Genomic DNA, 70,121 nt, shown 5'->3' with positions numbered 1-70,121 from the left:
CCCAGGAGCCAGGCCTGCTGGGGCACCACTGCGCAGGCAGGGTCTCAGAGGACTGAGGCTCCCATGGCCCCCGCCAGCGACGGACGGTGTCCGCACCCTGAGCGCCGTGGGGAGAGGGCTTTGCTTTGATGAAACGTTTGTTGGCTTTTTTTTCTTTTTAATGTTCAAGCTGTCAAAAAAGTATGTTTGCTGAGCTTGGAGGCTTGTTTTGCATTGTTGTTCTCTGGAGCAACACTGAAGGGAGGAAGCGCCTGCCCCGCACGGCTGGGATGGCGGGCGGTGAGCCGCGGGGATGGCGCGCGGTGAGCCGTGGGGCGGCCGGCGCTGTCAGGGTTGGCTGCCTTGGCTGTGCTGATGGAGCACAGCCACCGGGCTTGAGGGACCGGGTGTCCGTGCGTGGCCCCCAACCTGGGCCTGGTGACAGGGTGTGACGCGCAGGCCTGAGCAGAGCCCGCAGTGCTCGGCCTCAGAGTGGCCCCGGCCTCCTGCAGGCAAAGCCCCGCTGTGTGGGCATCGCCTCATCACTGCTCTCTTTCTGGCTCCACTTGCATCCATCTCCCTACTCCGTGTGGCACCTGGGCTTAAAGTGACACTTTGTGTCATCAGCTGTAAAACACACCACTGACAACACCAGATTTGGGAGAACCAGGCACACATCGATCCTAAGATACACTCTGATATCAACATTTAAGGGGGTGGGAAGGCGTTTATAACCAGAGAAATGTGATAATAATCTCTTTGCTCAAGGCCCCACAGCCAGGTGGCCGCAGAGCTGAGAGGATACACTGCTTCCTGCCTGTCCCAGCAGCCCCACAAACTCCTTCCGCACATGGCTGTGGGGCACGCTGGCCGCTGGGGCGTCTTGGCCTCAGGAGTGCCTGCCTTGCCCTCCCCAGGAGCCCAGGAAGTAAACAGGGAGGCTGGCCTGGCCCCCTGCTGCTGTTAGAAGGCAGGAGAGCTAAGACTGGGAAGACTGCTGACCCCCGAACTGGGGAAGGGGACAGACATGCAGGGCCACAGCACCCAAGCCCTGCCCCTATGCTGGAGGTGACTGCACTGCTGGGACGATGGCAGGCCTCCTGGGATGGTGACTCCACTCTGGGTCCTTTGTCCCCGGCAAGTGGACATCTGCTGGTGTGGGCAGCCCCAGGGTCCATGCCACCCTCACACAAGGGCCTCACTTTCTCTTCCTTCTCCATTTGAATGGGAGGGGATTTTAAAGTCTGGGGCCCCTGCAGCAAGACAGGCAGCCTGTGTGAGAATGGCCAGGTAAGCAGAGGGAAGCCGGGAGGTATTAGGAAACTTGATGACATTGGTGGAGTTTCTGCCCGAAACTGCCTGAAGCCAGAACTTCCCCAGAAGTTAGTTACAAGAGCTAATATGTTTCTTTCTTTCTTTCCTTTTCTTTTTAAAATTTGCTTAAATGTCAGTTTTATTTGGGTTTTCTAACTTGCAACAGAAAATATACCCACCAATACACTGGATTGGATTCCTATGCTCTGCCTGAATCTTACTGCAACCTGTCTCAGTTTCCTCATCTGTGAAAGGGGGTTGATAGCAGCGCCTACAACATAAGTAGTTTGTTGGGACAATTAAATGAGTTAATACTTAGAAGGACTTAGAAGAATGCCTTGGGGCATAGTAATTGCTACAGGAGATTATCTGTGATTGCTGTGATTATATTATCACTGGTGTTACCATTTAGGTGCCTCCAGGCTGCTCATGCCCTCCTGTGGTTCATTCAGCCCCAGACAAGCCTAAGTTGGTCTTAGGCCTCACCTCTGGAGCCAAAAAAAATAGAGAAACCCCTGGGCTGGGGCTTGTTTGAATTTCCAGTAATTTATCAAGAATTGAGAGCCAGATTTCCTCTGGGAAATATTAGTTCTTAGGTTTACAAAGTGCCTTGGTTGTAAATATCCATAAAAACGACAATTTGTTGGGCCATATTTATTCTTAAGCCGGTCAAAAGTTCTTAGCACGTCTGACTGTGTAAATCTGCCAGCTCCGGAGCCCCCTCGTGCTCTCGGCGTGCCCTCCCATATGCGCACGGGCAGGCAGGACACCCCGCCCTCAGCAGGAATGGGGCACCTGCCTGGTGGCTGAGTCCTGCAGGCAGAACCAGGGCAGGCTCTGGCCCAGTCAGGGAAAACCTCCACACGGAGGGGTCTCCGGGGCTGGGAGAGCAGGGGACAGGCCAGCTGGATCCGACTGCTTGATGCAACGGCGTGGAAGAAGCCAGGCTTCCGCCTGTGGCTGAGAGAGGGCTCACGTTGACTCTTACCAGAGTACCTCCTGAGCAGCAGCCCTGTGGCTGCCCAACACCCATGTGCTTCACCTCCAGACATCCTCCTTCCATCCCCCAGACACTGCCTTTGCCTGGCTCTGCCCATTGCCCAGAATGCCCTCCTCTCTCTGCCTGTGCTCACTCGGCTCGCTCCCTTCTCTCTGAGCTGCTCGAGCACTAACGAAACCACTGAATATTTCCTCCTTCTTTCCATGCACGAGAACCAGCATAACCTCCTTGCGGCAGGGCCTGGGGTTTAGATCTCTCGGCCCTCAGAGCACCTAGGACAGACCTGGGCATGCAGCCTGTCACCTGGTCATACTTTTTGTTTGTCTCTCCGATGATGATGAAAACCAACAGACAATTACCAACAAACAGGTATTGTCACTATTTACTGCCTGCCCAACATGGTAAGTTCATTTAATCCTGATTCCATTTAACCATCAGAGGCTATGGGAGGGTTATACTCATTTTGGAGATGCGGAAACTGAGGCTCAGAGAGACTGTGACCAGCTAGTGACTAGCCAAGCTGGGATTGAAATGTGGGGCTCCATCCTGCCCAGCTTGAAGGTCTTCCTCTGTGGCTGTGCGCAAAAGGATAAAACAAACAGAGGAAATAGTTCCTGAAATGACTTGGGTAATTCAGGAAGGGAGGGCTGCTGTTTAGGAAATATTTAGGGTTTGGACTGTAGTTTCAGCCCTCTATTTGAGTGTAGACATGGCTCCTGAGATACTGGGCCAATTTCTAGATATTGATTTCTGCCTTGGGAAATACTGAGTTGTATGAAATGCAGAAATCATATAGGCATCTGTAAGCAACCACTGACACAGGTGCATGCACGCAGTTGGCATTCAATAAAGGCTTGTACATAGTACTGATCAGTGAGTGACCCTAAGGCCCATAGCTCCATGTGGACTCCCTGAAAACAATGCCCAACCACGTCACAGGGCATCCATCTCTTCTTTTGATGGGGTGGAGGTGCAGGCAGGGTTTTTAAGTGCAAGAAAGAGATCAGAACAAAAAGAGCATTGGGGGCACAATTTCGGTGGCCTGGAAGGAAAGCAGGATAAGTTGGATACCAGCTTTCATAGCTAAAGACATCGGGGATGGGGGAAAGGGCCTGGGCCGCCCCCCCCCCGTGTGTGAAATCCTCACCTTTCCAGGTAAGCACTGCCTGCTTTCCATCTGCCAGATTGCTGATAAATCATGACTTCTTCCTCACACATAGACACTCTCTGCATTTTTATTCCAAACATTTAACTTGCTGAGTTGACAGAAAGGCTATAGATTTCCCCCCAAATATCCATTTGCCTTGTCATTTATCTACTTCGATCTGAAATACAGAACATGATGGGTGCCCTAGGTAAATCACGCATTTCCTGTCTTCCGAAATGGGTTTGCAAACGCTTATTTCATGCCATTACCATTTTTCTGTTTCTAACAGTAAATCAAAAAAGTATGACCCATTCATCCACTTTAAAAGTAATGCCTTTCTTATGCGTAATTACACATAGCCAGTGGAGATCTGTGTGTGTGCACTGTAAATCTACTCCTTTAAAAGGTTTCCCCTTAAGTACATTGGTGACATAAATTGGTGTAGAGCAAATTTATTTATTTAATAGGTTTATTCTTTTAACTGGTCTGATAACCATTACTGTTCACTGTTTGGTTTGGGGCGAGGAGGGAGTTCATATTAATTTATCTGATTTATTTCTACAGCAGATATTTATGTAAAAGGTTCCTCTGGAAATAAGGGTGAGTGTAATTTATTGGTTTAGCAGGTTTATTCTTAACTGGCCTTCAGGCAATTGGCACGGTATTCACAGAAGCCAAGAGTCTCTTAAAATAATTGAAGTAAGTAAAGGAAGTGCAGCTGACCAGATGGGGAGAATTTTGGAAGCCTGCATTTAGAAAAAACTTTTCCTAAATACTAAAACAAAAAGAGCACAAGTCACAAAACTGAAGTGATTAAGGAAAAAAAGGAAGGAAAGAAGAGAGAAAGGAAGGAAGGGAGGGAGGGAGGGAGGGACGGAGGAAGGAAGGAAGGAAGGAAGGAAGGAAGGAGGGAGGGAAGAAAGGAAGGAAGGAAGGAGGGAGGGAAGAAAGGAAGGAAGAGAAAGAGAAAAAGAAAGAGTGAGCATGTCTCAGTAATACGATCCCCAAAATGTTTTGGCAAATTGAAGATAAAATAGAATCTGCTAATCAGGCCCATGTAAACTTGTTCACTTTTGTAAATCTTGTTTGTAGCTCCTGATGGTGTTGGAGTGAAAGCAGACAGGCCCAGCTGGTGGAGGCGAGGGAGAGAAATGCTGAATTTTTAGTAGTTCAGGTTATTTTTAGGCATTTAAGAGTATCTTTAGCTTCCCAGTAAATGAGTCCATCAGAAGGCTGTACATGAAATAATCAGGATGTAAAAATACAGAACAGAAATCAGAGGGTCCCCGACCAAAGTGTGCAAGGCAGGCCCCTCCGCCCACACAGGCCAGAGGAGCTCACTGCCCCTTCCTGACCCAGGCTGCCCAAACCCGCCAGGAGGAGGCCACAGGGGCAGACACACCCCAGGCACAGGCTCACTGCCTTCACTGCTCTTTCTCTGTCCTGGCTGGAGGGGCAGTGAGCTGGGACTAGAGGCCGGAGATCAGTGACCTTCTAGGAAATGGGAACTCTGTCCATGGGGACGGGGCTGAGAGCTACGTGGATGACTGTGGCCTGGAGCTTACCTGGGAGGGAGTGGGCAAGGCTGGGCCGTCACCATCCAGAACGAGCCTTTCTAGATAGGAAAAGGCAGTTGAGTCTTGGAGTATCTTTGGACTCCAGAAAGACCTGTGAGGTCCTGAGGTCCTATTCTCCCGAGGCCCTGCTCAGCAGAGGCCCGAGGCCCTCCCGAGGCCCTGCACCAGCAGAGGCTGGTGACCAGAGATGACCTATTGGCTGGGCCCACATTTTGACCCAGCCCATCTGTTTATGAAGAACTGAGTGGCACATCAGAGCCTCAGTTTCTTCCTGAACTCCTGAGTCTCCCCTAGGAACGCAGGCCCTGCGCCTGCTCCTGACTCAGTCACATTCCAGAAACACTGACACATCCTTTATAAAAGAAAGAAATATTTAAGCATGTGATAGGCCCTGTGCTGGCTTAGAGGTGACACACCTTTTTCAAACTGTGCTCAGTCCCTGCCCCTAAAGTGGGGTCCATGCCCTGGGGGAGATGAACAGACCAACAGTGACAAGGTGGGAACATTGTGTCATAAGCCAGCCGCTATCAACCTCTTTGAAGCATTCATCCACCCATGTCTCCCATGACCTAGAGGCTGGTCGTGTGGTAGGTGTTCTTTGTTGAATGTTGAGTGATGGACAGAGCCAGTGAGGCAGGCAGGGCGCAGAGTGGCATGCCCGCTTCACAGATGTGCAAGCAAAGGCATGCTAAGAGCTGTGCAGGACCACCTGCAAAGCGCCCCGGCCCAGCTGCCCAGCCCTGCCCTGAGGGCCACAGATGCTGCTGCTTGGGGCCAGTCTCCACATCTCTTCCAGGTGGCCTGGGACAAGGCTCGGCAGCCTGCTGCGTCCCTGTACGTCTTCTACCTTTATTGCCGCCATCTCGGCCGATGTTCCAGAGCCTTGGGGTCCTGTGCCTGGTGACTCCTTAGGGCAACAGAACAGCTGGCTTCCTGAGCAGGCGAGCACGCTGGGAGGGCCCTGAGAACACAGCCCAAGGCTTCACTGCAGTAGGAGTCAGGCTTGTCAGTGGGCATGACCTTCAGTGTTAAGACGGTGAGCAGAGGCCTGGAGGTTTTTGTCGGTAGCCTGGACAAGGCTCTGTGACCCCCAGGCCCTTCTCTGTCTGCCTGCCTATGTTTTAAAATCCACCCTCCAGCCTGTACCATCATGGTACCACCTGGTGGAGGCCTGGTCGTTTTCAGAAGACAGCTTCCAATTTCTCTCTCTCTCTCTCCCTTCCTCTCTCATCTCTCCAGTATTCCTCTCTCTCAGGAATCATGGTTGTTCTGTTCAGCAGCTTTTGTTCTAAGTGTGGGCATCAAAACACCAGGCGGGTTACAGCCACCACCAACAAAAAGGAGACATTGTTATGGTCCCGCTCGCCCCCCCACCTGACCCTTGGCCTGACCAGAGGCCACTTTCAAGCTTGTTAGCGAGCCTGGGCTGGTCAGATTCTTTCCTAAAGTCAGAGAATTGACAAGACCCCCAGGGTCCTGCCCTGTCCTGCTGAGGATTTAAAGGGGATGTTCTGGGTAAGAAATGACGTGCTTTGCCAACTTGACAGCTCTGCGGTGGTTTACTGTCTGTCTGCCTTACATGTCTACTTTCTTGTTTGAGGAACAACAACAGAAGGGATTGTGTGTTCTCAGGACAGTACTGGGGGAGCCGGCCTAGTCTCTGTCTCTGGCTCCCCGCGTGTGGGTCCAGGTGCCCCCGTGTGCTCAGGGAGCCACTGTCAGGGACGGTCAGCCGAGGGCCAGAGAGCCCCTCGAGAGAGACCCAGCAGGGGCCTCCCCAGAAGGCCGCACCTTCCGGCCCAGTGCCTCTGTCCTCGGTACCATCGCTCTGACTGTTCCCTCTGCCTGGACTCTCTATCCAGATCCTTGCATGGCTCCTTGCTGTCATTTGGTGCTTAGTACAGGTATCACCTCCTCAGGGAGGCCCTCCTGGACATCCTGCCCCAAAGTGCCTTGCTCTCTCACCTTATTTTCTTTTCTTCCCTGCCTGTATCATCATCTGAATTATTCTTCTCTATTCCCGCCATCTCCTCTCTTGAGCAGAACCTGGGCTCTGTGACAGCAGGGATGTTTCCCTGTCGTTTCTGTTCAGAACATTAGTGAGCACAGGGCCCAGCACCCACAGCAGGAACCTGGTAGCCGTCTGTGGAATGAGCAGGATAAAGGAAACACTCGCTCCAGAGGCCAGCCATGCTGAGCCCACAGCTGAGCCAGGAAACCGGGGCTCCAGGCCGTGGGACCTGGACAGCTACACAGATGACTTCCCTCCCCTGGTCCTCCCCCCAAGAGATGCTTTTCCAAATTACGCTGATAATTCCTCCCTGAAAAATATCTAGTTAACTGAAGGATAAGGTTTGAGTGGAGGGTAGTTTTTAAGACTTGTTTTCATCGTGGTTGCCTTACTTCTCTAGTCCTCTGGTCTCTGAGCGCTCAGGTCTCTCTTGCTCCATGTCTTTCTCCACGTGGCCGCCTGCGCCCGTCCTCTGACAGGTCGGCCAGCCCTGGTCTCCCAGCTGGTTGAACCGGCCGAAGCAGCCAGCCTTCTCTTCCTTCTCTTTCTTCTCCTCCCCTAACTGAACACAGTTCCTGCCCAGCCTCTGTTCCTCTCCTTCTGGTGAGAGCTCCCCAGCTTTCCTGGGGAAGGAAGCCCTCTTTCCACTCCCAAACCATGCCCTGGGGATCAGTTGTCATATTCCACACCCCCTCCCAGGCCACAGTGAAGGTTTTGAGGTGCCACAAACTGGGCCCATGAGAGGGAGGACCCCAGGATTTGAGCTGGAGCCACAGGAAGGGGCTCTGGCCTTGGCCGTCCTGGGTGTTGGCAGCAGAGTGGGGCTGTGGCACAGGGAGGAGGGTGCCCAGCAGAAGGCACGAGGCCCTCAGGCGGTCCAGCCTTGGGTTTCAGCTGCAACGGGCAACGAGCTTCCTTCCACACTCGAGCCGGCTCGAGTTGCACGTTCTGCCACGTGCTGCCAAAAGCCCCAGGTGGACATGTACCTCCCCTTGTCCCATGCCCTGTGCAGACGTGTCCTGTAGACACAGAGCTCCGTGGTCCTTCAGCCATTCCCCAGAGGGGAGAGACCGCCCCCCACCTCCACAGATGTGCGGAGTGATTGTACCCAAGAACTTCGGTGACCTCGGCCGCCCATTTTAGGCAGCAGCCATGATCTCACACACACAGAGCCTTGCCAGACCCTGGACATGGCTGTGAGGATGTCCTGAACCCTATAGGTGCCCAAGGGAAAACAGTCCAGAGACCTCAGGACAGTGAAAAGGATGCGTGTGGGCATGAGGAGGAGTTGGGGGGCTAGAAATCACCCCACACCCGGGCCCACCAAGCCCTCTGGCCTATGAACCTTCCCCTACCTGCATCCTACTGTCTTTGTCAGCCAGGTTATCAACGTGGCCCCGGGGGAGGCAGTGTGACTGAGACACCACCAATCAGGCCCGCAGGGTCCCATATCAATCTGCGCTGATGGCAGCGCGCACAACTTTGTCTGGGAAGAGGCTCATCTTCACACTCTGGAGTGTGGAGGTTAAGCATTTTAAGCTGCAAGTATTGTTATTCATAATAGTTGGCAAATATTTTCAGATTAAGCTAAGTGCCAAACTCTGGAATTATGTCAGTGAATCCTTCAGCTTTCCATGATCATTATTCTTGCTTTGTTCTTATGCTGGGAGGCCCCCAGAGCGGGGAGGCCTGTGCAGTCTGACCTGCCCCCATTGCAGGAATCTCCTCACTCATTTCCCAGCCCTGGACGGTGTCCATGCATCCTCTGCTTGGACACCTCCAGGGATGGGCTGCTCACTACAGAAGGGCAGAAAGCATTGCACCGTGGGGCTGTTCTGACTGGCAAGTGATGTTTCGGGTGACTTAGCCCAGGCTGCCAATCTCGTGTGCTGATGGCATGCACTCACATAGTCATTCAGCAAACTTTCCTCACTCGTTTACCAGGTGCCTGACCCTTTGCTCAGAAGCAAAACCCTCTGTTCAGAGCATGGACCCTTGTTTGTGAGAAGCTCATGGCCTGGGGACACAGACAAGAACACGCTCAACTCTTGTGCCAGACAGAAGAGGGGCACGGAGGGGCTGGGGAGTGCAGAGTAAAGAACTGGGGACACTGAGGAAAGCCTCAAGGAGGCAGCATGGATCTGTGGAGTCGGGAGTGATGGTTCGAAACTAGGGAACCCTCCTTACAGATGGGGACAGCCAAGAGGGTCCCTTGGCCCAGAGCCTAGGCTGCTTGAGCAGCAACGTGGGTCGGGGGGAAGGTAGGTGGGGTGAATGCACTGAACAAACAGGCTGAGAGGTAAGGCCTTACCATGGTGATTGACTGCTGCCTTCTCCTGGAGATCCTCTGCGTGCCAGCCTCAGTGACACCCCACCCTCCCAACGGCCCCCCACCTCTCAGGTCCCTCCTTGCTCTAGAGCCAAACCCTACACGACAGATCCCACAGCCCCTGCTGTCCTCCCCAGAACACGGCATGTCCACCTCCCCTACGGCTCCAGCCCAGACCCAGGAGTCACTCCTGATGCCCCTTTCCTCCCAGCCCCTCGTCCAAACCATCACCAGGTGGGTGCACCCTATAGCATGTGTCTTGTGCCGTGTCGGCTCTCCTCCCCACCCTGCGGCCACTGTGCCCTAAGCCTCCCTCATCTCTCACTCAACCAGACCCCTAGCCAGTCTCCTGTCTCTGTCAGCTCAGGCTACCACAACAACATACCACAGGCCAGGCAGCTTAAACAATAGAAGTGTATTTCTCACAGTTTCTGGAGGCTGGAAGTCTGAGATCAGGGTGCCAGCATGATTCATCAGTGTGTGCCTCAGCAGGATTCTGGTGAGGACTCTCTTCCTGACTTGCAGATGCCGCCTACTTGCTGTGTCTTCACATTGCAAAGAAAGAAAGAAAGAAAGAAAGAAGAAAGAAGGAAGGAAGGAAGAAAGAAAGAAAGAAAGAAAGAAAGAAGAAAGAAAGGAAGGAAGAAAGAAAGAAGAAAGAAAGGAAGAAAGAAAGAAGAAAGAAAGAAAGGAAGAAAGAAAGAAGAAAGAAAGAAAGAAGAAAGAAAGAAAGGAAGAAAGGAAGAAAGGAAGAAAGAAAGAAAGGAAGGAAGGAAGGAAGGAAGGAAGGAAGGGAGGGAGGGAGGGAGGGAGGGAGGAAGGAAGGAAGGAAGGAAGGAAGGAAGGAAGGAGGGAAGGAAGGAAGGAAGGAAGGAAGGAAGGAAGGAAGGAAGGAAGGAAGGGAGGGAGGGAGGGAGGGAGGGAGGGAGGGAGGAAGGAAGGAAGGAAGGAAGGAAGGAGGGAAGGAAGGAAGGAAGGAAGGAAGGAAGGGAGGAAGGGGAGATCAGGGCGCCGGCAGGAAAAGGGGGCCGGCACCTCATTCCCACCGAGGTGTTTGCTGAATTCAGGACCTGCAGGCCCAGCAGAGGAAGCGAGCTGAAGATGTGTTCCTGGGAGCCAGGAGCTTCTGTGGAGCCAGAGATGGAGTACAATCTTTGTCTAAAGGTGGAAGACGCTGGAGCGTCCTGAGAAGTGGAGCAAGTCTGCGAAGAAAGATGCGAGCACACACCCACCTTAGTTCCCTGAAGCCCTCTGAGAATGGGGACCTCAGCAGGTCCCCAGGAACCAGGGAGAGGGACATGGAGGACGAGGAGGGTCAGGGGGGCGTGCGATGCATGCGTAGGTAGAAGACAGCCCTTGTGGGGCAGAAGGGATCCCAGATTGCCCCTCAGAGGGAGGCTTTAGGTATAGAAGGGGCCAAGATGATGTTGATATATTGTCCCCTATAGAGATGCCCCAAGGGATTGAAAGGAGAAACTCAACATCAAATGGCTGAAGGCAGTACTTGGTAAAATAAAGTAATTTTACTTCGTACATTCATGAGATGAGATGCCATAGAGAAGTAATCACAGACACAAAGCTGCCAGCCCAGAGCTGGCAACACACAGTAAGTGGTGGCTCTCATGATCATCTCCAATTTCAAATACTGACATAACTTTTAAAAAATTCTTCCATTTTTATAGACAATTCTTTTAGAGCAGTTTTAGGCTCACAACAAAATTGATTGAAGGTAGAGCTGTCTCCTTTACCCCCTGCCCTGCATGTGCGTAGCCTCCTCCTCAGCAGCACTACCCCCAGTGTGGCCCATTCGTTACAACTGATGAACCCACACTGACATCCTTATCACCCAAAGTCCATAGTTTACGTTAGGGTTCACTCTTGCTGTTGTACATTCTATGGGTTTTGATAAATGTATAGTGACATGTATCTACCATTAGAGTATCATACAGAGTATTTTCACTGTCCTCAAAATCCTCTATGCTCTGCCTAGTCATCCCTCCCCTGCCCCCCTTTTAAAAACCACTTTTTAAAAAGCCCCAACCTTCACTTAACACTCCTTGTTTTGAGTGTTAAGAATTGAGGAACTCCCAGGAACCAAGTAGGAGGATTTTGACTACATAATTTGAACCGTTAGATGAGAGAAGCCACTTGCCTTTTATGAAAGTCTCCGCTTCTCTCTCCTATCACGCTCCAGCAGAAAACAGAGGCCATCAGACCTAAGGGTCCCTGATTCCAGTTAGAATTACAAGGAAACTGGGTGAATGCTAAACTTCCTACCAACTCCTCAGGAGAAAAGTCTCCTCCACTGTTCCACATCCCTGAGGCTCAATCTGCTTAGAGAGAGGAGCTCTCCTGACCAGAGGTCTGCAGCTACACAAGGGAACAGCACACGCACACACACACACACACACACACCACTCAAACTTCTTTTTTTTCTTAACACCAGAGCCTCTCCCTGCCACATGCCAGCATCTTGGTCTAAATGTACACCAATAAAATGAACATGGGATGCAAATAATTTATGAGGGAAGGTTGAAAATCTTGACAATGATGAAGGATTTCATGAAGTTGATGAAAATGATGGTGGAGAGTTTCTGGAATCATACAAAAGCCTTTGAGCATATGACTAAGTTAGACCAGATAAGTACCAAAAGAAAGAAAATCGACAAGGATGTTGATGTGATAGGAATTCAAAAGAGAATTATTTGAATGTCAAATAGTCGAAGCCTCACATATTTTTAGAAAAATGATCTTTTTGCGATTGTCTTGTGGAAGTCAAAAGTAAAGGATGCGATATCATGTCATCATATACTTTTGCCAGAAAAGCATTCTACCCCTAAAAGTAAAACAGTTATAAATATAAAAGTTGTAAATAAAATGTAATAAAATAAATATATAATAAGATAAAATATAAAAGTTATAAATAAAAATAGTTGATTCATTCTTTGCCCTAAAATTTAGAGAGCATAGTGGAGGTATAATCTAGATCTTAGTTTAAGTAAAATATTGAAAATAAACTTATTTTCAATAGTTGATAGGTTCAATTTTGAAGATAATAACCAAATCATGTTTTGTATTTATTTTAAGTGGATTCTTTTTGGGCTTTTTGTCCACTTCGAGTTCCCAGCGAACAAAGATGTTCCATATCCGCTATATGGAAGAGATATCTATCTATATCCAAGAGATATCCATATCCAAGTTATGGATATGGATGTCCAAGAGAGAACATATTCTTCTCAAGGATATGTTGTTTGTTTTTTGCTTTTTACTATAATGAAACTAATTTATAAATGATTTGCTAATTAAAATTATTAATGCATTCATTTCTAACTTTCATTTTGAAATTATCTCAAACTTACACAAAAGTTGAAAAAATAAAACAAAGAACTCCTATATATCCTTCACTCAGATTCTCCAAATATTTTCATACTACCGTATTTGTTGTATCTTTCTCTCTTGATATAGATAATTTCCTTCCTGAAACACTTGAGAATAAGTTGCAGATATAATTCCCTTTCTTCTTAAAAATTTCTGTGTGTATTTCCTAAAAACAAGGACATTATTTTATACAACCACAGTTCAATTATCAAAATCAGGAAATAACCACTGATTTGGTACTGTAATCCAATCTATGGATCTTATTCAAATTTCACCATAAGTCGCTGTATTTACCCTACTTTACATGGGCAACTTGACTGGTGTTTTGGGAGAAGTTCCAAGGAGATGGAAAAAAATCCATTCCTATATTCATCTATCCTCCAACCAACATTTACTGACCCCTTGCCATGTGCCAGGGACTCTGTGTATGTGTGTGTGTGTGGGGTGGGGGGTGGTGGCCAGAAAGGATTCCTACATAGACACTGTCCTTAAAATGACTTTTTAAACTAAGAATCAAAATATCATGAGTAAAATAATACCTCAGGGTTCTCCATCACAATGTAGCCTGAACAGCACAGGGGTACCCCATTATGACATTCTGCCAAGACGACCTGGCAAGCAGAGCAGCAAACACTGATGTCCTAGTGAGAAGTGACTTACATGCCAACGGTAGGAGGTAAACTTAGAAGTATTCAGGGCGCTGCCACACTGGCAAGGTTTTCAGAGGTCCCACTGGTCTGGGACAGGCCAGACATACCTTCTAAGGTAAAGCACACGTAGCAGAAATGTCGAGTCATCTACTACCAAGAAAGAAACACAGTGCTAGGTGCACCCACCTCCTGGGACTTTAGGAGCTGCCCACTTGGTAATGTTTCTCCAACCCACTTATCAGAGTTCTGAGGGAGCCCAGAGCCAGAGAAGACTCAATAACAATCTGCTTTTCCACTCAGGCTTACGATCTGGCAGAACTGATGGCGACAGACTCCATACCCACTACGATGGATAAGGATGCCTCATCGCGGCTCTGGCAGGCCCCATGAGGAGAGTCACAGTGTAGACCTTTAGCATTCTGGAGTAAGGCCATTCCTTCTACTGCAGAGAACTACTCACAGCTTGAAAACCAGCTTGTGGTGTGCGTGTGACTGGGCCCTGGTAGAGACTTAGTGCCTACCCCTAGGAGAGTAGTGACTGATATTGGAACTGACCATAGTGAGCTGGGCACTGTCAGGCCCATCGAGTCACAGACCGAGAAGGCACAACTGCAATCCATCATGCAAGATGATGCATTTGGGATCAGGCCCAAGGAAGTCCAAGGGGAACATACATACAAGTTACGTGAACAGGGGGCCTAGACCCCCCATGATCATTTATCTCTGATGCAGTGACACTTCCCCCTCAGCTCACGCTGTGGTCTGCTATGATCTGAATGTTTGTGTTCCCCCCAAATTCATACATTGAAATCCTACCCCCTAAAGGTGATGGTAATTTGCAGGTGGGGCCTTAGGCAGGTGATTAAATCAAGGGTGGAGCCCTCTACCACGGGATTAGTGCTCTTTTTATAAAAGAGACACCCCTCCCAGCCCTTTCCACCATGTGACAACACAGGGAGAAGTTGGCAGTCTGCAACCCTGAAGAGGGCTGTCACCAGACGCTGAATCCACTGGTGTCATGATCCTGGACTCCCCAACCTCCAGAACCATGAGAAATAAATGTTTGTTGTTTATAAGCCACCCAGTTCAGTTCAGCAGCCTGAAAAGACTAAAATATGGCCTTAAGGGCATATGACAGGGGAGCGGGAGAGGTGTCCCCATGCCCAGCGGAACTAAGAGTAACTGCTGCCCTCAGGGCTGGAACAAGGGTGGCACTCATCTTGGGTGAAAAATTCATCAGTAGTCAAGATAAATAATATGTTAATATAATATTTAAAAAGTCAAAAATAATGCAAAAAGATCCATGATGAGCAAAATATCAAAGTTTTAAGTAAAGACAGGATCAGTAACAGTGCTCCGCTGAGCCACACTGGAGCCTGAGGCAAAAGGAAAATCAGTGACACTGATCTGTGGAAATGGGCACGAGTGCACCAGTCTTTGGACTTATGCAAAGGCCCCCTAGAAAGCATCTTCTGCAGAGGAGGCATTCAGCAACTAGGTAGACAAGATAATTCGTCCTATGGATTCAGCATCAGCAACCTCATGCTTGGGCAATAAAGAGTTCCATGAATGGTGCAGCCATGGTGGCAAAGATCGGGCTATGCATGGGCCTAACGTCATGAATTCTCCCTTATTAAGGATGATCTGGCTACTGCCACTGCTGAATGCCTTACCTGCCATCAACATAGACCAATATTGAGTCCTCAATATGACATCATTTCTTAAGGAGACCAGGCAGCCACTGGTGAGAAGTTAATGACATCAGATCCCTCTACCATAGAGGAGACAGTGATTAGTTCTCACCACCTACTCTAGATAAGGATTTCCTTCCCTACCATAGTGCATCCACCAGCATAACCACCCAAGGACTTACACACGCCTGGTTTATTGGCATGGGATTCAAGCAACATTGCCTCAAGCCAAGGGATCTGTTTTGTTTCACAGCAAAGGAAGTAGACAATGGGTTCATGACAAGTTTCATCCAGAAGCAGCTGGTCTAATAGAACATCAGAATGACCTATTTCAGGGCTGTGTGAAGGTGAAACCTTAGTGACAGTACCCTGTATAGTTGGGGTGCTATCCTCTAGACTGTAGCATGTATGCTCTACCACACATTGGTCCTATGTTTCCAACAGCTGAAACATATGGGTCTGGGAACCAAGGGATGGGAGTTAGATTGGTTCCCCTCCCCAGCGCTCTCAGTGACCCACTGGAGAAATGTGTGCTTCATGTCCCCACCCTGGTTTGGTTTGAGCAGTCTTGGTTCTCGATGGGAGTGGAGGAGTGGAAGGAAGGTGGACTCTTCCACTAGGGGACATCACAAATTCCACTGAACTTAAAAACATAACTACTGCCTGGTCACCTTGAGCTTCTCATGTAAGTGAGTCAGAGCTGGGGAAAAATAGGAGTGATTCAGACAACTGGATTTCCACATGCAAAAGAGTGAGGACAGATCCTGTACCTTGCACAATATACAAAATTTGACTCAAAATGGATCAATGGCTTGAACATAAGGGTTAAAACCATAAAACTCTTAGAAGAAAACATAAGGGTAAATCTTTATGACCTTGGATTTGGCAGTGAATTCTTAGATATAATGCCAAAAGCATGAGCAACAAAGGAAAAGATAAACTGGACTTCAACAAAATTTTAAAATTTGATCATTAAAGGACATTATCAAGAACTTAAAAATATAACCTATGGAAGGAAGAAAAAATTTGCAACTCATACAGTTAATAAGAGTTTAATATCCAGAATATATAAGAACTCTTACAAATCAACAACAAAGACAAACAATTCAACTGAAAAATAGGCAAAGGACTTGAATGGGCATGTCTTCGAATAAGATAAACAAATGTCCAAAGCACATGAAAAGATGCTCAACATCACTAATCACGAGGGAAATGCAAATCAAACCATAACGAGATACCACTTCTCATTGTTAGAATGGCTACCATTAAAAAAAAAGAAGAAGAACAAGTGTTGGCAAGGATGTGGAGATACTGGAACCCTTGTGCACGGTTGGTGGTGATGCACAACTGTGGAACTGCTATTGGAAACGAAGTACAGTGGCTCCTCAGAAAGTTAAAAATAGAATTACTGTACAATCCAGCAGTTCCATTCCCAGGTATATACCCCAAAGGATTGAAAGCAGCGACTCAAACAGATACTCGTATGCCAATGTTCTTTGCAGAATTATTCACAATAGCCAAAAGGTGGGAAAAACCCAGTATCCATCAACAGACGAATGCATAAACAAAATGTAGTACAGACGCACAGTGGACTATTCAGCCATAAAAGGAATGAAGTTCTAATACCCACTACAATATGGGTGAACCTCGCAAACATTACGCTGAGTAAAATAAGCCAGTCACAAAAGGACATATATTTTCTGATTATATTTATATGAAATATCTAGAATAGGCAAATTCATAGAGACAGGACATAGGTTAGCAGTTACCAGGGATTGTGGGGAAGGGGGAGTGGGGAATTGTTGCTTAATGGGTACAGAGTTTCTGTTTGGGGTGATTCAAATCTTTTAGAAATAGTGATGATTGCACAACATTGTAAATGTAATTAATGCCCCTGAATTGTACACTTTAAAATGGCAAATTTTTTTGCGGTATATATTTTACCACAATAAAAATAAAGGCTGTGATTACAGTGTGATTCTGCTTATCCTAAAGAGATAGAGTTGTTGCTCTACAGGGAGCGCAGACTGGGTACATCTGGTCTCAGGGGATCCACTGGGTGTCTCGGTGAGTCTGTGTCCTGCAATAAAGGTAAATGGGCAATCACAGCAGCCATGGGCCCCAAGACAGATCAGCTGAGGACCTAGAACTCTCAGTGGTGGAGGTGTGGTCACCTCACCAGGCACACAGTTTAGACAAGCTGAAGGCTGGCCAAGAGGTAGGGAAGTCTAGGATGTCTGCTGTGGAAAGGAGATAATGACCATTGGTAAGAGCTCTGGGACCATCCATTTACAGTAGAGATTTTGGTCGGCCCTCGCCTTGAAGACTTGGTGACAGATTGGATTTAATGCAGGGCATGAATGGATCTGACTGGTACAAGGGATGGACTGTATTAGACATATCTTGTGCTCTGCTCCACATCCTCATGGCTTCAACTCTGCTCCAGCTATGGCTGTGGTGGATGGTCTTGGGCAAGCTTCAGCTTACCTGGTCCTGACTGCACCTTGCCCCAATAGTGTTTTTGCTTTTGGCCCCGGGGTTTCCTTAATGCGGTGGCATGCGATGGCGGAAAGACCCCATTCAGCCTGCACCCCACATGTGCAGCCTGGAAGTACAGGAAATTAACATTCCCTGGGAGTTATCAACCAATGTGGGGCAGGCAGAGATTTCTGAGAGGTCTTTTATATGTCCCCACAGGATCCAGTCCTGGTTGCCAACAGCAGTGACCAACTAGCCTTAATAATGCATCTCCCCCTTCCCTGTCATTTCCTCTGGTTCCTCATCCCCGTTCCTGGGATCCCCTCTCAAATAAGCTACCTTCCTCCAAGTCTTTTTTTTTTTCAGGTTCTGCTTTTGGGAAGGACCCAGGTAAAGACAGTGTCTCCAAATCTGACTTCCCCTGGAAAATAACTGAAGTCCATGAGTGGGATTTCTGTCTGTGTCAGGCTTAAAAGGATAAAAACATAAAGTACTTAAAATACTTGGTGTTTTATCATAGAGACCAGGGTTCTGTAACTTTCAGCCAGTCTTGAAATTCCATGTGATCACCGGGTACACAAATTTATCAAATTGAGAACATATAGAAAAATTTCATCATAGCATAAATAGTGAAGACATAGGTCATTTTCAATGTACAGTTCTAAGTGAAATGCTTAGTTTGTTAGATTAAAAGCGGCTGTGTTTGAGCTCTCCCAAGTGCCAATGGTTCCTGGATTGCCTGATCTCTAGCACCCCCTAGTGGTATCTTCAATTCATGTCCTGAGCTCAGCACCGAAGTTTGACTTCAGCAAAAGCTGTTAGTGGAAATTTGTTACAGGAGAGGCTACTTTTCATTGTTTTTTCTCTAAGGAGAGATCATCAGGTGTTTGAATCTTTGGAGAATAAATGTGTTCCACCTCTTTGTTTAAAATAAAATTTCAGGCTTCCCTGGTGGCACAGTGGTTAAGAATCCTCCTGCCAATGCAGCAGACACGGGTTTGATCCCTGGCCCGGGAAGATCCCACGTGCCGCGGAGCAACTAAGCCCGGGCGCCAAAACTACTGAGCCTGCGCTCTAGAGCCCGCGAACCACAACTGCTGAAGCCCGTGTGCCTAGAGCCCGTGCTCTGCTGCAACAAGAGAAGCCACCGCAATGAGAAGCCCGCGCACCGCAACGAAGACCCAACGCAGCCAAAAAAGAAAAAAAAGTCATGTTTTATGCTTTGTTTCTCCGGCAATTAATTGTTGAGTGTTCGTGTGGTCTGCAGAAGACACCATGCCAGATCATGAGGTTTCAAGTGAAAATGCAACACCTTCCCAGGATGAACATGAGGAAGGGTGTCAGACCAGTGTCCAAACAGGTGTTTGCAAGGAGACAGATGCCGCTGTCTGCCTTAATCCCTCATCAGAATTCAGCATCCTACCTGGCTCAGGAACAGATACAGGGAGCATATGCTCTCTTTATAGTTCCCCCCACAATCGATTTCAGTGCATCTGTACACGGTGATGTGAACTATCCTAAACGTCTTATAAAATAAAAAGACACCTTTGCCTTAATCAGGGCTTAGCAGCTTTCAAGGCAGTTGAGTTAAGGCTTTAGCACACTCCAGTGGGGTTGATTCTCATACACTTAGGGTAATTCATATGCATGAGAAGACATCATCATTTTGGGTGCAGTTCTGAAAGGAAGTATTAAGGGTGAGAATTTGATTTTAAGTGATGGGAAGAAAAAAAAAGGTGTGAATTTCACTCCAGACTCTGCAGAGGATGAAAGAAGATGTTATATTTCTGTTTGAGGAGTTGCAAATCACTCCAGAATGCCCTCTGAACTTCTTCCTCAGTCCTCCTGTCTACAGAATGGCTGGGATTCACTCAGTTGTGCCACCTCGCTGATAAACAGTCTTTAGAACAGACAATCTTAGAAAGCCCCTAAAGTCACTGCATGGACAACAAATTGTTTTGCAAAGTGACAGTACACCAGAAGATCTCGAAAAAATGTAATCAGCAGTCTTGTGGGTATGTATGTATATCTAGGTATAACCAGAATGAAAAACTGCTATTAAAAAAAACAGAAATGTTGTGCCTTCTAAAGAGAAGGGGGAGTGTAATTCATTACGGGAACAGAGTAAACCTTTATACCCGTGGCTTCCCTCCATCTAGAAGCATGCTGGGTATGAAGCCTAAAATTTTGACGATGCTAAAGGTAAGGCCTTAGTTCAGAGCTTTGGACCCCTAACTACTGAGGCCTGGATGAGCATGTTACTGACATTGGCTATGGGAACGGGAGTCTAGGAAGAGTGTGGAAATGAGTTCAGGCTGGTCCATTGGGAAGAGAGTAGTAAGAGACCCAATAAGCTGAGGAGAGCCTGGCTTGGCCCCAGTAACTTTAAAGAATCCGGATGACTCAGTATTCCCTCTCAGGCCACTTGATGGACCATGCTGTTTCATGTAACTCTCTCTGGAGGCTGCAAGCCCTTAGTCAAAGTCTGCAGCACAGAGCAACTTACATTAGAGATGCTTTGGGGAAGTTGGTGGGAAGCTCTGGAATTCCCTGTTCATTCAGTCCAGGGAAGCTAAGCAGGAAGAGGGCTGCTGACACAGGAGCTGGGAAGGGAGGCTAGGAGAGGGGCCAGGAAGAGCCAGGTTCCAGGGACTTCTGCTCAGGAGAAATGGAGTTTGTTTTCACCACACCTATCAGCAGTCTCTAGGATTCAGCGCTGCTGTTCTACTGTCCGTGGATTGAGAGCTTGAGTCACTTTTATTTATTAATGGGTAACTTCCATTAAGACTGAAAGACTTGGGGAATCAACAGGCTGATAACTATTAAATAGTTATTACTAACAGTAGTCATTAGTGAATACCAATTACATACTAGTCATTCTTTAGGCACTAAAGACCCAGGAGTAAATAAAACATAGTTCCCCTCCTGTGGATCTCACATTCTGGAAGAGAGAGTGTTGTATACATGAGGGGTGGTCCATGAGGGCTTGTGATGATATCAAAAGTCCATTTTATCTAGGCTGTTATTCTACTAAAGGTTTGGCTTGCGGCCACCTTAATGCAATGCCTGCGTCATTGGAGATTTCCAATTTGGGGAGGACCAAGGTATACAGACCGCCAACCATGGCATTCAGGGCTTAGTGTCCTTCCTGAATCCCCCAGGTGACAGCACTGCCTATAGCATTATAGCCCTAATTGCCATGTGTTTGTCTCCTTATGTCTCCTCTCTCCAGAACGTCAGGGAGCCAAGAGGGGGATCTTGTCTCCCTTGACTACTGCTCTATTCCCCAATCTGGAGGTGAGGCCAGCACTGAGAGGACCCTGAGTCCATGTTTATTGCACAGATAAACCGGCTGTGCAATAAACACAATAAACTGGCTGGGCTGACATGGAAGACCATCAAAGGTGATGGACCATTTAAGTTCCCATTGACAAGAAAGACAAATAAGAATTGTTGGCTTTAGGCATATAGCATTCTCCTCCAGACCCTCAAAAAACCCCTGCCGAACAATATCAGTGATAATCACTTGTGGTAACCAGTCTCTAAGATGGCCCTCAATGATCCTCCAGTGCTTGTATATGTACCTTTGTGTAATTCCCTCCCATATTGACAAATGCTGGACTGCTTAACCAATAGGATGTTGAGAAAGTGATGGTGTGTAACTTTCAAAGCTAGATCCTAAAGATATTGTGGCTTCTGCTTTGTTTCTTGGATCATTGGCTCTGAAGGAAGCCCACTGCTTAGTTATGAGAATGCTCAAGCTGCCCTGTGGATAGGCCCAGGTGTCAAGGAACTGAGGCCTTGGAAATGGACCCTCCTGCCCCAATCAAGCCTTCAAATGACTGCACCCTCATGAGAGACCGCAAGCTAGAACTGCCCAGATAAAGCACTCCAGAATTTTGTGAGAGATATTAGATGTTTATTGTTGTCTTAAGCCACTAAGTTTTGAAGCAATTTGTTATGCAGCAATAATAACAAATACAGTGATGTTATGCTGTTCCCGAATCCAACTATTGACACTTCCTCAGTCTTATGAAAATTTTAGAAAAGGAATTTTAGAAAATATTCTCTTTTTTAAAAGTTGCAACATAAACCCTAGTAAAGTGTGCTTAGTTTGCAAATACCACTTTAAGAGAAGCCCTTTAACCGTCCAGCTCTTTCTGACTACATTGCCTCTGAGCCCCTCCTACATGGAGATTCTGGAGCTTCCACGCAAGAAAGGGAGGCTTAAGAAAGGAGAGGGCTGATGTTCTAGTTTATTCCCACTGCTACGCGGGACAGCCAGAACAAACCAAGGGCGTCCTGGGAGTTTACTATCCGGCTCAGCAGACAGGAAGCTGGGATCTGGCCAGCGGGAGAGCTTCCCTTTGCCCACTGTGCACCCTGCTCAGGAAGAACTATCTCAATAATAAAGGAAAGGAAGCCATTATTTAATATAAATAAAACAAAAACTCGGCCATAATTCATTTGTTTTATTTAAAATGGAATGCAAATTACTTGATGAAACTGAGCAAAAATCAGCCCGGTGAAAACAACGGGCATTGTTGGGAGCGCTTCCCATTGGTCTCAAATCCACACACGATATTCCAACCGAGCTGCACTGCTTCCCCACCGCGCACACCCGCGGGCCATGCCCTTTGTCTGCTTGCTCTGTTTGTTGCTCAAGCGGAGCCAGCACGGCCCTTCCCCCCGCTGCCCCGCAAAGACTGGCCCCGGGCCTTTGTTTTCGGGGAGGAGCAAGGCACTGGGTGAGCCGGCGTGCCGCCGACCTGCGCCCGCTCGAGTGCGGGCGCCGATCATCCCCGCGCGCTGAGCATCCCTGCCGCGCCCCCGCGCCCCGCTGTCTGCCGCATTATCGGAAGCCGCTTTGCTCGCATTGTGTGGGCGGTGTAATCTCTGAGGGTTCAGGAGATACTTTGAGGAGCTTACTTGGGTGGAATCTCTTGTCTCGCTCTGATCACTCTCCACTAGCTGCTGGCACCGGCAGGGCCTTCCCAAGGCGTGGGCCTGTGATCCCAGCCAACGTGGCTGTCTCCCGCCTTGGGCCGCGACAGTAAAGCGTGATGGCAACTGAGGAAGGCAATCCTACGGCGGGGATTTCGACCAAGGAGAGGCGAGGGCCTAGGACCTGGCACCTGCCTGAGCCTTGGGCAGGGGAGGGGATCCCTGGTAGAAACGACTACTGGGTGCCCTCTCCGCATGCTTGAAATCCTAACTTAGAGAAACTGCCAGAAATAATATATGTTTATCTCCCCAAACCATCGCCCCAAAGTCTGCCTTATCAGGGCCTGAACACTGAGGTGAATGAAGCATCATTTACCTGAGGTCCACAAGCGGATAAGCATTGATGGGAACACAGGACAAGTCTCTGCTTGCTTAACAGAAATGTGGCCCAGCAAAGGGGCCAAATGTGTGCAAAGCAGTTCACTTTCCTCACCGGTTTCCATCCTGAAGTCAGGATTTTATTCCCACAAGGCAGTTGACATTTTGCAGTGGACAGCCACACTGTGGGATGGGAGTGGGGGGAGGAGAGGAGGTAAGACCCCAGAGACCCCATCTCCCAGTGCCTCTGAGCCTCAAAAGAATGCTTTGAATTCCAAAGTCCCTCTCTTCTGGGAGCTCCAAACTACCTGATTGCTTTCTACGTTGGAAGATTCCTAACAGTCTCCTCTCTGATTTTCTCCACGTTTACTCTGTGTGTGTGTGTGTGTGTGTGTGTGTGTGTGTGTGTGTGTTTACCCACCTCCCAGGCTTCAAAGGCATTGAGCACCCAGTGCTCAGCACCCCCACCCCCAGTACCCTCCAGGGTCTCCTCCCTTCCCTGTTGGAGCGTGTGCTGTGGGAAGAACAGAGGCTGGGAAACCAAGAGGTTTGGACCTTTGTTATGATTCTGTTACTAATGCCATAACCATGGGAAATCCCTTCCTCTCTCTTTCTTGGGGAGCCTAAAGAATCATCTAGAAACCCAGGAGCATGGATGAATTAAGGTCTTTCTAGTTAAAGACCATGACTGGAGAGCCTCTGTTTTCCCCAGGGCCCAGGACTTGTCCCTCCATCAATAGTTCTGGACTCTAAGCCGGGGAGTGTGCTCTACCAGGGGCACGTGGAAATGATGGCTAAACTCAGAGGCAGGTCCTGATGGTGCTGGACCTGTGCACAGATATTTTGGGACTTTTCATAGTTCTTAAATCCTACAATGTGGACAGGTCCACTGGGTCTAGAGCTTGACCTGACGTCTGAGATTTCAGAATCACCTTTTCACCTGAGGTGGAATCTTCCTATGGGCCAAAACCATCACGCTGGAGCCAACAAACATGCTTCCAGACCCCAGCTGGGGGTCTGAGGCCAGTAAATTTATCAAGAAAAACTCCAGCCCCCATTCTTCTCCCCCAGTGGGGCCACCATCTGAAATAGGCTATTACCAACTCTGTGGCTTGAAGTCTCAACTTCTCTGTTGTCATTCTCACTAATATTATTTATTCCTTCTCAAATATAGTTTATTAACTTTATTTAATACAAGGGCTCTGGGAATTTCTTCTGCAATAATAATAATAAAAGTTATGCAGTGCTGTGGACTGAACTGTGTGTCCCCAGATTCATGTGTTGAAGTCCTAACCTCCAATGTGACTGTGTTTGGAGATGGGGCCCGTAAGGAGGTAATTAAGGTTAAATGAGGTCATAAGGGTGGGGCCCTGATCTGATAGGATTAGTGTCCTCATAAGAGGAGATAGTAGAGAGCTTGTTCTCTCTCCCTGCATGTACATAGAAGAGGTCATATGAGCACACAACAAGATGGCAGCTGCCTGCAAGCCAAGAAAAGAGGCCTCAGAATGAAACCTATCTTTGCCAGCACCTTGCTCTTAGACTTCTAGCCTCCAGACTGTGAGAAATAAATTTCTGTTGTTTGAGCCACTCAGTCTGTGGTATTTGCTACGGCAGCCTGAGCAGGCTAATGTATGCAGATATATATAGAACAATCTAGATGGCATTTAAAAAAAAATTTCTGTGCACCACATGCTAAGAACAAACAAACAAACACCAGGGGTAACTTTTCATCCACAGTATGTACTGGAGCAAAAGAACACATTCTGCCATTGAACAAAATCCCCAAAAAAGTTTAAAAAACCCAAAAAGCTCAAAGCACCATTAAAGTAAAAACTACTTGGGAGAAAGAATTTCCATCCTATGAACAATTTGAAATAAAAACTTCAGAATCATAATAGTGACTCTACCATAATTTTCTGTAATAAAACATCTATTATAACAGATATGGCAATATAATAAAAGTCCTATTGTTCCAGAAACTGTATTATAACTGAAACAGGGTAATTATAGAAATACTTGCATGAGAATTGCATGTTCAACAGAACCATTGAAAATCATTCTTCTCAGACTGAAAATAAGTCTTCTGGGTACAGAAGAACTCTTCAGTGAGATCTGAAATGGAAGACAAGGTGGATTAAAAAAAAAATCTTTTATAGCAGCATAACCTTCCAAAGCCTCCTCAGGGCCATCTGTAACATGTCTCCAAGGGCCCATCCAGCTCTGAGTTCCACACTTTTTTTGGAATACTAAAATCTAATAGTAGATTTTGAAGTAGGGCATCTCCATATTCTTTCAACAAACAGATTTTAGGGTGAATCTCAGTTCTATCAAGTTCATTTTGTAAATTGTAACTTAGAATTTCTAGCTTTTCAGAACAGCTGACCCCTGGAACTTTCTGCAGAAATCTAATCGTATGTTGAAGGCATTGCTGGTACTGCCACCCCCCCTGCTTTGTGGTTTACAAAGCACTTTTCCACTCTCTTCCTCATGTAGTCTTCACAGTAATCCCAGGTTGCTGAGAGCGGGAATTCTTATCCTTATTTTATAGTTGAAGAAATTGAGATTATCCGGATGAAACCAGGGACAGGGAGATTTGTCTGGAAACAGTATTTGCACTGTAAGCACATTGTTTTTACTTAGCTTGTCTATTTATTTGATGTGGCTTTGGGGAAACTGACAAAAATGACAGAGGAGTAGGGGGCCAGAGGGCCTGCAAGCATCCCTTGTCACCACTACTGACTTCTAATGTTCCATGCCAAGAAACTTGTTACTTGAAAGTCTGGGGACCTGAAGGAGATTCACACAGTGGTGATGGTGGCTGAGGGACCCAGGGAGTGGGCCAGGAGGAAATAATAATACTAATCATGACAATGAGGAGAGCACACACTCAACACCATGGCAAATATGTAGAGTGGTGCTAAGTAATGACTAAAGGGACAGGATAACCATCTACAAATATGTGAAGGATGTAAACAGCAAGGAAGAAGATGAATTACTTATTTAGAAGAACAATGATGAAGCCCAGGAGGAGCTCATTACCAGTCCCAAAGCCACCTTGTCCCTCAACAACCCTTTCGGAATTAAGCTCTCCCAAGACTAAAGGCAGGCGGCTGGATGGTCACCTGTATACAACAGGCTCGACACAAGGCATGGCTGAGAGTGGTATTTTTAGCATGCTTGCAGGTGCCATGTGCATGCTGTGCATGCTTGGATAATAATCATCATAGCTGGCATTTTCTGAATAACTGGTGTTATGGATTGAATTGTGTCACCCCCAAACATATGTTCAAGTCCTAACCCCTGGTACTTATGAATACGCCCTTATCTGGAAATAGGGTCTTTGCAGATGTAGTCAAGTTAAGATGAGGTCAGTAGGGTGGGCCCTTACTCCAATATGACTAATGTCATATAATAAGAGGGAAATTTGGACACTCACACAGACACACAGGGAGAACATCATGTGACAGAAAAGGCAGAGATGCAGCTGCAAGCCATGGAACACCAAGGATTGGTGGCCACAGCCAGAGGCTAGAACAGTCAAGGAAGGATCCTCCCCTACAGGTTTCGGAGGGAGCATGCCCTGCCAACTCCTTGGACTTCTTTTTTATTTTTTTAACACATTAAGAACCATTCACTTTTATTAATTAACAATGGCTTAATTGTGGATCTTCAATGATCCTCAATCAAAATTCAGATTATAAGAATTCAGAAACATTCTTGTTCCTCTGATATAATGATCTGAGAATCGTGATTTTTATGGTTCACGTAACAGAGCTAATTATTTAGTAAACAAAGATGTATATTATTGTTAGACAATAAATTTCCCTTTTGAGCCACCCGGTTTGTGGTACTTTGTTATGGGGCCCCAGCAAACTAATACACCTGGTATGTGCCAAAAAGTGTGTTGAACACTTCACAGGTGAAAGGAATGGAATGCATCCTGGGGGAAGGACTGGGAGGTGAGGAGACCTCCTTTGCCTCCAGGGCTAAGGACTCAGAAGTCCTTTCAGCCCCACATGTCCTGGACCCAGCATGTGGGTTGAAACCTCTCCTGACCCAAAACCTTGGCTCTGTGAGTGCCTTGGGACAAATGACTGTCTGCGAGGCTAGATCAAGATCCCCAGGAATCCTTAAGCACCAGACAGACTATGGTGCTTCCTCAGAGGTCATTTCAAACAAAAAGAACACGTTTTAGTTTTGAAAGTGACATCTGGTTTACTCGTATGCTCTTATTAAGAGATTGCAGGGGTTTATGTGTGTGTCCTGTGCTTGGATCATCCAGCCCTGGGTCTGGGCAAGGTTATCCTGAAAGAGCTGTGAAAGTGGGGAGCTGCCTCACTCATCCTCTGGAAAAGGGGAGGATGAGGGCGCTGGCCTCAGGGGACCCCACCTGAGTTCTGGCTCCATCTGGCTCTTTGAACAAAACCTAGCACCCTGGGAGATTGTTGGGCCTATCAGGAAGAGGGTGCATTATGAAGGCTGGGGTGGAATTGAATTTCCTGCCACTCTGGGCATATGAGGCTCACATTTGGGAATTTGGAGGTTCATTTTCATAACCTATGATGTAAACAAGAATGATCTAGATTCCTACACATTACCTCCTTTAATCTTCAGAACAATCCTATGAGACAGGTACTATTATTACTGTCATTTCCCAAAAAAGGAAACTGAGGCACAGAGAAGTTTCCCAAGGTCATCCAGCCAGACCTTAAGACTATAAGCATTATGAAGGCACTAGCTGGATGCTGGGTCAGTACACAGTCACCACACCAGGATGGAGACCCCACTGTGCACCTCATTCATGGGACCTCCTCCACTTCGCAGGAGGTCCAGCTGCCATTATGAGAATGTGGTACCATGTGTTATATTTATGGGCTTTGGTGTGTGCATTTTATGACTTTATTCATATCAGAATGAAGTTCCCAAGTTGCTGATGGGTTGTATGTTTGCATGACTTCTTATAGTTAACCTTCTCTAGAGGGTCCCCACCTTGAAGTTTCTTTCCCTTCCAGCATCTTTCCTTCCCCACTGTCCTCTCCTCCCCATCTCTGGGGAAGTGAGCAGGCCCAGTTCCTTAATGTGCCGCCAGAGCGAGCTGCCTGCAGAGGAACAGGAGAATCTCACCCAGGCCCATGCCTGGAGACACTCCAGGGAGTTGGGCTATTCTTAACTTTGGTTAATTTTCACTCTTGAAAGTTACCCAAACTCATACAAAAGCTCCTATTCAGGAACGGATGGGGTTATTTCACTGTGGCCAGGGGAACTCTGGTTAATGCTTTAGGCCCTTTCTCACAATGGGGACAGAGGGGAAACAGAAGTGACAAAATGATGATAAAGAATACAAAGTTTCAGTTAACTAAGATAAATAAGTTCTAGAGATCTACCATACAGAATAGTATCTATAGCTAACAATACCATACTGTACACTAAAGTTTGCTAAGAGGGTAGATCTTATGTTAAGTATTCTTACCACATCCCCAAACACAAATCATAATAATAATAAAGGGGGCTGGATGAAACGTCCAGAGGCGATGTCTGTATTTATGGCCTTGATGGTGGTGATGGTTTCACGGGTATAAACTCATCCCTAAACTCATCAGGTTTTGTATACATTGAATACGTATAGCTTTTTGTATGTCAGTCATACCTCAGTAAAGTGAGATATATATCTATAGTTCACAAACAAACATACCCAAAGTACTTACCCATTAAAAAAAAAAGAAAAGTACCAAAATTGTTCTGGTAGTGTGAAAGAGGCTCACCCTCTGGATGCCCACAGCACCCGGGAAAGCAAGGCAGAGTGCTGGTTACAAGCAGGGGCTTTGAGGCAGGTGGAGCCAAGATGGAGTCTGGACCTTGACACTCACTATCTTGGTGGCCTTGGGTAGATCAGTCTCTCTGCGCCTTGCTGCCTCCCTTCTCCTGTCTGTAATATGGCAGTGGCAACCATGCCTATGTTGCAGGATTGCTGTCAGGATTGAGTGAGACAGTGCAGGGTAAGCCCCCAGAAGTCTTTTTCAGATTTGAGATGGTTCCAGGCCAGATCTTGTCTGGGGGGCTCGGAGGAGATGGGGGGAAGCCTTCTCCATATGCCCCCTAAAGTAGTCCCTGGCCCTTCTGTTACCCACCACCCTCAGCCTTTGCACCCTCCCAAGAGCCTCCCCAACCTCAGCTTTGCCCCGAAACTGCACTTCCTCTTCCCTTGGAACCCCAGGAGCAAAGGTGGCGCTAGGCCTTTGCAAAGCCCCAGACCCAGATGCCGCCGGTACCCGCACTGCGGCCAGCTGGTGTCTGACTCTGCCCCGAATATTCACCGAATATTAATTCAGCGCCTTTACTTGTCAAGGCTGCCGTGCTCTCTCCCGCGTCGGAAATGGGGGGAAGGGAGGGGTCCTTAGGTCCTGGGCGAAGGGCCAAAGAGAGAAAGGGTCTCCCAGGAGGGCCCCGGGCTTGAGCAAGGTCCAAGGGAACCTGGACCTAAAACGGATGTGGGCGGGGTGGAGGGCAGGGGTGCGCGCGGCCTCGGGGCCCCAGCGACCCCACCCCAGGTGCCGCATCCGGGAGGGCCGCTCCCGGAGCCGGGCCTGGGCCGAGAGCGCGGCGGCGGCGGCGGCGGCGGCGGCGGCGGCGGCGGCGGCAGCGGCTGCTGCTGCTGCGCGACCAGGTGGGTGGCGCCCCGGAAGGCCCAGCGCTGAAGAGCCGGAAGGCGGGAGGGTGGGGCCTGCGCGCCGGGAGGGGCGGCCTGGTGTCCCTGCGCCTGCCGGCCTGTGACCTCGCGGCGCCGCCTCCGCAGGTAAAGGGCTCCAAGCTGCTGGAGCCGGGAGGGGGAGGGGCGCCCGGAGCGGCTGGCGTGCCAGCTGGCCGCGGGCCTGGCTCTCCCGTGCCGGGCGCACGCTCTTCGTGCATTCATTTTCCATATGGAGAATCGGGGTACACGGAGGGCTGTGTGTGCGTGTCACCTCCTGCAGGAACTCCTGTGTGTGCGTGTGCCCGCGCGTGTGACTTCCCGCAGGAACCGCGGTGCGTGTGGGTTATATCCGCAGGGCGGAGCACCCTTGGCCTTGCCCTCTGGGAAGAGAATCTGGACGCTAGTTTAGAGGTGATCAGGAAGGGATGTTACTGATTTAGGGGCTGGGGGAGATTAACTTTGTGGGGACTGGTAGCTTCTTTAGCCTTTAAAACAAACAAACAAAAGAAATAGGAATATTTTGAGAGGGTGTGAAGCGACTTGCTCATGGGCCAGGTAGGTAGGTAACGTGTGCTCTGCTCGGGTCCTGCTCGGCTCTGGCCTGCGTTGCTGCAGATGGCGGCCCCAGTGTGGCTTGTGCTTTTGATTTTTCAGGAGAAATCACAAGTGTGAGGTGTATGTGAAATCTCTTGATTTTATAATTCGTTTTAAAAAGTCTGTGGGCTAATCTGACAATGTTTGCTGATGGGATCCAGTCTTTGCCCTGGGGCATAGAGAGGTGGAAAGACACGGTTTATAGGAGCCAGTGGGCACACTGGAGCTTTGTAAATTTCACCAGCAAAGTAGAAAGTACTGAGGATTGCAGGCGGGCAACATCACTCTGATTCTTAAGTGGCCCTGCTTTTCTAATTTTTAAAAAGAGCTGTGTGCATGGAGGTCTGTGTTAGCTCTGCAGCCTTCCTCTCCTCATCTCTCACAATCTGGTCCACCTCAGAAAGCCAGGCTATAGTCTCAGGGACGGGCTCATCTCCCTCTCCCCCAGATCCCTGCTGTAATCGGCAGACCAGCCTGGGTGCTTACACGAAACCAGGGCTTCACGTTGGCATTTGCCTTCCCTGTGGCTGGCAGATGGGCTTCCTGTGACCGGAGCCTGTTTCGTGGACAAATCTGATTCTGAAATAGGTGTGATATGGGGGGAGGCACACTCCCTCCCCATTGAGGTCTGTCCCTATCAGAGTGCTCCTGTCTCCTCCCTCCTCACCCACTTCTCTACTGCTTACAGACAAAGGCAGCTGGAGTGGGAGAAGGAGAAGCAGGACCGGCTTCCTTCCTCAATCTGGCAGCCCTGGAGAAGTTGGGAGGCTGAACTTTTTAGCAAGGGCTCAGGAGATGGGGCTGCAAACCTTTCTTCCACAACAAGAGTCTATTGATGCTCTAACTTCTAAAATGATTCTTACAAGGAAATTAAACCAGCATTCCCTTGGATGGAGGCAGCCACAATGCCACCTCTCTACCCATGGTGTGGAACCATTGAACCCAGCTGGAATCAGGCCACTTCCTTGCCTCCCCTCCCACACACCATGACACCTGCTGGCTCTCCAGCCCTACAGAGCTCTGGGCCTGTGCCTTGTGCTGGCCCAACTGGGCTAAGTGGAGGTTGGAAGTGGCGTTTGCACAGTGATGTCTCATTAGCCCCTGTGGGTTTCGACCTAAAGTCATTCAGAGCAGGTTGGAAACTGTTTTTTTGGGTTTTGTTTTGTGTTTTTTTTTAATAGACAGTAGAGGGTGAAATGGGTATATATCTATTTCCTTCCTCTTTTACATACCTTTTCTTGCTGTGCAGAAACTGTTTCAAGAATACAGATCCATAATTCTGCAGAAAACCTGTTTTAGGAGTAGCATCTGGGCAGAGTACACTGGCCTAGAAGCCAGACTTGCAGATCAAGCATGGCAAGGCTCAAGGTCTTCATGCCTCTTTGAATGGGAGGCTCACTGCAGCCTCCAGAGGGTGCTTCATCTCCCTTTTTTCTGCATAAGTGACAGATAAAAAGCTGGATATAAACCAGAGCTAAGCTAGAAGGTGACTAGATATTTTACAGGAGGATTTTTAGCTTTTTGAAAGGTTTTACCATGAAATTAATTCCTTTGGTTATCTTAATATGTACTTGAAATTAAACATTTTGTTTGCATAGCTTTACAGGACCATGGCTTTTGGGTAAATCAGGTTACTCTCTCTCCCCCCATTTCTGAGTGCAGTTCCTTCGCTGTTATTAATGCTATAATGTTATCTTGACAGTTGTGCCTGGAAAATTCTTGACCTCTGGAAGGGTGGAAGGGGGCTCTCTTGCAGGGAGGAGGAGGGGGCATGTGCTCTGTCTACACGTGGTCACCGCTGGTGAGCAGAGGGGCCTGGAAGCTAGCAGGCATTTTAGCAGATCCAGGACACTTGGGAGCCAGAGCAAGGACAAACACACTTGAATTCTCCTCTAGTCCCTTGGGCAACCCTGCAGGACTGCCCCTCCACTGCCTCTCACACCCCTGGTGAACAGACACATCTGGCGGATGCCTCTTTGCATTTCTGAACTCAAGGACTGAGTAACAGACGTCAGACATCTTGAGTCATGCTCTCATAGACTCTTGCTGTCCAAAGTGAGGGCAGAAGATCACCTGAGGGTGCTTGTAAATACAGAATCTCACCCTGCCCATAGGGGCCGTGTTTAACAAGATCTTCAGTGACTCCTATGCACTGGTGGAGAATCACTGATGTCAAGAATATAAAAGGAAAAGAGGGGAAATTCACAGGGGCTGGAGCACAGGATCCCTCTTACCTCTCCTGGGACTACAAAGACGTTCTGACTGGTGATACAGGAGATCCACAGATTTGTTCTAAGGGCTGAGAATTCTCTCTTGGGATTGGGAGGATAATTTTACATTAGAGACTAATTCTGGATTATCCTTGGGTTTAAAAAAAAACCCTCATATATCCAAAAGATATTGAGTAATAGAGTCTGCTCCAAACTTCCACAGTCGAGTTCCTTTAGTGAATGTTTGCATGTCTCAGCCTTAAATGAAAAGGGGAGTGTTGGTGAGAAAGGAAAGTGCCCACCGAGCCTTGGGTCTAGCCGAAGCTGGAAGGAGAATCACCTGCTCATTGCTGCTTTGATTTTACTTCCTATCCTGCCAGGTGGCCCATCAGTGCCAAAGCTCTCCATTCCCACCAACCTTGGGGCGGAGCCTGACCTGCCCTCACCCTTGCCCCTGCCTGTCCTTTTCCTGCTAGTGTGGCAAACAGTTTCCTGACCCCAGAGAATTGTTCTAAAGGTCATTGTTCCAAAGTACACCCATCCGTCATCTGTCCATCCATAGGCAAACCCCTGGAATTCTTTGATTTCTTTTATTCTCTGGTTGTTTCATCTTACTACATCATCCTGTCCTTGCCTTTGATGTCTCATGAGTAGAACTGGATTGACTCTATGAGTGGTTGCTTATAGAAGCCAGTGGTGTATGTTAGGAACCAAACGTTCATTTAGAGCCATCATGTCTGAGAGTCTGCAGTGTTCCAGACTCGCTCCAGGCACTTTGCTTCCATTCTACTTACACTTTGCAAGAATCCAGCCTATAGGTGGTTTATCTCCATCTTACAGGTGAAGAATCTGCCATTCTGCTCAGGGTCATCCAGTGGGTGAAGGCTGTGTGGTTGCAGAGTCCTGTGCTTTCCCCTTCTCTGGCTTGGCGTGGGCAGAGATGCCCTGTCACACAGGAGACGACCAGGGGCTGGGACTCTGTGCACTCAGCCAAGGTTTGTGCTCGGGGATTGCCTGAGCCAGCTGAAAGGCCCTGATGCAAGAGAGCTCAGACTTGCCTCACTCGTGATGAACTGGTGGAACACGTGGCCAGCGTTGCTCCTTAACCTGTTGTAAATCAGAAGTTAATCAGAGGGCAGAGAAGACCTTTCACCCACCCTGCTGATTCAGTCTGCTTATTAACTGAAAGCTGCCCTGCTTTCTCTTTGCCAAAGGACTTGGCACATGACTGGGGAGTGCTGTCATCGTGCATACAGCAGAGGTACTGTTCTGTACCAAAAATGGGGAACCTTCCTTAAAACTTCAGGAAGAGCAACATTTGGGTAGAAATATGCTTCACTCATTAAAACTCTCCTTTGGAATGCTTCCTTCAAGGTCTGCTGCGATGCCCGTCGCGGTGGAGGACATCATGAGGCTGCTGTGCTCCGTCTCTGAGGAGAGGAAAATGAGGGCGGCCGTCAGGCACTCCGGGAGGGGCGCCCTGGTCACAGGGGCCGTGGCCTTCGTTGGTGGTTTGGTGGGCGGCCCACCAGGACTAGCCGTTGGTAAGTGCAAGTGCCTCACAGGGACGGTGCAGTTGTTGGGAAAAAAAGACCTTTGAAACCTCAGAGACCTCATAAAAGCCTCTGTCCTGTGTGAGAAGTTTGTTGAGTTGAGGTTGCTTCTGTGAAATGATCTTTGGGTACATAAGTCGTCCTGTTGAAAACACAAGCTTCTGTGTGAATGTCTCAGAAGTGCAGGGCTCTCTCAGATGGCATCTGTCATGCAGACCTGGAGGACACCTTTCCCCCCAGGGATGTGTCCTAGAGTCTGAAGATTTCGGGGTGTCCTGGGTCCCTTGGACAGTCTCCCTCCCCCCATCACCATTACACATCCAGAGAGGAAGCTGAGATTTGCCAGGCACCTACTGGGGGCTGATGCTGTAGAGCCACTTTACATAAGCTCGTTCCCAGAGCGCTTCCCCATTCTGAAAGCAAGCAGTCCAACGCAGAAAAGCAATAAGCTAACTCGTGGAGTGATCACCCCTGTCCCCTTCTTTTACCACCTGCTTCTGTTTGGGAACCCGTTTCTGGCAATAAATGAAACTTTGGCTGATTTTCCCATCATTCATTGTTGCTAGAATGAAGTTGCTTCCTTTGGATTATGAACCGGAAGAATTCCTCTGTGGCCCAAACCACAGGGCTAGGGGTGGTGTCAGAGAGCTGGCTGCTGTCCAGGTCTGACTTGAGGAGGGGCCAGATAAGGCCTCCCTCGAGGTGCCTCAGGTGGACCCTGCAACACAGGGGCATCGGCTCAAGGCATGGTCTGCTGCATTGGGCTCAGTAAATATTTACTGAATGCCTCCTCTGTGCCAGGCAGCCTGTGGGGGGATACAGGGCCTGGGAAAGCTCACAGTCTGGTGGAAGTCCTTTCTGTATGGCTTGCAGTCTTCACATGAATACAGGCTGGAGAGGTGACTGCTTTTCTGCTGAGGTTGGTTTCTGTGTCCCAGCTCACCAGTAAGGCTTCCTGCTCTGTTCTTCCCTCTGGTAGCAGGATTGACATTCAAGGACACTGTATTAAGCTGAGCCCACACCGGGGAGAAAAATCAGCCTGTGGGTGGCCCCAGACCTTCCATCTATGCATTTCCATTTCCAGACTCTGTGAATTAGTGAGTCTTGACTTCAGCTTCTTGCCATCCAGGAAGTAGCCCGTGAGGGAGGAGACAAGGCCATTTCCTTCTTCCTCAGTGACATCCTATATCTTTGTCCCACCCCATCTAATGTGCTCAGGGAAGGCTAGCTGGGATCATTTATCATATAGCTGTGCCCAAATGCCATTTTGGGAGGACATATTTTATTCAGATTGAGTAAAAGCTGGTAGAGAACAGGATGTCTGCAAAGAGAACCCCAGGGATTCGCTACTTGCAGCCCCTGGTCATGGGCAGGAGCATCATTTTACCCAGAAAACAAAGGAATTTTTTCTTCTCGAAAGACTTGGTAATTTTCTGGTCGATATTTCCTGGCGACTTTTTGCATTAAGTGCTGCTCTAAATCAAATATTGATGTTCTCACAAAGGTTTAGTGCAGATGAGTGCAACTCTTATCAGCTCTTAAGTGTTTCACTGGTGTCATGGGGAAAAGTTCAGTAAAACTTGTAAATGACTGGCCCTCCCTCCCTAGAATGCTCCTTATTTTCAGACTGGGGGAAGCTGTCTAAGGGCAGTGTTCAGCCTCTAGGACATGAGGCTGGCTGGTCCCCAGAGAAGGTGTGTGCTACCAGGTGCCTCCATACTTGGTTTCCTGAGACGGTGCAAGATTTACTTACTGTTGGCTGAGTCCAGCTTGCAAATGGGTTCTCTGTGGCCTGGGCTGCATTCTTTTAGATAAACTTTTTATTTTGGAATAATATTAGATTTACAGAGAAGTTGCAAAGATAATGCCGAGAATTCCCATATATCTCTCACCCAGTTTCAGTTCCTGTATTACCAAGGCACACTTGTCAAAACTAAGAAACCAACACTAACATTACTATTAACTATTCTTCAGACTATATTTGGATTTTATCAGTTTCTGCATCCATGATCTTTTCTGTCCCAGACCCAGCACAAGACAGAACATTGCACTTAATTGTCATGTCTCTTCAGTCTCCCCAGTCTTGTTTTTTTTACCCCACTTTTTTTGATTCTTTTCCCATATAGTCCATTACAGAGTATTGAGTAGAGTTCCCTGTGCTATACATTAGGTCCTTATTCGTTTTCTGTTTTATATATACTAGTGTGTATATGTCAATCCCAGTCTTCCAGTTTATCTCTCCCCTTTACCCCCTGGTAACCATAAGTTTGTTTTCTACATCTGTAACTCTTTCTGTTTCATAGATAAGTTCATTTGTACCTTTTTTTAGATTCCACATATAAGTGATATCATATGATATTTGTCTTTGTTTGACTTACTTTACTCAGTATGACAATCTCTAGGTCCATCCATGTTGCAGCAAATGGCATTATTTCATTCTTTTTTATGGCTGAGTAATATTCCATTGTATATATGTACCACATCTTCTTTATCCATTCCTCCGTCGATGGACATTTAGGTTGCTTCCATGTCCTGGCTATTGTAAATAGTACTGCAATGAACATTGGGGTGCATGTATCTTTTTGAATTATGGTTTTCTCCGGATATATGCCCAGGAGTGGGATTGCTGGATCATATGGTAGCTCTATTTTTAGTTTTTTAAGGACCCTCCATACTCTTCTCCATAGTGGCTGTACCAGTTTACGTTCCCACCAACAGTGCATGAGGGTTCCCTTTTCTCTACACCCTGTCCAGCTATTATTGTTTGTAGATTTCTTGATGATGGCCATTCTGACTGGTGTGAGGTGGTACCTCACTGTAGTTTTGATTTGCATTTCTCTAATGATTAGTGATGTTGAGCATCTTTTAAGGTGCTTTTTAGCCATCTGTATATCTTCTTTGGAGAAATGTCTATTTAGATCTTCCACCCATTTTTGAATTGGGTTGTTTCTTTTTTTGATGTTCAGCTGCATGAGCGGTTTGTATATTTTGGAGATTAATCCCATGTCGGTTGCTTCATTTGCAAATATTTTCTCCCATTCTGAGGGTTTCTCTGGTCTTGTTTTTTACCACTTTGATACTTTTGAGGAGTACTGGTCAGATATTTTGGAGAGCTCCTCTCAATTTGGGTTTGCCTGATGTCTTTCTCACGAGTAGACTGTGGTTATGGATCTATGGAAAGAATACCGTGGAGGTGCAGTGCCCTTCTTGTCACATATTTCAGGGACATATGACACCCACAGGACCTCCCTTGTGATGCTCACCTTGATCACCTGGCTAAGGTCATGTCCGCCAGGTTTCTCCACTGCAAAGTTACTGTTTCCCCTTTCCATACTCTAGTCTTTTAAAGAAAGTCACCAAGTCCAGCTGGGCTGCGTCTTTTCAATATCTGATTGCCGATATTTAAAAATCAGGGCTTCCATGGTGGCGCAGTGGTTGAGAGTCCGCCTGCCAATGCAGGGGACACGGGTTCGTGCCCTGGTCCGGGAAGACCCCACATGCCGCAGAGCGGCTGGGCCCGTGAGCCATGGCCTCTGAACCTGTGCATCCGGAGCCTGTGCTCCGCAACGGGAGAGGCCACAACAGTGAGAGGCCCGCGTACCACAATAAATAAATAAATAAATAAAAATCATAACATTTTTAAAAGATACATACTTGGTATTCCATGTGGCAGCAATTGGCTGGCGTAGGGTAGCCATGTCTCCTTTAGACAGCGACCTGTCTCTCCAGGTCACCACAGTCCCACTCAGCTCGCTTCACTCCTTTCAGCTACCTGCCTGACCCCTGTAGGCACTTGAGTTTGAGACCCCTGCTCTAGGACATCTTCCTGTAGCAGACTGCACCTGACCTGGTTAAATAGAACTTTCCATTGATACAAGGTCTTCAAATTCCAAAATAGTGTGCTTTAACTTTGATAATAATAAATTGACATTTAAAAATAATGTTTGTGCCCTTTTGGGGTAGCAGAAAGAGAAGTAGTTGAATACATTAAATTTGTTATTTATCATCATACAACTTTGGAGGGGTTGTATGAAAAACACTGTTTCAAGAGAAAATACCTCCTCATCTGTCTGCAGGGTCCTTTATAACCACGTGGTTCCACTGGAAATTTCAAAGTTCAGAGCTAAGACTCATATTAGCCATCCAGCCTCACCACTGAGATGGTTCTCCCTGAAAATGCATTTGCTTCTCAGCCCTGTTCTTTGAGATGAGAGAGATTTTTATGAGAAGCATGGAAACCTTCCCCCCACGAAAAGGGTTTTAGTTAGCACAGCTCTCAGGAGGGGAGATGCTTTGTGTTGCACTGTGAGCGCAGAGCTTAGGGGAGGGCATGTTTGGGTGTCAATTATCTGAGCCAAATCGACCAAAGGCCACGTCAACCTTTGCCCTCTGCCCTCCTGGCAGAGCAGGCGTGAAGCCAAGCCCATTCTGACCTGCTCATGAATGTGCCCACTCGTCACAACGGTAGATGTGAACTCAGCGAGAACCTGTGACTATCGTTTATGAATATAAATGACCGACTAATTGAGTCCTTCCTGTTTTCTAGGGGGGGCCGTCGGGGGTTTGTTAGGCGCGTGGATGACAAGTGGACAGTTTAAGCCAGTTCCTCAGATCATAATGGAGCTGCCACCTGCCGAGCAGCAGAAGCTCTTTAACGAAGCCACTGCCATCGTCAGGCACCTGCAATGGACGGACGCCGTGCAGCTGACCATGCTGGTCATGGGCAGTGAGGCCCTGCAGCAGCAGCTGCTGGCGATGCTGGCCAACTACGTCACCAAGGAGCTCCGGGCGGAAGTGCAGTACGACGACTAGGCCTCTGCTCCAGGAAGCGGGGTCCATTTAGATGATTCCCCCCGACTCATGGAAGGTGACTGGGGAGCTGCAGGAAGCCCCACATCATCAGAATATTACCCTAAACTGTAGCGAAATCTCCTGCTGGAGAGGCTGGGGCTGCGCCATATCATGTTCTGGAATTATTTGAGAAGATGCCGTGTTTTGTGGCTGTGTGCACCTGTGTGCCCTGACAACCCTTCAGCTGGGAAGCTGGTGAACAGTAAAGCCGTGACTGCTGCCACGTAGTGGCAGTTTTCTGAATCTACTCTCACTCACACAGGAGCTGGAAGAAGGTCTTCCCGTTCAGCCTTCTCATCTCATCATGTGAAGATGACGCCTGTCCAGGCAGCCGTTGCAGGACCAGCCCTCCCTTGGGACCTTGGGGCTGTCCCCTGCTGGAATCATGTTTACCTCTTGAATGCCCCTTCCCCACCCAGTGACTTGTGAGTGGTCTCAGGGAGGGGGCAGTCGGCCTGCTGAGTGAAGCCACAAACGTCAGTGGCACCCAGCCCCTCCCCCAGTAGCTGCCCGACTGGGCTCTCACCCTCCCAGGGGCTTGCTTTCCCTATCTGAAAAGTCATAGTAGTTCCTGAGTTCTGTTTTTTAAATTAAATATTTTCAGTAAATTATTGGTCTTTCTGAAGTGGTAGAATCATAAACTTTCTCTAAGAAATGAGTCCACCCTAAGTTTCCCCTAATATTGTTTTTGCTTTGCTTTCAGAACCACAGTTTGACAAGTGTCATCAAACTACAATAAATGTTTTCTGAACAGTCCTTTTCTCCACCCATTTGTGTAAAGTATCTCTGACATTTGAAGTTGTACACATGGAGCACAAGGGAAGGGAAGGTGTCAGATTTGTGACTTTAAAGAAGGAATGAAAGCCCCGGATTCCAGGGCCTGCGACCTGACTTTCCAGGCTGCTGTGGTGCCCTGTGCTGCCTGTGAGCACACACTGCCCCGAGCCTCCCTGGCAGCCACAGGATGTCCCTTGGGTCCCAGGGGCCTGGAAGGAAGCTGCACTGTCCTCCCTGCTGAGCAGAGTCAGTATCCCGCACCTCTGTGTGTGTAAAGAAAACTTCAGGGCAAATTAGAACCCAGGGTGATTAAGGAAGGATCAAACTTTTATCTCAGAAAAGTTGCTCTTTTTTTTTAAATAAATTTATTTATTTATTTTTGGCTGTGTTGGGTCTTCGTTGCTGCGCGCGGGCTTCTCACTGCGGTGGCTTCTCTTATTGCGGAACACAGGCTCTAAGCACGCAGGCTTCAGTAGTTGTGGCTCGCGGGCTCTAGAGCGCAGGCTCGGTAGCTGTGGTGCACGGGCTTAGTTGCTGCACGGCATGTGGGATCTTCCCGGACCAGGGATCAAACCCATGTCCTCTGCACTGGCAGGCGAGTTCTTAACCACTGGGCCACCAGGGAAGCCCAGAAAAGCTGCTCTTTATCTGGCCTTATCTAGCACACATCAGGTGCCCTTTACAGGCCACACTCCTGGGGTTGATGAAGCCACTTTGGACATTTGCACTGTTTGGGTTGATGGGGGGCAGGGTGGGGTCCTTTTAGATGATTATCCTGACTCATAGAAGGTGACTGGGTAGTTATGGGGGGCCCCACCAATTCAACTCGTGTGTTGGGTCCTACTCTGCCAGGCCCAGGGGACACAGGTGGTCCCAGCTCAGAGGTCCTGCACCAGTGTCCCCTGGAGTCCCTTCCCTGGCCTGCCTACCTTTACCCTTGGGAAAACCACTCTCGGGAGGAGATGGCCTGACTCCTGACCAATTTGGGGTCAGATGAAGCAGGCCTTACAGAATAAAGTCACTGGCCTAGCCAGGTCCTGGGTGACTTGCGGTAGACTTTGGGCCCAAGAGGAGTCCAGGCCTTGAGTCTCATCTCCCTCAGGAGCTGAAAGCACTTTCCTTGCTTTCCCCTCACACTCTACTCCCAGCAACTGTGGCTTTAGTATTTCTGCATCTTCTTTGAAATTTTTTCATTTATTTATTTTTGAATAAGTAATACAAGCCTGGTACAAAACTTAGAAGACATCAGAAGATACAAATGGAAAAGGAAGGCGTCCTCCTATACTGACCCCTGCTCCAGCCCCCTTTCCAGATACAGCCACTATACCAATTTCTTGTATATTCCTTTAACTCTGTTTTTAGATAGTCATTGAATGAATAGTATTCTTTTCTTTTATTTGTCAGTGTTCATTGCTGAAAACAGAAAAATTCAGAAAAGTATAATGAAATAAGAACCATTAAAAGTATCACCACCCATGGGACTTCCCTGGTGGTCCAGTGGTAAAGAATCCACCTTCCAATGCAGGAGATGAGGGTTTGATCCCTGGTCGGGGAACTAAGATCCCACATGCCTCCAGGCAACTAAACCCGTGTGCCACAACTACTGAGCCCGCGCATCTCAACTAGAGAGCCCACGCGCCCTGGAGTCTGCACGCCACAACTAGAAAGAGAGAAAACCCACACGCCACAACTAGAGAGAAGCCCGCCTGCCACAATGAAGAGCCCACGCACTGCAACGAAAGATCCCGCGTGGCACAACTAAGACCCAGCACAGCCAAAAAAAAAAAAAGTGTCACCACCTAGAAAGCCACTGTTAACAAATTTGGCATATTTTGTGCAAACCTTTTAATGCTATGTATGTGTATTTCTAACATATTTGCATCTTTACTGTTTAGACCTTTTTGAACACTCTTACCAATTAACATTAAATAACATTTGTGATGTATTTTGAAATCTCTTGTAAACATGTGTAATGGCTTTATAATATTCCACTGCACTAAACCATATATACATACCTGCTGTAGTGTCCTTTCTAGGTTTTTACTATTATAGTGCTGCATTTTTGTGAACATTTTTGTGTGCATATGTTATGCACACAGAATATGTTCATATTTTCGATTATGATAGTCTGTAAGATAGATTCCTCAACGTGAAATTGCTGGATTAAAAAGTATGTAATATTTTTTAAGGCTGTCGTTCTGTTCGGTCAAAATTCTTTCCAGAGGGGCAGTATCAATCATTTGCTCTCCCAGCAACAGGTTTTGGGGGTGCACATCTCATCACATCCTCACCAAGAAATAGAATGGGAGTGTCTTAAAGCTCTATTAATTTAATGGGTGATTACTGACATCTTGGTTCGAGTCATTTATCTTTGGATTATGAGTGGGGTTGACAAGGCCAGGGTGACCACCTGGCGGCCACCTACCCAGGCGGTGCTGAGAGCCCCTGGGCCCCCATGGCCCAGGCCTAGCAGAGAGTGAGGGGGCCCTGGCCTGAGCAGAGGGCTGGCGGGGCGGTGGCGGCTTGTGGCCAGGAAGCAGCAGGGGAATGCCAGCAGCGGGAGCCTAAGGAGGCAGCTGAGGAGGAAGCCTTGGTGGGGGACCCAGTAATTATACAAAGAAACCTTCTGCTCTGGGCCGGTTATTAACCTGCTTCGGTGTTGACGCGACAGTGCCGAGTGAGATTTTTCCAGGCAGATGGTGTATTTTTAGCTAGAACGAACTTTTCTATTTTTCTGGTTTTTGGAAGCAGACACCGGGGTGTGTTGCAATGCGGGAGGACTGGGGCTCAGGGTGTGGAGGAAGGGTCCTCTCCCCGTTACTTATTGAGAGGTGCCACCTAGTGGGGAAGCGGGTGCATCCTTTCTCTTCTTCCCTCTGGGCCGGGCCTGTCGAGCCTTCTCTGAGTCTCCAGCCAGGCCAGGATGTGGCTCCACAAGGATGATGTTTTGTGAGTTCCCCTTGGGAGGGGGCTGGGGCCTTCCTGAGACTTTTTTCTTTTTTTTTTTGCAGTACGCGGGCCTCTCACTGTTGTGGCCTCTCCCGTCGTGGAGCACAGGCTCTGGACGCACAGGCTCAGCGGCCATGGCTCACGGGCCCAGCCGCTCCGCGGCATGTGGGATATTCCCGGACCAGGGCATGAACCCGTGTCCCCTGCATTGGCAGGCGGACTCCCAACCACTGCGCCACCAGGGAAGCCCTTTCCTGAGGTTTTAATAAGCTATGAACAGAACATCAGCCATGTCTGCTGCAACCTTTTTGTATATAAACCAGAATGTCTCTCAGTCCTGAACAATCAACATATGGCAGTTAAGCAATGCCAGGATTCATCTAAACCACACAGGGAAGAAGGACTGTCTGATATATTTTCAGTTTGTTGGGAGGAGATAAATGGCTTTATTCGCTGGAGGTGGCATCTTGGACCATTATGATGACAGCGGGTCAGGAGGCAAAGCTTGGGCCTGGCCGGCTGCATCGCAGCCTCGGGGCTGCTAAGGTACCCCAAATGCTGGCAAATAGAGGAAGTTAAAAAATGTTTTTCTAAATTATTGAGCTGGAGGCTATTTAATTTTTGTGGGTTTTAAGGGGAGGACTTTACTCATTCTCATTTGCAGTTGAACAAATGAAAGGATAATATCTAGGAGTTATCTGTTATACATCAATTAATTAGTATTAATGAATACACATGATCAAACGCAAAGCTGGCAGGGCTGTGGGAAACCAATGTATACACATACAGACACTCCACTGGAGAAAATACATAGTGATACAGTCTTTTGGGAGAGTAATTTAAAGGAAAAAAGTCACAGGAACCATAAAATTGTATATACTTTCCAGCCAACCAATTTCACTTCAGGGAAAATATTACAATAAAATAATTCAAACAGAAAAAAGATAAAGATATTCATAGCACTGCTGTTTATGACGGCAGGAAAAAAAGGGAAACAATTCTGATGTTGAACAACAGGGAAATAGTTAAACTGTGTATGTGGGCAATGCAATGGAATACTAACAGCCAATTTTAATAAGTAGTAAATGGGGGTGGGTGGATGAAAGTCAGTGGAATTGCTCCATGCGCATGATTTGCCTTACAGCAACTTCATACTTATGTGCTTGGGGGGAATAAAGAAAAAGACAAGCTGTAACTAGTGCTGGTGACCCCAAGGGCTTCCAATGCCCCAAGGGTGTGGCTCAGGGGAAGCGGCACAGGTGGATGAGAATCTCAGAGTGTGGGCATCTTGTGCCTGAGGGGATTCTAGTGTTTTAAAATGTGAATTACTTACCTATCCGCAAACCAGGCAAGAACCAGCCTGGTCCCCAGCTCCCTGGAGCTGCTCCTCCCAGGAACTGTTCAAGGCCACGTCACGAGCAGCGTCCTCACAAGCCTGCCCCTACAGAGGCGAGGTCCCACTGCAGCGCAGGGTTCCAAAGCACAACTCTTAGGGGCGTTACATGTGCCGCCTGACCAAGGCAGGAGGGCCAGCCATGCTGGGAGCTGGATACAGGGTCTTCTCTCTAAGGTCTGTCCAACAGAAATATAATACAAGCCACAAACACAATTTTAGATTTTCTAGTAACCTCATTTTTTAAAAGTAAAAAATAAATTTAATAGTATACTTTAACCCAATATAGCCAACATATATTATCATTTCAACACGTAATCAATAGAAAAGAGTATTGAGATATTTTCCAAATTTTTATATTATCTCTTCGAAACTCAGTGTATATGTCACAATTACAGCACATCTCAAATCTGACTAGCCACGTGTTAAGCCATGTGTGGCCAGTGGCTACCACGTCAGGCATCACCACTCTGTAAGATACATAACAGAAAACATAAAGATGAAAGATTTTTCTTTTCCCCTAAGGTTGCCAGTGATATAGACATGTCCCTCTAAGGACCAGGGACCTCTTTCTGTCACTTCTCTGTTCTGAAGTTCAGCATCTGGGCTTGTTTGTGGTCCTTGTTAGAGGTCAAGATCAGGTTGGATGGTGCTATGGACTGAATTGTTTCTCCCCCAAATTCATATGCAGAAGCCCTAGCCCCCAATGTGACAGCATTTGGAGATGGAGCCTTTGGAAGGTAATTAGAGTTAGGTGAGGCCATGGTGTGGGGACCCCCATCCCCACAATGGGATTAGTGCCCTTGCGAGAAGAAACACCAGAGAGTTCCCTCTCTCTCTGTCTCTCTCTCTGCCATGTGAAGACAGGGAGGAGAAGGCCGTTTGCAAGCCAAGAGCCCTCACCAGAACCCAGCCATGCCAGCACCCTGATCTTGGACTTCCAGCCTCCACAACTGCGAGCGATACATGTCCATGGTTAGGCTGCCAGTCTGCAGCGCTTTGTTATGGCAGCCTGAGCAGACTGCGGCAGGTGGGAAGCTGGGAGGGGGAGGCTTACTGGGGACCTCCCAGATCCCTGTTCTCTAACCTGATTTAGGGGCAACAGCATTTTCTCCCTGCCTTAAGATGACAACTTGACCTGGTGCGTGGGTGAAGACCCTCCTGGATGAACATCCTCAGCACTAAGAACCAGCCTTGTCCTTCTGTCCCAGGCACAGGTGGCCCTCAGAGGCCTTGGAGGATGGCACCCCTTAATCTCTACCCCCTTTCTGCCTGCACCTGCCAAGCTGAGTGTGGCTAAAGAAAACACCTGTCCACGATGACTGGTCTCACTCAGCACCGCTGTGTTTTCCTAGTTCACTTCCTCTCCCACTGCCTCTCCTCTCCTCAGCTCCCAACCCTTCCTCCTCTGTCTTCCCTCAGGTCATGACCTTCGTTCCCTGAGAAAAGGAATTAACTGGAAGAGAATGTTCACTCCCTATATCTGTGCCCATCTTTCCTCCTGGTATTATGAACCGCCCTTGCTCTTGACTCAGGCCAGCCCCTCCACTGGACACCAGATCCCACCCCCTCCCTCCTGAGGACACTGCTCCAGTCATTTTCCTCCTTCCCCCTCATCGCCACGTCCCCCGCTGCACAGACCTGTCCCATCAGCGTGCACATGTGCATGATTTCTCCCATATTAAAAAAACAAAAATTTCAGCAAGGGTACCAGGAAAATTCAGTGGGGAAGAATTGTCCTTTCAACAAATGGTTCTGGAACAACACGTAAAAAAAATGAAGTTGGATGACCCCCTACCTTATAAGATATAAAACTTTTTAACTCAAAATGGATCATACACCTAAATGTAGGAGCTAAAACTATAAAACTCTAAGATGAAAACATAGGAATAACTCTTTATGACCTTGGATTAGGCAATGGATTCTTAGATAAGACACAAAATCATAAGTGACAAAAGAAAAAATAGATAAATAGGACTTCATTAAGATTAAAAACTTTCGTGCTTCAAAGGACACCATCAAGAAAGTGAAAAAACAAGCCACAGAATGGGAGAAAATAATTGCAAATCATGTATCTGATAAGGGACTACTATCTAGAATATATAAAGAACTCTCACAACTCAACAATAAAAAGACAAATAACCTAATTTAAAAATGGGTAAAGGATTTGAACAGATATTTCTCCAAAGAATATATTCATGGCCAATAAGCATGTGAGAAGATGCTCAACATCATTAGTCATCAAAACCCCAATGAGATACCACTTCTCCCCTATTCAGATGGCAAAAATAAAAAAGACAGTAACAAATGTTGATGAGATTGGGAAGAAACTGGCACATTTATATGTTGCTGTTGGGAATGTGAAATGGTGCAGTCACTTTGGAAAACAGTTCGACAGTTCCTCAAAATATTAAACAGAATTATCATATGATCCAGCAATTCCACTCCTAGGTATACACCCAAGAGAATTGAAAACATATGGCCACACAAGAACTTGTATACGAATGTTTATTAGCAGCATTTTTTACAATAGCCATAAAGTGTTAACAACCCAAATGTTCATCACTTGGTGAATGGATGAACAAAATGTGGCATATACATTGTATATAACATACAATGGAATATTATTCTGGAATAAAGAAGAATTATATTATTTGTATACTGATATATGCTACCACATGGATGAACTTTGAAAATATGCTAAGTGAAAGAGCCAGTCACAAAATACCACACATTCTATGATTCCATTTATATGAAATGTCCAGAATAGGCAAATCCTAGAGACGGAAAGTAGATCAGTGACTGCAGGGGCTTGGGGACAGGAGGAATGGCTGCTCATGGACATGGGGCTTCTCTTCGGGGTGACAAGAATGTTCTGACGCTAGATAACAGAGACGGTTGCACAATCTGGTGAATATACTAAAAACTACTGAACTGTATACTTTAAAGAGGGAGGGTGGATTTTATGCAATGTGAATTATATCTCAATAAAGCTGTTTAAAAAAACTCTCTTTGGCACTGCTGCCCCCTCTAGCCACCACCCCATTTCTCTCTTTCTCTTTGCAGTGGAATTCCTCACAGGAGTTTTCCACACTCACTGTCACCAGTTTGTCTCTTCCCCGTCTGGCAGGCATCTGCTCCTACTACCCCACTAAATGATCTCCTGTCAAGGTCACTGTCCTCCACGTTACTAAACCCAGTGGTCATTCTCAGTCCTCATGTTACCCGACCCGTGGGCAGCATTTGGCCCAGTTGACCACGCCTCTCCACTTGGCATCCCCGACCCTGTGCTCTCCTGGTTTCCTCTGGCCTCCCCGGCTGCTCTTTCTTGATCTTTGCTGCTTCCACCTCCAGTCCTGACTTGTAAACACTGAAATGTCCAAGGTTCGTTGCTTGACCCCTCCTCTCTCTCTCCCTCCCTCTCTCTTTTTATTGAGGTAAAATTGGTACATAACATTGTATAAGTTTCAGGTATACAACATTATAATTCAACATCTGTGTTCATTACAAAGTCTAGTTACCATCCATCACCTTACATTTGACCCCCTTCACCCATTTTGCCCATCCTCCCAACTCCCTTCCCCTCTGGTAATCACCAGTCTGTTCTCTGTGTCTATGAGTTTGTTTTGTTTTTTTGTTTGTTCATTTGTTTTGGGGGTCTTGTGGGGTTTTTTGGGTTTTGTTTTTAGATTCCATATACGAGTGAGATCATACCATATGATTTTTTTCTTTCACCTTCCAAATTTTTTCACTTATATTATCCTCATGGTCCATCTATGTTGTTGCAAATGGCAAGATTTCACTGTTTCTCGTGGCTGAGTAGTATTTCATTGTATATGTACACCACAGCTTTATCCATTCATCCATCGATGGACACTTACATTGCTGCCACGTCTGGGCTCACCCCTTCTCTTTTTTATTTTACTTTTTTATTTTTTTAATTTTTTTCAGTACGTGGGCCTCTCACTGTTGTGGCCTCTCCCGTTGCAGAGCAAGGCTCCGGACAAGCAGGCTCAGCGGCCATGGCTCACGGGCCCAGCCGCTCAGCGGCATGCGAGATCCTCCTGGACCGGGGCACGAATCCGTGTCCCCTGCATCGGCAGGCGGACTGTCAACCACTGCGCCACCAGGGAAGCCCCTGCGCCACCAGGGAAGCCCCCCTTCTCTCTTCTATCTACAGCACCCCCCTGGGGCTCTCATCCTGTGCACAGCCTGCTCACTCACTGAAGATTCCCAAGTGTGTTTGTCAGCTCAGACTTTCTTCCTGAACTCCAGTCCCTTAAATACAACTGCTTGCTCAATCTTCCCAACTTTACATTCCAAAACTGAGTTCCTGATACCATACTCCCCACTCCTCAAAAAACCCACAACAAACAAGCAACAACAGCAAAGCAGCTCCTCCTTCAGATTTCTGGATCTCAGAAACAAGGGGCTTTACGCCTCCAGTTGCTTTGACGTCTTTCTTTCTCTACATTCTATATCCATCCCATTAGCAAATTCTGTTGGTTCTTCCTTCAAGTATATCCGTAATTTAATCTCTTCTCAGCACATCCACTTGGGCCCTGGTCCATGCCACCATCATCTCTCCCTCCTCGGTGATCTCCCAGCTGCCCTCCTGGCCCTCTTAGTCAAGCTCATGGCAGCCTGTGATCCTGCTAAAAGATGAGTCAGCTTGTGCCACCTCTCAGCTGAAAGCCTTCCCATGACTCCCATTGTCTGACTCCAGAGAAAAACCAGAGCCCTTACAGTGCCTCCAGGCCCCTACTTCACCTCCCTCCCCATTACCCCTCATCTCCTTCATCTCTTCATCTCCAGCCACTGGCTCTGCCCCAGCCACACTGGCCTCCTCCATGCTCCTGGAGCAGGGCAGCGACCTTCCCACCCCAAGGCATTTGCACTTGTTTCTTCCCTCTCCCGAATATCTGCCTCGTTTCCTTCAGGTCTTAACTTAAATCCACCTTTTCAGTGAAGCCCTGCCTGGCCACTGGATCTGAAACTGTGGCTGCCCAGCCCTCACTGTCCCCTACCCTGCATTGTTATCGTCTACAGCACTCAATGCCTACACATTTACTCCATTATAGACTTTTTTTCCCAGATGATATACAGACCATCTATATCAAGAAGAGTGTTGAGATAATCTTTTCAGAAAACAAAAGTAAAAGCACATCAGCAGAGCTGAACTGACAGGGACAGGCATGAGCATTTCCAAATAGGGTGGCCCCTCTTGGTTGGAAATCACCCTAGTGCTGGAGAAGACACCAGAGATAGAGTATAACATACCTTAAAAAATTGTATTTGCCTGTCTCTCTTCACTATAGTGTGAGCTCCAGGAAGGGAGGGATTTTTGTCTGATTTGGTCACAGCTATATTCCCAGTGCTTGTAGGTACTCAATCAATACTTGTTGAATGAATAAACAAAAATTTAAAAGCTAGCAGGCAGGTTTTCTCCCATTTCATTTTGCATCCCATACGCAGGCTGACTGCTTCTCGCAGGCCAGGCCTAATTCCCACACCATCTCCATCTCACACATCCACTCCACCCAAGTGCGAGAGAAAAGGCAGCCTCCCATGTGCCTGGTGAGGCTGGCTCCAACATCAGCGCAGTGTCTGAGGCCTACGTGCCTCAGTAAACTTCCAGAATGACAGCAGTGGAAAGACAGACAACACCAACTGCTGGTGAGAATGTGGAATGACTGGAACCCTCATCTACTGCCGGTGGGGTGCCAATTGGTTTGCCTCCTGCCGAGAACTGCTGGGTAGCATCTGCTAAAGCCATGTATACATCTCTCCTATGGCCCAGCAACTTCACTCCTAGTTATGTGCCTAAGAGAAATGAGGGCTTACGTCCACCAACAGACATCTATAAGATTGGTCGTGAACCCTCATTCGTTGATAACCCCAACTGCAAACAACCCAAATGCCTGGCAACAGAATGAATAAACAATTGTGGAGGGTTCCCAGAGTAGAATACTCTACTATGATGAAAAACAACAACCACATCACCCACAATGACAGAGAGGAATCTCACAGACACAACGTTGAGCAAAGAAACCTGAACAAAAAGATACATACAGTGTGATTCTATTGATGTTGTCGAAGAAAAGTTAATCAGTCGATCTAAGAAAGAAATAGAAAATTTCATTCGAACCAGACTGAGGATTATAACCCAGGAAAAGCCTCTCAGAAAGCTCCAAGAACTGTTCCACTTGTTAGAGATCAAAGCACAGTTACATAAGTTTTTGAGACAAAGGGCTGTGTATTAAATGACATATTGTTGACAGTTTACACAATCCAGATCTCTGAGTACAAAGCGAGTAGTGGGTCATGGGTCATCATGGCCCCTTGCAAGATTAAGAAAGAAGGTTATCGCCTAAATAGTTGTGACCCTTGATGAGATTAAGGAGGAATGTTATCTCCTAAGGAGGTCTGGTTAATGCAGATGCACAGCACACACTAAAGGGAGGAGGTCCAAATGGGCAGAGAAAAATTTTACATTAAAATTTTTCTTGTCTTGCCATAAAGTATGAATTTCATTTCATCAATATGAAGTTTTAAAAAATAGGAAAAAATCTGTGGTGACAGAAAGCAGAACATCTGTTACCTTTGGAGACAGGTACTGCTTGGGAGGGACTGAGGGAGCCTTCTGGGTGCTGGAGATGCTCTATATCTTGATCTGGGTGGTGCTTATAGGTGTGTGTGAGAGTGTGCAAAGTCTCACTGAGCTTCACGCTTGAAGTTTGTGCACTTTTCTGAATGAAGGTTAGACCTTGATAGAAAGAAAGAAAGGAAGGAAGGAAGGAAGGAAGGAAGGAAGGAAGAAAGAAAGAAAGAAAGAAAGAAGGAAGGAAGGAAGAAAAAAAGAAAGAAATAGAGAAAGAAATAAGGAGAGAAGGAAAGGAAAGGAAAAGAAAGAAAGGAAGGAAGGAAGAAAGAAAGGAAGGAAGGAAGGAAGAAAAAGAAGGAAGGAAAGAAAGAAAGAGGAAGGAAGGGAGGAAGGAAGGGAATGAGGAAGGGAGGAAGGAAGGAAGAAAGAGAAAGAAGGAGAGAAAGAAAGAAAAAGGAAGGAAGGAAGGAAGGGAACGAGGAAGGGAGGAAGGAAGGAAGGAAGGAAGGAAGGAAGAGAAAGAAAGGAAGGAAGGAAGAAAGAAAACAAAAGTCCCAGAGTGGTAACCCAGACAGATGACTGCTCTGTCTTATATCCGACCCTGTGCTAATTTCATCCTTGTAATGCTCTGAAGACCTGTTGATTTTCCTACCTGCTCACTACTTGACCTTTGGAGAGGAGGTCGATGTGCCGAATTACCTAGGACCTAATCCTGGAGGACACGGGTTCTTTCACAAAGTATATCCTTGAAGAACTTGGTCTCTCCGCATCATTGCTCTCCTAACTTGAGGAGGGCTGGGCAGGCTTTGTTTCCCCCAATCAGATTTTCATCTGAATTATGTTTGTTCCTCCACTCATGTGATAATCAGCTTGTGAGACAGACTGCCTGAGTGAGATGTCGCATTGTTTTTGACTTGAATAAAGGAAACAATCACTGTGAATGTTCTGTTTACATATCTTGGAGCTGTTCATCATTGGGTGGATTTCTCCCTAACTGAATTGAAATCTGCACAGTGTCTTGGCAACAGCCTCATTCTGGGTGTGAATCTGGGCCCCAAGACCCTCACCTGCTCCCTTTCCCTAGACTCCTTGGTCCTTTGCCCTGAGAGCTGGTCTGAGACCCCCGTCACATGACTCAGGACCACTCCTCTCTCTGCGCAGGTGGAGGACCCTCGCAGCTCTCAGTAGGGCTCCTCACTTAGTCCCATGGTTGCACTGGTTGTCCAGACTCATGTCCTGTGCCCATTTCTAGAGCCAGGGTGTAGGTGAGTCAGCTGCAGCAAAACATGTGGCTAAAGGTAAGGAAGAGGGCTTCCCCAGGGGCGTGGGAAAAACACTCCGTGATCTCATTTTCTCTCATGTTAGTACCACACTCGCAGCACTTCTGACACCAGAAGTGCGGGGGTTCACCCCTCCCGCCCCTCCCTGCACCAAGCAATTCTCTGTGACACCGACTGGATGTCCTATAATTCAATTCCATTCTGGCACTAACTGGTGTTGAGGGCTTAGTCCCATAAGACTGCCCCCGGTTCAGATGCCAATCCCAAGTCCTAGGTTGTCACCTGTACTTCTGACAAACTGGCTATAAATCAGGGTTCCTGTGACCCCCCCTCCTTGGGTTTGATCATTTGCTAGAACAGCTCACAGAACTCAGGGAAATACTTGTTCACTTGTTTGTTATAAAGGATATAATAAGGAATGCAGATGAACAGCCAGATGAAGAGATGAGTGGGAAGGGGTGTGGAGCTTGGGTGCCCACTCCGGGTGCACCACCCTCCCAGCGCCTCCACGAGCTGAGCAGCCTAGAAGCTCTCCCAACGCTACGCTTGTGGGATTTTTACGGAGCTTCCATCATGATTGATCATTAACTCAATCTCTCCCCGTCTGCGTGGATGGTGGAGATGGGGGCGACTACAAGTTCCGAGCTTCTAATCGAGGCTCAGTCTTTCTACTGCCCACTAAGTGTTGCTTCATTAGAAAAAGAGACACTGCTGTCACCCAGGAAGTTCCAGGGGATTTAGGAGCTCTGTGTCAGAAATGCCCCTGTGCTCTTATCACTTGGGAAATTACAAAGGTTTTAGGAGCTCTGTGCCAGGAACTGGGGGCAGAGACGAATATATATTTTTTGTATTATTTCACACCAGGGAATACCAGAGTGCGACCCCCCGAGGGAGGAACATGCGCTCAGGTGAGCCACGGGTGCCCACCACCCCGTGAACTCGCTCCAGCAGCAGGGGGTAGGGAGCAGTAAGCAAACTGCTGTTTCCAGGTGAGGACACAGCATGAGTGCAGAACAGAAAGAGCACGGGGATCCTGGCCCTGTCCTGGGGTGATGATCTGCACACCAGCCCCACTCAGTGCTGGGCGCCCGTGAGCCCTGCCTCCGCTGTGGCCCCCCAGGCCCCCTCCCTCTCACTGATTGCCTTTGCTTCAACTCTGACTTCTACTCCAGCTCAGGTGTTGGGGAAAGAAATTGTCAGTTAGTGGCTGGTCTTAGACCAAGCCTTACGGGTTCTTCCACTTCCTGAGGGGGGGCGGTGGGGACCCCAGGAGCCTTGGTTGAGATACAGAGGAAGGCATTTTGGCATTTTAGAATGTTGGTAATTTACAAACTACTTAAAGTTTGTGTGTGTGTGTGTGCGCGCGCGCCAGAATCCTGGGACCCTGATTTCCTCAGCCCTGGGCATTGCTGTGGGCAGCCAGAGGACCCTCTGTACTGAGAAAGAATGGGTGGCAAGGATGGCTGGCCTCAGGCCCCCACTCCCACCCCTCCCTGCTTGGGAGGCACGGTGGGCAGGAACCGGTCTCTGGAAAGCCTGTTCTTTGGGGTCAGAATTTCTGGCAGGATCCCTAAGCTGACGTTCCAAGGACTGAAATTTCCTCTTGTTTTTGCCCAGAAACGTCTGGCTCAGCCTGCCCTCCCTCTGTCCCCCCCACCCCCGCCTGCCTGCCTGCCTTTCTGTCTTTAGTGTTGGAACATTCTGGTCAGAGCTGGGCTCTGTGGTGTGGAGAGCAGCCAGCAGGAGATGGGATCTGGCCACTGCTTCTCGTGCGGCACTGACCCTGACTCGCGTGTCGGGGACACGCCTGCCCTGGGGGCCTGTGAAGGGGGCGGGGAAGAGCCCCAAGAGCCTCCCGTGGGCTTCACTCTCCTCTCCTTCCTGCGTCCTCATTGTCTGTTCCTCCCTTCTAGACTCATCCAAAGCCAGTCTGAGGCTTTGAGATGGGGAGTCCAGGAGGGGAAAAGGAGGAGGCAGGTCGAGAGGGGCTGGAGGTGTCTGTGTTGGGGACGGGGGCGCCCTGCCTGGTCCACGTCCAGCTCCATGGATTTATGTGAACTGCTCCCTCCAAGGCCCTAAGGAAGCTCCTTCGGTGCTTCAGTGCACCACAGACTCCCTCAGTTCGGACCTGGGTGGCCTGGAAGGGCAAAAGGGTGGGGGACAGGCAAGGGAAGGGCCAGAAGACACCCCAGTGTCTGGCTAGAAGGCCTGAGTGCACGCGCCAATGCAGGCCAGACAAGCAGGTTAGGCCAAGCCGATGGGGGCAGTTGTGGCCGCAAGGGTTGTCCTTGTGAACCCAGCATCTTGCCAATGGCCCCCGGGAGCTAGGGGAAGTCACAAGGCTACCTCCCCCTAGAAGAGAAGCATCTGTGGAATGGCCAGGGGCACTGGGCCTGTGCTGGGAGCTGTGGGGGCCGCAGATGAATGACGACTGAGCTGCCCCCTGCCCTTGAGCGGCTCAGACTTGAGGGCCAGCTTTGATGGGCACAGGCCCACACAGGCACCTCTGGGAGGACAGGGTGGGGAAGCTGGAGCAGGGCTGCAGGTGCTCTGGGAGCATAAATGGGACAGCCATGCTGACCTGGGGCATCCTAGGAAGGCAGCAGAGTGGAGGTGGCAGCTGCACTGGGGTTCACAGGAGGGCTAAGTTCATGGGCAGAGGTGGAATGGCGAGCACAGAGATAGCAAGTAGCCCAGAGAAGCCCAGAGCCTGGGTCGGTTGGTCTTAGTGAGGCAGACCCCTCTCCCCTACCTCTGACCCCCACCCCACATTCTGCCCTCTGAGCACAGGTCCCACTGAGTCTGCTCAGGGCTGAAGCAGGGCGCCTAGGTGGAGGGCAGGATCCCTGTCACAGTTGCGGTCCTGGGCACAGAAAGGCAAAGGCCAGGTGGTGAGCACTGAGGAGGGAGGCTTCAGGCAGCCCAGAGCCTGCCAGCCAGGTGCGAAAAGCCCCAGACACAGAGGCGGCCCCTCCCCTGCCCACAGCCCTCAGGAAGGCCACTTCCTGCAGGCCCAGGGCAGAGGAAGCGGCTGCTTTGCTTTGCAAGCGTGGCCTGAGAGACCCTGGGTCCTGGCTGAGAACCGGGTCAGCCTTGCACCCACTCCCACCCTGCCCAGTGGCTGAGCCCGAGAGTGGCCCTGACCCGCCCTGCAGCCTCTTTGTGGCCGTGTCCCAGAGAACAGGCTGGAGCAGGAGAGAGGCCAGGCCACCAGAAATCCTCTGATGCCAACCTGGATGCCATCCCCAAGGGAGCCACTGTATCCCTGCAAACAGGTGTGATGACACCTTTCCAGAAAGCTCTGCCTGGGTGGGTGGGGGTGGATGGGCACTTCCTGCCCTGCCTGAGAAGGCAACAATCAGTGTCTTGGGGGAGGGGCTGGTCTCCAACCCTCCAGAAAGAGGCCAGGGTTCTCATCCAGTGCCTTGACTGGGGGCCCCAGGAATGAAGCCCAATTTCCATTTCCTTGTCATCCCCTCTGCCTCAGTGCCCCCAGCCTATTTCTTACTTGATTCATTTATTCAGTCAACAAATTAATGCCAGGGACAGGAGGGGATGGTTAACAAAAAGACCCAGACTCCCAGGCCTCATGGAGACTACCACCCTCTATGATAAAGTCCTGCCCTCCTCTGAGGCTCAACCAAACACCACCTCCTCCAGGAAGCCCTCCCTGATCAAACAGCTGTCCTGAGGGCCTTAGGATGGCCTGTGTGACCTGGGTCTGCCTCTCTGGGACCAGTGCACAGATGGGTCTCAGTAAGTGGCAGCCACAGACCCTATCAGCACCACTACCCACCATCATCATCATCCAGGAGGGATAAGATTCCCTGGGTCCTGTGAATCCTTTGCCTGCCTGTGGCAGAAAGCACCCAAATGTTATCAGCACACACGCAGTGGGCCCTATTTAAGAAAACTCAGCATCTAAAAATCCCAACAGACAAAACTGTTGGGAGAGGCCTGAGGAGGCCTTCCCTAATAGCTGAGTCCTGTAGGAACATAGCACCCCTGCCTAGCAGTTGGCTAAACTCTAAAGGGAGGCTTGCCTGTCAGTCAGTCCCCAAATGCCCTGAGGTCGCTGTTGTGAGTTGGCTTTCCACCTGGAGCAACTTCAGACTTCCGTCTGGGCTGATTCCAGCAAGGGTGCCTCAGGCAGTGCAAAGGTGGCAGGGGCTCCACAGTGCCCCTCAAACGCCGGGGCCTGATCCTCAGACCCTCGTCCATCTGCCGCTCTGAGAAGGAGGGGCAAGGCAGGCCCCTCCCAGCGTCCAAAGCCTGTTAGCAGGCTCAGCCTCTGGCAGGGACGCGGAGTCCATGCCCAACTGAGGGGAAAGATTCCTGGGTGATGAACAGGAGTACTTGGCTGGCAGGACAGTTGATTCTCGTGCCCTTACCAGGCCTTGCAAGTGAAGCCCCAGGAGGGACTGAGAGGACCTAGACGCAGGTCCAGCAGACTCAGCCCTTCTGCCAGACCTTAAGCATCGTCCTGGGGGAAAGGGAACATCCACAAACAGCCAGGCATTGATTCAGCCTGAGAACTCCTGACCTCCTCCACGTGTGGGGACAGCATGGTGGCCAAGGGCAAGGGCCAGCCACGTGGCCCTGAGGGCAACTCCAGAGTCTTGGACAACATGTGCCACTGGGTAGGTGGGGGAGGAAAGCGCAGACCCGTGTGGCCTGGCTGGGCAGCAGGCTACTGCTAGGAACAGCCGGTGGGGGGAGTGGGCAAGTAGGGTGGGGGGTTGTGCGTGAGCGGGGTGGAGCCAGGACCTGGCCTGACTCTCGGCCCAAGCCAGGCTGACTAGGTTGTCTCTGAAGGGAAACAGGCCCGTAAGGAGTCAGAGATGGGGTCTCCCGAGGCAGTGCCTTCCCTTCCTGGGCCCACATCTTCCCTTTCAGGAGGTCCTGACTCCTCCGACACATTCCCCTCTGTGCTTCAGGGTCAGGGGCCTGATCACTGCTCCACCTCACATGCTGGCCCAGGGCAACATTCCGCCCGGGGCGCTTCTGAGGGCACCATCTGCTGTCATCAGAGCGTCTTGCAGAACAGGGCAGGGGCCAGCCCTTTGGGATAAGCTGAGGGCAGCCAAGGCTTGCCTTCTGCCATCTACCGTGGCAGGCAGATGTGGCCTTAGTAAAGCCTAGGCCACCCCTTGGGGATCCCAGGGGGAGCAGGAGGCTTCACGGCCATCCTCCCGCCTCAGCCAGCTGCACACAGCCGCCGGGGCAAGCTCCTGAAAGCCTGCTAAAGGCTCCAGTGGCTCCCGGTGCATCCCACCTGCCCCCTCCACCTCTCTGGCCTCAGTCCAGCCAAGCTGCTCCAGAACATGGGCTCCTCCCCTCCTTGGGGCCTTTGCACTTGCTGTTCCCCCATCTGGAGTCTGGAACGCCATCTCCCCAACTGGCCTCACTCACTCATTCTCACTATTCAAGGAATGCTGCCCTCCTCCCGCACCCCGCAATGCCTGAGTCCATGTGCCCATCACAGCCCACGCCAGGCCCGATGCCACCCACTTCTGTGCCTCTTGTGCCAGGCTGTATATTCATTCGTTGAGAGCCGAGAACTTGGGCATCTCACTCAGGCTGTGTCCCCAGTCCATGATGCGGCATACAGCAATGAGTGAGTCTGCGTGAATAAAAGCCCTCCAAAGGTTGTTGGCCACTTGAGCCCTTGCGTCCTTACAGGCCCTTAACGCCTCAGGGCTCAGGGAAGCTGCCGCCCTGTCCCAGCCCTGGTGGCTAGGGTTGTGAAGGAAGCAGGTCTGAGGGTCGAAGGCTGAGGGCCGAGCCGGCACCTGTCCAGCCCGAGTGTGGAGGGCATGGCCTCACCTGCCTGGGGTTCTGTGCCGTGTGCCCCTTCGGCAGGTAGCTGTGGAGGCTGCCGGTGCCTGGAATCAGGTACGGAAATGCTGTCTTCTGTCCAAAGGAACACTGTCCTGGTGCTTCTACTCCCCGTTTACCAGGCAAGGGAGGTTCTAGGGGAGTGGGGCAGTGACCAAGAGGCCAGTGGCTGGAGCTGGGCACTCCGTGCCTGGGCACCAACCCTGGGTGAAGGGATAGGACTGGCTGGCCCGGGCTTTCACGCCGATCTGGCCTCAGTAAGTTGCCCTGCACCCTGTAACCTGCCTGCCCTGAACCCTCTGCCCAGGCAGAACTGCCTGAACCAGTTTGTGTGGTTCAGGGAGGCCAAGGACTCGTCAGTTCTTGGAAGCACCTCTGACCCTCCCCACCCAGTCCCTCTGCCCTGAGGGTTAGGCCACAGGCAGGCCCTGGGCGCCTCACACTTTGCCCCTCCCACCCTCCCTCACACAGGTGGCTCCTGTCAAGAGTAGGCTGGAGTGTTGCCACCCCTTGGAGCCCACCTGGCCTGCTGAATCAGAGTTAGCATTCAAAGGAGATTCTCAGGGTTCTGTCTGCAAGTGAACGTTTGAGAACTGGGCCGGGAGGACAACTGTTCACCCAGGGACTGGAGCTGATGGTGGGCTTTCAGGCACTGTGCAGTGTGGGCTGGGGGCAGCTTTCCTGGCCCCAAAGTCACCACTTCTGACGGTGATCCCCTCTCTGCCCAGTGGGCTCTGGCCAAGGCCAGCCAGGTGACGGGGGGGAAGACTGGTACAGGAGACTGTCCTGAAGGACCACAACTCTGTGGCCGGGTGTGGGCCAGGCATCAGGTGGCTGCCATTCAAGCTCCAGCCCCAACGCACACTAGCTGAGCATGGCAGGTTGCTGCACTTGGGACCTCCCCACTCAACCGCACCATCCTCGGGGGGGCGGGGGGGGCAGAGCAGGAGGCCACGTGGGAGAACTTTAAACCTGGAAGGCTCATGGAGAGCTGGACAAGCAGCTCCTTGTTTCCTTTACTTGCTGTCTGGCTGTTTAGATAACTCACACCAAGTGAACAGGGCTGCAGGTGCTGGGCTACAGCCACAGCGCCTGGATGGACGGGGCTCTGTCCCTGGGAATCAACCACGGTGTGGTGCAAACATCTGACCCCACTGCCAGCATTCTCAGGAATGCCCAGAGTGGTGGACAGTTGTTGACATTTGCCACCTAGCATGGTTTCAGTCCTCAATCACAGAGGTGCGTCTGAAGCAAGAACACTCCTGGACTTTGCAAACACATGAGTCAATAAACTTTCTTTTTATTATTAAGTCAGTCTGGGTAGGGTTTCTGTCACTTGCAGTTAAGAGTCCTAACACAAAACACTGCTTTCTCCAGCACAGGGAGGGATGAGGACAGGACTGCGAGGCATCAGACACCTGGAGGGAGGTGAGACTGGGCCAGAGGGCTTAGCAGGCCACTCTGGACCACGGGGAGCTCAGGCTGCAGTTCCTGGGCCTGGCGGGCACCCACAGCATGGCAGTCTCTTGCCTGACTCTGGGTGAGCCCACATGCCTGCCTTGACAAGGCCCAGCCAGCCAGGCAGGTGGGCATCAGCAAGGCAGGTGGGCAGGCACTGGTTTCCTGGAGGCCTCTCAGGACCCACAGTCTTTCCTGCAGGGGGGCGGGGCCAGGTCTGGGGATTCAAGGCCTCAGAGCGGAGGGGACCTCACTCCAGTGCAACCTTCTCTCTGGCCCCTAAAGCTTCCTGAGTTCGTCTAATTCAAGGGATCATCTGGATCAACAGCTCAAAGGGCTGAGAAACGACATTTGTTCCCAAGAGGCCTAAGTATTTTGGGTTTGCTAAATGAAAAGGTAATTACCTGAAGTGGAACTAGAAGGATGCCAGTATCCAAAAAGAGGCACTGGGGCTTCAGAGAAAAAGAGCCACTTCCACTGTGCCCACCACCCCGTGGGGCAGGGTCCCATGGCGAAGGGCCCTGCAGGGTGCCGGGCAGCTTGGGGAACTCTGCCCTCTCAGGGGCCCGGTCAATGGCATCCGCTTGGATGCCGAAGTGACTAGGGAAGCCCTCCCGCATGTCTGCAGACCCGGGGTCAGCTGTGGAAGGACGACCAGGAGACTCCCGAGGCGTAGAACTCCACGCGGCTGGGCCAGTCACCATCCCCACTGCCTTCCCTGTCCTCGTCTGAGTCATCGTCGTCTCCACTGGACGCTCCGCAGACGGCCCCGGCCAGGTAGGCCGGCTGCCCGGCGGCCCCGGTGCCCAGCTCCTCCGCCTCCTCCTGCCGCTTCTGGGCGGCCAGCTCGCGGAAGCAGAGGCTGCAGACGCGCAGGGGCTTGGGCGAGAGGCGCGGCAGGAGGAAGCGCTCGCGGGAGCACTCGGCACAGACCACAAAGCCGCATTTGCGGCAGTGGTGGCGTCGGGTGAGCGCCGAGAAGCGCGTCTGCGTGCAGCGCATGCAGATGTCCGTGGCTTTGTCGGGGATCCAGGGCGCCGCGTGCTCCGTGCTGGGCTGGAGACCCGTGGCCAGCAGCTGCCGCCGCACACACTCCTCGATATGGCTGATCCACTCCTGGCGCTCGGTGGCGGAGGCGGCTGACACCACGAAGGACTTCTTGGCCGTCTTGATCATCCAGCGGTTCTTGGCCTGCAGGGTCTCGGGCAGCAGCTCCAGCGTCACCTCCTCCAGCGGAATGATATGCTGGCTGCGGTACTTGCGCTTGTTGAGCACGATGCTGCCGTACACCAGAATGTCGTTGAAGAGGAAGAAGATGCGCGGTTTGGCCTTCTTGCGGCACTCCTTGGTCAGGACGCCCTCACCCAACAGCACTCGGCCCGGCAGGGCCAGTGGCTGCCCCGATGCCCCGAAGCAGCTCTCAACAGCCGCGATGCGCTGGCTGTTGATCTCCGTGTTCGCCAGGTAGTCCACCATCTTCGGCCACTCGGCTGTGGGAGGAGCAGCAGAGGACGCGTCAGCTTGCTCAGACATGGGGGGGGGGCGGGGGTGGTCAAGACCACCCCCTAACCCCCAGCTCACCAACCCATCCGTCAGACAACGCACTAATTACCCCACTGCAGGCCCAGACGGCCACTCAACCAAGGAAACTCGCTGCCCCAGAAAACGACCCTTAGACAAGGAGTTACTGGGAGGTGAACGGGGAACCCCCCGCCCCAGTGAGGGGCGTGTGGAAGCCAGCCCGGGATAGGAAGGCAGCAGTAAAGATGTGTGACTGAGAAGTGGGGGCTCGAGCCCCTGGGGAGCCTTGGAAAACAGGGTAGAACAGGCCTCAACACCATCCACCCAAGGGGCAAGGATACTGAGCCCCAACTCCCTTCAGAGGCTTCCAGGAGCACTGACTACCTGGCACTTTGGGCCTGCCCCAGGTGGAAGGGTGCAGGTGCATGCACGAGGATGGGGAGTGCCAGGCAACGGGGTGTCTGCAACCCCAACCTGTCAGTGACCCCCCCCACCCCACCCCCCATCTACCAAGACAAAGCATCGTAGACCCTGCAACCCACTCACTCAGCCCATGAGCCCAGTGGTCACCACCATCATCATCACAGGTACCACTGCTGAGTGCTTCTTCCATGTCAAGCATGACTATCTCATTTAGTCCTCACACCAACCATAGCAGGTAGGTCCCCCCTTGACAGGAGGAAACTGAGGCTCTGTTAGTAACTAGGCAGCCTGGAGCTTGCACCCCTGGAGACGGTGCTGCTCAGAGCCTTCCCCCATGGGGCAGGAGGCCTCTATCCTCCTCTGCCAAGCGCTCCATGTGGTAGCCCCAGATCTCACCTGGGCCCCCTCTGCTCTGTCCATACCCATTCCCTTTGACCCACCAGACTCACAGCTTTGAGGACACCCAAACACTGCCAACCCCAGGGCAAGCCTGCAGTCCCAGCTCTCCCCTGAGCTGCCCCCGTGACCTCCCACCAGCTCCTCTTCTTTTCCAGAAACAAACCACCATTCACCTAGTTGTTGAAGCCCCAAATCTAGGACTCTGCCTTGAATCTCCTCTTTCCTGTACCCCCATTCAACCCATGAGCAAGCTCTATCATTTTTCTGTCTCACGCTTGGCCCCAGTCTGCTCACTTCTCACCACACAACTCCACCAGTGAATTGACAGCAAGGCTACCTCCCTTTCAGAAAGCATCTCCCTGACAACCCCAGCTCAGGCAGCTTCTCCCCCTACCCAGGACAGGGTCAGCAAACCATGGCCTGAGGGTCAAATCTGGGTTCATGTATAAGGTTTTATTGGAACACAGCCACATCATTCATTTACAATTGTCTGTGCTGCTCTCCTGCTGCAATAACAGAGCTGAGAGCGGTGACAGAGACCACATGGTTACAGAACCTAAAATTTACTCTTTACAGAAAAAGTTTGCTAACCTTTTCTGTAGGATGTTACCCTATTTTGCTTTTTCTTCACAGGACTTACCAGGACCTGATATTTTCTTGTCTATCCATCATTTGCTTGCGTGTTTTCTATTTCCCTCACCCACTTCTAAGCTCCATCACAGCAGGAGCCTTTTCTTGTTCACTGCTGTATCCCCAATGCCTGGAACAGTGCCAAGCACATAGTAGGTGCTTCGTGAGTGGCTAGTGAATGAACCAAAGCTCCCTAGGGCCCACCACAGGAGGAAGGAGCCAGCACCTCCTATCTCTGAAGAGGAAGCAGATGAGAGCTGACCCCACAGCCGCTGCTGCTGCCACCACCATGTGCGCACAAGTGTACAGGCACACACAGCACACCCCTGGCCAAACTGATCACACACACAGAGTTTCTGGGTCACCACACTGCAGTTCCGTAAGTCAGGCTACCTGTGGGAAGCTGAAGTGTGGCCAGCGCAGGGGCTGGATGCATTACACAACAGGGGTGCTCGGCCCCGACTCACGCACCCCTTGCCCCTTTCAGACCACAAGCCATCCTGAGAAGTGCTGTCCACACCACCTTATGTAAGAACCACTATTTTTAGGCTGCTGATCTCGGCTGCATGTTGCAAACCTAGCTGATTATGGGTGACAGCCCTGGGCTATCCTGCTAGGACCAGTCACTGCATCCCTGCTGTGGACAGTCTGGTAACATTCCAGAGGCCACCCCCAGGACGCCTGGGCTGGGTGCTGGGCCCCGGGATGGGCTGAATGAGGGCTCCACTGGAGGAGCTCAGAGTGTAGCAAAGGAGGGAGAGGCACCAAGAGCAGTGACTTTGGGACCTACAGCAGCGACAATGGAGATGCCTGGCAGAGTGGAAAGAGCAGAACAAAGGGTGAGCTGGGTGCACTCACACAATGGGCTACTGTTGGCGTTTACAGTGACTCCACCCGATTCACGTGGGTCATCGTAGAGTGACAACAGACACCAAATGCTGAGTGGAAAAAGCAACCTGCAGAATGGTCTGTATGACACCATGTATGCAGAAATTACGCAACATTTAAAAAGTGTTCAAGAACTATATCTGCGAATAAAAATGGATAGGATGGAACCTCGCACCCATGAGGATAGCTGCTATCAAAAAAACAGGAAATAAGTGTTGGTAGGGAAATGGAAAAGTTGGAACCCTCCTGCACTGTTAGTGGGAATGTAAACTGGTGCAGCCACTATGGAAAACAGTATGGAGGTCCCTCTAAACATTAAAAATAGAACTGCCATATGATTCAGCAATCCACTTCTGCTTATTTATGCAGGAGAATTGAAAGCAGGATCTCCAAGTGGTATTTGCACACCCATGTTCATAGCAGCATTATTCACAACAGCCAAGAAATGGAAGCATCCCAAGTGTCCATTGATGGATGAGTGGATAAACAAAAGGTGGTATAGACATACAATGGAATATTATTCAGCCTTAAAAAGAAATCCTGTCACTTGCTACAACACGGATGGACACTGAAGACATTATGCCAACTGAAATAAGCAAGTCCCCAAAAGACAAATACTGCATGATTCCACTAATATGATGTATCTATAGTAGTCAAATTCATAGAAACAGAAAGTAGCAAGGTGGTTACCAGGGCTGGGGGTGGAGGAGGAGGAAGAACGGGGTCCGGGCGGGGGCTGTGGTGGTGGAGGAGAGCTGTTATTTAATGGGTACAGAGTTTTGGTTTTGTAAGATGAAGAGAATTCTGGAGATATTTCAAAACAATAGGAATATACTTAACACTACTGAACTGTAAGCTTAAAAACAGTAAAGATGGTTTTCAAAAAAGATAGATACAAACCAAAATCAGAAGAAAATTTTATTTCTTTCATTTAAAAGAAGGCAGCAGCAAATGTGATAAAATCCCAATACCAGTCAGTTCTGGGAAGTGGAAACATGAGCTTTTTCTTTCTCTTTCTAAATTTAAGGTCCTCAAAAAGAAAAGAATTACAGTACAATGTCTGGGTCAAGAGCTCTGGGCTCTACTGGCCTCGTAGCGGGTCACCAGGCTGGGCCTCCCCTGACCTCACAGCAGCAGGGCCCAGGCTGCAGGACATGCCAGGATGAACATCTGAGGACGGAATGCCACTTGCTCCCTCCAATACACCTGGCAGCCACCTGGCAGAACTGGGTGAAAACCCAATCTTGCAGCCACACGCCGAGGACTAACACATTCAGCACTGAGCAGACAGACTTTATGTGGAGAGAAGAGCAGATGCCCCCCACAGTGGGTGAGCTCTGGAGGCAGACTTGCCCAGGTCCACCTCTGACTAGATGCTACCCAGGTGGGCACCATGGAGGAAGTGAGGAACAGCGCCCAGAAAGGGGAGAGCTTTGGGCAGGGGAGGGCCTACAACGCTGTCTCCCCATCCCTTGTAGGAGGCCCCAGGATGCCCCACACTGCTCTGTCCCTAGTCAGTGGTTTACAGACCCCCTCCAGGCCCTGTTGGCGGCAAAACATGGCGCAGGAAGGGTGGGGAGTACCTGATGACAATGAAAGGGGTCTGGGCTCTGAGCTGACTCCACACACTGACTGGGGTAGTGGGAAGCCTCTTGTGCCCCCTCCTCTGTGGGCCTGCAGCGAGTACCAGCTGGGGTGAGGGGCCGGGCAGACAGCATCCTCCTGGGGGGCTCCCCCACATCTGCCTACCAGATCTGCCACGACCAGAACTTCACACCTGCTATAACATGGCCTGGAGATTTTCTTTTTCTTTTTTTTTGACCGCCCCCCTCACTTCTTTCCCTCACCAGGGATCGAACCCGCACCCCGTGCAGTGGAAGCGCGCAGTTTTAACCACTGGACCGCCAGGGAAGTCCCTTGGAGATTTTCTTGGTAGATGAGGCAGCATCCCCACCTCCCCATCCCCCACCCCTCCCAGCAGATGGGGAATCCTGTTCTTATTGTTCTCACTAGAGAAGTGAACCATCCTCCCTTAGAACAGGGGAGGAGAGAGCTGAGCCTGTGCCCACTCCTTTTGGGGCCGCCTGCCCCAGGACAGCCTGTGCTGAGCCCCATGTGGTACCCCAGATGCTGACAGAAGGTGGACACTCTCGAAGGGCCAGTGTCTGGGAACAGGGAAGTAAACAGACCTGCTCTTTCTTGCAGGTTTTGGAAGGAGGGCAGGCTCCTGGGCTGGCCTTCCTGAACACAAGGGATCCCACCACCTGAGCTGGGCCAAAGGTGCTCTCAGTGAGTGAGCCATGCCCTAAGTGTCACTGGGTGGCCAGGGTTCTGTGCTTGACAGTCGAGGTGTCACACATGATCTACACCAAGAGTGGCAAATCTATATCAAGTCTGAACAACTGCCAGTTTTTCTAAATACAATTTATTGGAAAACAGCCGCATGCGATGGGGACTGGCTTGCAAAGCCTAAAATATTTACTATTTGGCGCTTCACATAAAAAGTTTGCAGACCCCTGATCTATACCACCACATGCTCTCAAATGCATAATTCAGGGACTTCCCTGGTGGCGCAATGGTTAAGAATCCGCCTGCTGGCTTCCCTGGTGGTGCAGTGGTTGAGAGTCTGCCTGCCGATGCAGGGGACACGGGTTCGTGCCCCGGTCCGGAAAGATCCCACATGCCGCGGAGCGGCTGGTCCCGTGAGCCACGGCCGCTGAGCCTGCGCGTCCGGAGCCTGTGCTCCGCAACGGGAGAGGCCACAACAGTGAGAAGCCCGCGTACCGCAAAAAAAAAAAAGAATCCGCCTGCCGATGCAAGGGATACGGGTTCGAGCCCTGGTCTGGGAAGATTCCACATGCTGCGGAGCAACTAAGCCCGTGCGCCACAACTACTGAAGCCTGCACTCTAGAGCCAGCGAGCCACAACTACCGAAGCCTGCGCGCCTAGAGCCCGTGCTCTGCAACAACAGAAGCCACCACAATGAGAAGCCAGCTTGCCACAACTACAGAAAGCCCGCGTGCAGCAATGAAGACCCAATGCAAACATAAATAAATAAATAAATAAAATTTATAAAAAACAAACAAAACAGTTTCAGTGTGACTCAAAGCGTCCATTTTCCCACCTGCAAAAGGGGCTGATGACAACTCTCCCCCTGCACAGCTCTTCAGGTGTTCAGGGAGAGAGAAAGGGAAGGAGATTCCAGGTGACTGCAGGCTGGGAAGGAACTGCCACCTCTCTCTGGGCCTGCCTCAGTTACTTCCTCTGTGAAATGGGAGATTAAGCCCGGCCCTGTTTCCTTTGACAGCTCCCACCAAAAGTCACAAACTCACACGCTTCAGGGGCCAGGCGGTTCCTAAATGAGAGAGGCCAGCGAGCACCTAGGTCACGGGGAAGGCGCTTCCACCCTCCCTCTCTTCCCTCCTTCGCTGGGGCAACTATCTCAGCCCACTTCTCCACACCCCGCAGACTGGGACCGACGACGGCGTGAGTCAGGAAACCCTGAACCATCTCCGAACAGCGGGAGCGCTGAGATCCCTCTGCCCCAGGGCTCAACGCCCACGGGCGCCTCCTGACTTTTTCCGCTCTCACGTCGCGCACACCCCGGGGGCCCTGCCTCGACCCCGGAGACCCCTAACCTGTTTTCACCCCGGAGACCCCTTACCTGTTGTCACCCCGCTATCCCTGGAGCCCCTGCAGACCCCGCCCCGCCTCCAGCCCGACCAGCCAGTAATAAGCGCCCTGCTCCGCGCCTCTGCTCGAGGCCAGAGTCCGAGACGGTCCTGGCTGTGCGCCCGCCCCGCCCCAGCTCCGGGGCCATATAGTCGAGGCGTCCCGGGGAATTTGGAGGCGGCCGGCCGGCCGGAAGCCCGCCTGCTCTGCTCGTCGCAGCCAGGCCGGGGATCCTTACCTCCTCGGCCTGGGCCCCGCGCGCCCCGCCCAGCAGCCTGCGTGTCAGACCGCACTCGGCCGCGCCGCTCCTCTCGCCCTCTGGGGATAACCCCAACCGCCCAAGCCGACGCGTTCCAACTCTCCCCGACACGCCCCTCGCGGCAGCTCCGCCAATTGGAGCCCTGGCGCGCGGCGGGGGCGGAGCCTGGACTGCAACTCCAGAACCAGAAGTTCCCGGGAAAAGTGCGCAAGCGGAGCGGCTAGAGTTGGAGTGCGTTGTGGTGCGGCCCTGCTGCGAGCCAGGGCTGGGCGGGGCTCGTTTGTAGCTCTCTCCCGGGGTTGGGTACCCCGTCTCAAGCCCCCCGGTTTCCCTTTCCGACGACGCGCTCTGCCCGCTGGCTGTTCTCGCCAGGCAGCAGACTTTGAACTCGCCGGACTAGGGCCTGTGAGCCAGGAAAGGGGGAGGGGGGCTTTGGCGTTATTGTGCCTTCTGCTGCCTCTGGCGGGATTCCCTGCTGCTGGCTGGCATAGTCCTCTCTCAGAAATAGATTGATAATCATAATATGAAAAATCAGTGTTTTATCTGTTTTATGTTTTAAACTTTTTTTAGTGAAAACTTTCAAACATACATTGAAAGAAAGAGACTAATTTAATGGACTCCATGTACCCATTACCCAGCTCCAACATTACCAGCAGGTTTTGTCCCCCTTCTCCCTGCGCCCAACATACCACCCCCCACTGCCGCTCCCTGGCCAGCAACACTGAAATGAAATGAAAGTCCAAGCCTCACCATCACCACTCCTTGAGGGCTGTCTCAACCTCCCTCTGGCCTCCTCTCAACACTTCATTTCATACTAGCTTCTTCCTGTTCCTCAAAACCCCAAGGTTGTTCTCACCTCTGGGCCTTTGCACTTCCTTTTTGCCTCCAGATCTTCCCATGGCTGCATTTTTGGCATTTAGATCCAACTCAAACTGTCCCCTCCTCAGAGGCTTCCTGCACCCCATCACCCTCATCTACCTCACTCCGTTTTACTATTTTGCAAAGCACTTCTCTCAACCTGAAGTCATCTGATTAGGTCGCTTGTTTACATGTTCATGGACTATCTTCCCCACCTAGGTAGGCTGTGAGCCCCGTGGGCTGGACAGTATGCAGCTTGTTCATTCCTCTCTCTCTCCAGTGCTGAGAACTGAGTTCAGCGTTTAGTAAATGTCTGTAGCAGGGATGAGTTTGTCTTGCCAAATAGGGGAGACCTGGGCACTGTGAAGAGGGGCTGGCTCAGTCCAGGGCAGTGCCTGCTGGGCCAGGACCAAGGCAAGAGACAACAGCGGGAGAAAGAGCTGACCCAGCTCCAGGTGCCTGGGTCCAGACCTCTGACTCTGCCCAGGGCTGGGGCCTGAAGGGCTGGTGCTGGGAGGCATGAGCTGAACAGGGGTGACCCGCTTTCCTGGGTGGTGTGGGCAGAGGCTGTGAGGTGGGGCCCGGTAGTGGGGATCTGCCTATCTCAGCCCGAGTGGAGGGGGGCTGGGACATGGGCGCATTGCCACAGGGCAAGGGGCTGGGGCAAGGGAGGAGAGAGCAGGGAGAGGCTAAGAGAAACAGGAGGGGTGGATAGGCAAGTGAGAGGGCCACCAGCTGTGACCTTGGAGAGTCCACATCCCCCCACCATGGCATCCCCACCTCCACCACCTTCATGGTTATTACCCTCACCCAACATAAGCCACAGCCTCACAAATGTATTTAAACGTTTATAAAATGCATTGCCAATATTTCGTCTTGAGAGATTACAAAAAAATTTCAGGATTTTCAGCTTCTCTTAAATCAGGGGATTTGAAAGATCTGGTCCCCCATCTCCGCACAGAGCTGTCCCCTTTAGATGGGGCACGTGTTCTCCCACTAACCACAGTCCCCACCATTCTCCGTGGTTTCCCTCTCACCCCCCGTTTACGCATTTATGTACCTGCAGTTGAATAAGCATTTGAGCTTATGAGTTCTGATGGTATACACCAGACAGAGGGTGGGGGAGACAAGACCCCAAGATCCCAGAGGCTGAGTTATAACCAAGGAGGTCAGTTGGGACACTGAGACACTGGGAAATGCCATCCCAAGTGTACACATGCTTGTTGCCTGGGGTGGGGGAGATGGAGAGGGACTTTGAGCTTAGCCTTGTAGCCCATGTTTTGTGACTGCCTCAGTGCCAGATCCCCTACCTCCCTAGCAAGAGGGGCCTTCTCCAAGAAGGCAGGCCCTGCCTGGGGTGAGGTGGCTGTAGGAAGGGAGCTGGAAAGCCCTGTAAACAGCTCTCTGGCATCTGACTCTGTGCTTGGCACAGAGCAGGTGTCCAGGAAAAGGAGGCCTTTTCATGATTCTGGAAAACCAGAGAGAAGATACACAGCTGTTGGTCCTGGAGTCAGGAGACCCCCAACTAGCCTTTTCTCACTGCTGGTCCAGGGCCCACTGGGGCCTCAGTCTCCTCATCTGTCCTTCCTTCCAGTGCTGATATTCTATGGAAGTGGGTGGAGCTCCAGGAAACCCCCTGGAGGCAGCACAAGCTCTGATCCTCTAGCTGTCCACCCCTTCCCACCAGAGACCAGCCGTGGGTGGAGGGCTGAGCTCCTCCAAATAAGAGGAAAAACTCGTGACTCAGGGAAAGGCAGAGGTTGAGTCAGCCAAGCCACAAGCTGTGGAAAAAATGAAATGTCCCTGAGGCTTTTTCAGCTCCTCGGGTAAGGAGCCCTTTCTGAGGGAAAGCTGGCTTCTAGACTTTGGGAACCAGGCTTTCAGGAAAGCACCAGTCTCAGGGTTTTCAGGTTAGGGGTCCCGGCAATCACCTCTGTGGAAAATGCTAGGAATTTTTATTGGATCAGTTTTTTTTTTTTAATTTATTTTTGTCTGCATTGGGTCTTCGTTGCTGTGCGCATGCTTTCTCTAGTTGCTGCGAGCGGGGGCTACTCTTTGTTGCGGTGCGCAGGCTTCTCATTGCGGTGGCTTCTTTTGTTGTGGAGCACAGGCTCTAGGCGTGTGGACTTCAGTAGTTGTGGCACGTGGGCTCAGTAGCTGTGGCACACAGGCTCTAGAGCGCAGGCTCAGTAGTTGTGGCACACAGGCTTAGTTGCTCTGCACCATGTGGGATCTTCCCGGACCAGGGTTCAAACTATGTCACCTGCATTGGCAGGTGGATTCTTAACCACCGTGCCACCAGGGAAGTCCTGGATCAGTTCTTAAGTTCGTCTAAGTGCCAAGCAGTGTGTGCTACACACTTCACCTCATCTTATCTTTCCCCAGGCTAGACCTGTG

General features: G+C 49.9%; 2 protein-coding genes and 2 long non-coding RNA genes across 8 annotated transcripts; 2 read left to right on the top strand and 2 right to left on the bottom strand.

Annotated features, from left to right (window-relative positions):
- Positions 1-13,386: 13,386 nt before the first annotated feature.
- Positions 13,387-14,455, top strand: LOC125962778 (uncharacterized). Its single transcript, XR_007474509.1, has 3 exons — positions 13,387-13,600; positions 13,686-13,809; positions 14,341-14,455. It is a non-coding gene; the product is annotated as an uncharacterized LOC125962778 (long non-coding RNA).
- A 9,689-nt stretch (positions 14,456-24,144) lies between these two features.
- On the bottom strand, positions 24,145-29,517 carry LOC125962691 (uncharacterized). The gene is made up of 2 exons (XR_007474232.1): positions 29,218-29,517; positions 24,145-28,847 (listed from the first exon to the last, which is right to left on the bottom strand). It is a non-coding gene; the product is annotated as an uncharacterized LOC125962691 (long non-coding RNA).
- An 11-nt stretch (positions 29,518-29,528) lies between these two features.
- On the top strand, positions 29,529-39,530 carry C20H19orf12 (chromosome 20 C19orf12 homolog). 4 transcript variants are annotated; one of them, XM_033415000.2, is made up of 3 exons: positions 29,529-29,672; positions 33,746-33,915; positions 38,471-39,530. In XM_033415000.2, exons 2-3 carry the CDS (start codon positions 33,756-33,758, stop codon positions 38,734-38,736), a joined length of 426 nt encoding a protein of 141 aa, XP_033270891.1. In that variant the 5' UTR covers positions 29,529-29,672; positions 33,746-33,755; the 3' UTR covers positions 38,737-39,530. The 4 variants fall into 4 exon arrangements, with proteins under 4 accessions (XP_033270891.1, XP_033270892.1, XP_004284912.1 ...); XM_033415001.2 differs by lacking the exon at positions 29,529-29,672 and adding an exon at positions 29,694-29,899; XM_004284864.4 differs by lacking the exon at positions 29,529-29,672 and adding an exon at positions 29,694-29,978.
- Positions 39,531-58,896: 19,366 nt separating this feature from the next.
- PLEKHF1 (pleckstrin homology and FYVE domain containing 1) lies at positions 58,897-67,208 on the bottom strand. Of its 2 annotated transcripts, none has more exons than XM_004284865.4 (2): positions 66,846-67,208; positions 58,897-60,564 (listed from the first exon to the last, which is right to left on the bottom strand). In XM_004284865.4, exon 2 carries the CDS (start codon positions 60,548-60,550, stop codon positions 59,711-59,713), a length of 840 nt encoding a protein of 279 aa, XP_004284913.1. In that variant the 5' UTR covers positions 60,551-60,564; positions 66,846-67,208; the 3' UTR covers positions 58,897-59,710. The 2 variants fall into 2 exon arrangements, with proteins under 2 accessions (XP_004284913.1, XP_033270895.1); XM_033415004.2 differs by lacking the exon at positions 66,846-67,208 and adding an exon at positions 66,600-66,823.
- Positions 67,209-70,121: the final 2,913 nt, after the last annotated feature.

The sequence above is a fragment of the Orcinus orca genome, chromosome 20 (genome assembly GCF_937001465.1).
Source record: "Orcinus orca chromosome 20, mOrcOrc1.1, whole genome shotgun sequence".
NCBI lineage: Eukaryota > Metazoa > Chordata > Mammalia > Artiodactyla > Delphinidae > Orcinus > Orcinus orca.
The sequence above is the reverse complement of the archived record's forward strand: the minus strand, read 5'-3'. Positions and strand labels throughout refer to the sequence as shown.

Bases quoted from the DNA above. Each gene is read 5' to 3' on its own strand.
- C20H19orf12 (XM_033415000.2), top strand. From the start codon at position 33,756: ATGCCCGTCGCGGTGGAGGACATCATGAGGCTGCTGTGCTCCGTCTCT. The intron at 33,916-38,470 runs GTAAGTGCAAGT...CCTGTTTTCTAG, and splicing joins CCCACCAGGACTAGCCGTTG to GGGGGGCCGTCGGGGGTTTG.
- PLEKHF1 (XM_004284865.4), bottom strand. From the start codon at position 60,550: ATGGTGGACTACCTGGCGAACACGGAGATCAACAGCCAGCGCATCGCG.